At 42.1% G+C, this 72,089-nt stretch overlaps 1 long non-coding RNA gene across 1 annotated transcript; it reads right to left on the reverse strand.

The window, feature by feature from the left end:
* Positions 1–18,911: 18,911 nt before the first annotated feature.
* On the reverse strand, positions 18,912–34,524 carry LOC135232416 (uncharacterized). Its single transcript, XR_010322929.1, has 2 exons — positions 34,341–34,524; positions 18,912–26,290 (listed from the first exon to the last, which is right to left on the reverse strand). It is a non-coding gene; the product is annotated as an uncharacterized LOC135232416 (long non-coding RNA).
* Positions 34,525–72,089: the final 37,565 nt, after the last annotated feature.

Here is a 72,089-nt window from a genome sequence, read left to right on the forward strand (position 1 = left end):
CAGTCTCTATTAAGGCCCAGTAACAAGCCAAAAGCTGTTCGTCAAAGAGAGTATTTATCTGCTAAGGATGACAGAGCTTTCCTCCAAAATCCTGTGATTCACCAACAGGGGCCTGCCAGGGGCGGGCCAAAGACTCCAGACAGCATCTCTATCTGCCACTAACACTTCAAGCACCATTGGATCAGCCAGATCATACGGCTCAAGTGGCAGAGGAACTTACACAGCAGCCTCAACCTGTTGCAGAGCCTTCTCTTGGTCTTGGCCCCCACTCAAAACGAGCAACTTTTCAAGTCACTTGATAAATAAGCCAGAGTAGCATACCCAAATAAGGGATATGTTGCCTTCAAAATCCGAAGAGGCCCACCAGGCATTGAAACTCTCTTTTAGTTGTGGGAGGAGCCAGATGCAATAAATTATCCTTCACTTTAGAAGAAATATCTCAACATGCCCCACACCACAGGATCCCTGGAAATTTCACTGAGGTGGAAGGCACCTGAGTTTTTGCTGGATTAATTTCCCACCCTCTAGCGTGTCAATAAATTTATTTTGCCAATAAATCCAGAGTCATTGATACTTCTTTCTTACCAGGTCCAATCAGCATAATGTCATCAATGTAATAGACCAGTGTGACCTCTTGTGGAAAGGCGATAAAGGCCCCAATGGACTAAATTGTGACATAGGACAAGAGACTTGATATACCTGTGAGGTAGGACAGTGAAAGTGTATTGCTGCCCTTGCCAGCTGAAGGCAAACTGCTTCTGGTGGTTCTTTAAAACGGGTATGGAGAAAAAGGCATTAGCCAGATCAAGAGTTGCACATCAAGTACCAGGAGATGTATTAATTTGTTCAAGCAAGGAAGCTACATCTGGAACAGCAGCTACAATTGGAGTCACCACCTGGTTTTAGATAATTGACCGTCATTCTCCAAGACCCATCTGTTTTTCTGCACAGGCCAAATAGGCAAGCTGAATGAGGCTGTAGTAAGAATCACCACTCCTGCATCCTTGATGGTGGCAGTAATCTCTACATTCTCTCCAGGAATGCAGTATTGCTTCGGGTTTACTAGGGGCAGTTCTAATGGCTTCCACTTGGATTTTCCTACCATATTAGACCTTACTCCACTAGTCAGGAATCCAATATGGGGGTTCTGCCAGTTAGTACATATATTCCAGTTATGCATTCCTGAACTTGGGAAATCACTACAGGATGGGTTCAGGGATCCACTGGACCCACTAAGAGCTGAACCTGAGCTAATACTCCATTAATAACCTGACCACCATATGCCCCAACACTGACTGGTTGGGCACAGTGATGGTTTGGGTCTCCTGAAGTTAGTGTCAGTTCAGAGCCAGTATACAGTAATCCCAAAAAAGTCTAATTATTTCCTTTTCCCTAGTGGTCACTCATAAAAGGCCACAAATCCCTTTGAGGAAGGCTGGGAGAAAGATTAAAAGTATAAGTTCTCGGCAGTTTAGTGGGGTCCATCCTCAAGAGGACCCGGCCTCCCCTTCATTCAAGGGGTTCTGGGTCTCTAAACTCACTCAATATGCAAATTGATTTGAGGGGCCATTGACCATCCATTCTGATGATTCGAGTTAGACTGTCATTCACCTGACCTAGAATTACTCTGCCAGTAAAGACCAAGTAAATATTTAGTAGAGTTCCCATTCCTCTCCTAGAGACACCATGACTAAGTAGCTATAGCCGTAAGTCCATAGTAGACAACTATTCTGATTACTGCTTTGACTCCAATGTCCATTACACTAACCACGCCTACCTTAACTTTGTCGATTGAGTGCCACCACTTGGCCCCTACCACTACAGGATCCGAAAAGCCCCATTGTAGTTAGGTGTCTTAATTCAGTTATGGCAGTTCCCACTTTCAAATCTGACTCACTTAAAACAGCAATCACAGCAGTCCTCAAAGGAACTGGGGCTTCCTTCACAAAGTTGTTCATCACCATTGTGGTAAAAGGTGTATCCTCTGGGAACTCCATGTCTGGACCTATGAGTCTAACCTAATAAATCCACTCTAGAACGCCAATTTCCCTAAGCCTTTGGATTCCTTCTTCTACAGTATACCAAGGCAGGTGTGGCACTTCAACTTGACTTAGTGTGGGCCACCATGTAATCCATTCTTCAGGGAAACCACCAAATAAACTATTAGATCCTTCCCTAACTTTAAAAAAAAAACTAACAAAAGCTTAGTGGGTCCGTATCAATAAACTAAGACTGATCCAACTTAATGTTCCTTGCACGATTATCCCGCACCCTTAATAGCCATTCCCACGTATATTCCCCAGTTTTCTCTTTGTACATACTAGAAAAATCAAGTAGTTCTTTTGGAGTGTAGCATACCTCCTTCTGAGTCATGCTTTGTACTTTACCTTTTGGTGCTCACTGGGACTAAGTCTGATTATAGGTCTAGAAGCAAAAACAAGCAGTGGGGATGTGTTCTGAGAACATTCACCAATGACTTGTAAGGCATCTGCCTCAGGCAATGCCCCAGACAATGACTCAGATACCTCCCATGGAGATGACTCAAAGGCTCTTCAGATACAGCTGGGTTAATCTCATCAGATGGCGAGGAGCTAATGGTTTTACTGGGGAAGATGATCTCTTCAGATGGGAGAGGGATGGTTCTGTGGGCAGGAGTGATTCACCAGGATATAGGGGCTCCCTGTTGCCAGCTTCCTGATTACCTGCCCATATGTCCCCATTCCAAGTTCCAGGATCCCATTTCCTCCCAATCAATGCCCTCACTTTAACTTCAGTCACCACTTGAGGTTGGGAATTCAACTGACCTTGTAATTCAGCCACTTTTACTGTAAGACTCTGAGTTTTGTTTTTTGACAATATCAGCTCTGCTACTACAAGAAATAAGGCTTTGTTTCAAAGCACAAGTAGCAACCTGGAGGTCGTTTTTGTGGTGCTTGAGCTGAGACTCTGAAGCCCTGAGCTCATCTCCTTCTTTCACCACTTTGTCTAGCAGAAGCAGGACCAACCAGTTTCCTTATACTTCTCATTCTGAAAAAATTGTAAAAAGGTATCAAACATGCAATCACCCAGAGTCTCACCTCTCAACAATACCTGATCTATTGGTGGTGACATTCTGCGTATTTTTATTGCCACCTCATGCCATGGATTAGCAGTGCCCTCTTTAGTACTGAAAACAGAGTCATCAACATCTCTAAGACTAACTAGGCTTGAGAACCAATTTAGAGAACTCATCCTTACAATTTTGTTTCTCTAGAACCACTCTCAGTACCAAATGTCCTAGGCTGGGCTCTCGGAAGAAACAAAACCAGTGAAGCAAAACCAGAGAGAATTTATATCAAGGAAATTGCTAACGCGATGTACAGGCTGGAATGTCCCAAGTCCATGGGTCAGGTTGGATGCTTCTCCTCACTCACATAGCTGCAGGGGCTGGTGAACGATGATCGGCAGGTCAGAGAGCCGGCCTCTTGACCACAGGCCGCAGAGGCTGATGAACTCCAAAAGCAGCAGGTAAGACAGCAGGCTGCTCACTAACAGGCTGCAGAGGCTGATGAATCCCAAGATCGGCAGGTAAGCTGCTAGCGCAAATCCCAAGAACTGAAGGTCAGGTGCAGGATGCAGCACAAGCAAAAGCCAGTGTGAGCTTTGCCAGAAAGTCCACATATATTGGATGCAGGCCACACCCCCGAGGGAATTCTCATTCAACCGATTGGCTGCTCACAGCAGATCTCATCATGGAGGTGATTACATTATATCAGATCTCATTATGAAGATGATTACATCATTTCATAGCTACCAAACTACATCACAACTGTCAAACCACTGAGAATCACGATCCACCCAAGCTGACACACAACCTTAACCATCACAACAGTAATAAATTTAACAAAAGAAGTGTGAGATTTGTATGCTGAAAACTACAACATATTGCTTAGATGAATAAAGTCCACATAAGGGGAGAAACCATTCCATATTCATGGTTACAAAGACTCCAAATTGTTACGATGGTAATTTGAAATCCCTATCAAAATCTCAGATTTTTTTTTAGAAATTAACAAGTTGAATGTAAAATGTATATGGAAATGCAGGTAAGCCAGAATAGCAAAAACAATTTTGAAAATGAACAAAGTTGGAGGACTTATACTACTTGATTTCAAAATTTCATGAAGCTACAGTCAGATTAACTGAAGAGAATTAAGAGTTGAAAAATAAAGTACTGAAACAATTTGAGAGCTATAAGCAAAAAGATAAATTTAGGCCTTTACCTCATACCATACACAAAAATTTACATAAAATAGACCATAGACCTAAATGTAAGAGCTAAAACTACGTAACTTCTGGAAGACAACACAGGAGAAAATCTTCATGACCGTGAGTTAGCCAAAGAGCTCTTATATATAACACCAAAGGCATGATCCATTTTAAAAAAATGATAAATTGGATTTGATCAAAATTAATAACTTTTGCCCTTCAAAAACACCATTAGGAAAATTAATAGAAAAGTCACAGACTGGGAAAGATACTTGCAAAGCAGGTATCTGATAAAGGACTTGTATCTAGAATACACAAAGAATATTCACAACTCAGTTAAAAGATAAACAAGCAAATATTGAAATGGGCAAAGATTTGAATAAACATTTCACCAAAGAAGATACAAGAATGGCTAATGAGCCCATACAAAGATTAACATCATTAATCATTATGAAAATGCAAATTAAAACTACAATGGTATCACTACACATCTGACAAAATGGCTATAATCAAGAACAAAGAAAACAACAAGAGTTGGTGAGTATGTAAAGAAACTAGAATCTTTATTTAACCAGTTTGGAAATCTGGCAGCTTCTTAAAAGGTTAAACATAACATACCATATGTCCCAGCAACTTCACTCCTTTGTATTTTCTCTAGAGAAATGAAAACAGATGTTCACAGAAAGACTTGTACACAAGTGTTTAGAACAGCATTTCTTAGATGAGCCAAAAACCAGAAAAAATCCAAATATCCATCAACCAGTGAATGCATAAACAAAGTATGGTATATCCATACAGTGGAATGCTGTTCCACTATAAAAAGGAATAGTACATGAATGAGCCTTTAAAAACAAGCTAAATATTAAGAAGCCATATTCAAAAGACTACATATTATATGATTCTCTTAGGGACTAGGTCACCATTCCTTCAATCAAAGAGGACTATGTATTAACCAGATAACGGTATTTTTCAATAGTTTTCCAAATACTGGAATATTTTTTCCCACTATTCAGGCATCCTCAGCTCCTCCATTCGCCATCCTCTATCCCTCTATATTGGCGTACCCAAGCCATTAAAATAAGGTTACTTAAAAAACCTTATTTACAATCTTGGAAGTTATGAGGCTAATGTATTGGAACTCAAATTGTGTCTCTCTTTTCAGATTTTCTCAAACACCTCCTTTTTCTTTTTGGTCAGTGCCTACCCCCCTGCTGGGTGACTCCTCCACTTTTATACTTGGTTGAAACACCATACTTCAGGGTATGGCATTTAGCTTCCTAAGCAGCTGCCAATGGGACAAATGATGCGACCTGAAATTTAGAGGCGTTTGCTTCCACGAGGAGTGAACCTAGTCCAACTCGAAGCAAGACAGCAAAGGGATCTGGGTATATTTTAAGAAGTAAATGTGTACATGTATTGCATTTATTGAGAGTCCGCCATGTGAAACAAACTCTTACCAAGTACTCTTGATAATATACATTACCTAGGTGTATAAAATAAGACCCTTGTATTCAAGAAACCTACAGTCTAGTAAGTGAGAAACAGATAAGCTGTACAAGTTTGCTTTTTACAATGTTTCTTTATCACTGCAAATCACCAAAGAGGCTCTTGGTATAAATAGCAAGCTCTTTATTAGCCTAACTGTAGAGGTTCAAACTTTGCAACGACTACTCAACAAAAGTTAAATTTTTTTTGGTATGTGTGTTTGTTTCAGAATATCTTGAGCCCTACCAGTTGTCTGCCGGTTTGTCATACTGTGGTGGCTTGCATGTTGATGTGATGCTGGAAGATATGCTGCCAGTATCGCAAAAACCAGCAGGGTCACCCATGGTGAACAGGTTTCAACTGAGATTCCAGACTAAGACAGGCTAAAATGAGAAGAAACAGCTCCAAACATACATTAATAGTTGGAACGTGGAATGTAAAAAGTATGAATCTCAGAAAATTGGAAGTTGACAAAAATTAAATGGAACACTTGAAGATAGCCTAGACATTGGTGAGCTAAAACGGACTGGTGTTGGCCATTTTAAATCAGACAATCGTATGGTCTACTATGCCCAGAATGACAAGTTGAAGAGGAATGTCAGATTCATTGTTAAAAGGAACATTTCAAGATCTATCCTGAAGTACAATGCTGCCAGTGATAGGATAATATCCATATACCTACAAAAAAGACGAGTTAATACAACTATTATTCAAATTTATGCACCAAACACTAATGGTAAAAATGAAGTAATAAGATTTTTACCAACTTCTGCACTCTGAAATTGATCAAACATACAATCAAGATGCATTGATAATTACTGGTGACTGGAACGAGAAAGTTGGAAACGAAACAAAGAAGGATTTGTAGTTGGAAAATATGACCTTGGTGATAGAAAACAATGCCAGAGATTGCATGATACAATTTTGTAAGACCAATGACTTATTCATTGCAAATACCTTTTCAACAACATAAGCAGCAACTATATACATGGACCTCGCCAGATGAAATACACAGGAATCAAATCAACTATATCATGGAAAAAGATGAAGAAGCTCAACATCATTGGTCAGAACAAGGCCAGGGGCCAACTGTGAAACAGACCATCAATTTGCTCATAAGCAAGTTTAAGCTGGAGCTGAAGAAAAATAAAACAAGCCCACAAGAGCAAAAGTATGACCTTGAGCATATCCCACCTGAATTTAGAAACCACCTAAAAGAATAGTTTTGACAGACCGAACGCTAATGACTGAGACCAAATTAGTTGTGGAACGACGTCAAGGATATCATACATGAACAAAGCAAACCAAAAAAAAACCCAACCCATTAGCAACCCTATAGGACAGAGTGGAACTGCCCCATAGGGTTTTCAAGGAGCAGCTGGTGATGAACTGCTGACCTTCTGATTAGCAGCGAAGCTCTTAACCACTCCATCACCAGGGCTCCGAAGAAAGCAAAACGTCATTAAAAAGACAGGAATGAAAGAAAAGACCAAAATGGATGTCAGAAGAGACTCTGAAACTTGCTCTTAAACAGAGAGTAGCTGAAGTGAAAGGACGAAATGGTAACATAAAAGAGCTGAACAGCAGATTTCAAAGGGTGGCTGGTGAAGACAAGTGAAGTATTATAATGAAATGTACCAAGAGCTGGAATTAGAAAACCAAAATGGAAGAACACGCTTGGCATTTCTCAAAATGTAAGAAGTGAAGAAAAAATTCAAGCCTCGAGTTGCAATATTTAAAGGATTCTATGGGCAAAACACTGAACAACACAGGAAGCATTAAAAGAAGATGGAAAGAATACAGAGTCACTGTACCAAAAAGAATTGGTCTACGAGTTCAACCATTCCAGGAGGTAGCATATGATCAAGAACTGATGGTACTGATGGAAGAAGTCGAAACTGCACTGAATACACTGGCAAAAAACAAGACTCCAGGGAGCTGGACAATGAATAAGGAAGAATTGATGCCTCTGAATTATAGTGTTGGCTAAGGATATCGAATATACATACCAGATACTGCCAGAAGAATGAAATATGTCTTGGAAGAAGTACAGCCAGAATACTCCTTTAACCAAGGATGGTGAGGCTTCATCACCTGTACTTTGGACACATGTTATCAGGAGAGACCAGTCCCTGGGGAAGGACATCGTGCTTGGTAAAGTAGAGGGTCAGTGTAAAAAAGGAAGACCCTCAATGAGATGGATTGACACAGTGGTTGCCAAAATGGGCTCACTAAAAAAAAAAGGCTCACACACAGCAATAATTGTGAGGATGGCACAGGATCGGGCAGTGCTTCATTCTGTTGTACATGGGGTCCCTGAGTAGGAACCAACTCAACAGCACCTAACAACAAAACAACAATCTTGAGCCCTCATTTCTGCTAATGTCAGAAACTTAAATCTCATCAATTAAGATAACTATTTTGATTTAAAGCAGTTTTAGGAGAGCAGTGTATCAAACTCAGGGTTCTTCCTTAACTTTTTCCGAGGGTAATCTAAATTTCCAGAGCTTAAATCATCTTAGCATTGAGTACCTGTTAAACACATTGTCCAAGCTCAGTACTTGCTACCCACATATTTAAGATCCAGGTTTCTGAAATCTGGTATTTGGCGTCAGTCTTTCCCAGCTATGTATGTTCAGAGCCCTGCCGTGGCCTCCAGATGTCAGAGACCCACTCTTTATCATCCTTACGCCAGCCAAAAGGCCTCTTCCTCGCTGATGACCTGTCAGCACCTTCATTTTTCCCTCACTTAGGGACTTTCCCTGATATATGTGGGATCCTGTGAGGTTTGTTTTCCTCTGCAAGGTAGGGTATTTATTTTTCTCACCTAACACAAAGTCTGGAGGTCTGCAGGTGCTGTCGCTGATGTCTGAACTGTACATCAGCATCTACTGGCCTAAAACCCAAAAAACTTGCTGTCGATTCTGACTCATAAGTGACCCTGTCTACCCTTAATGGTCACAGATGGCTGCAGAAGTTCTGATCATTACACATGTTCAAGGGTAAGAAGTCGGTGCATCACAAGGCAGAAGTTTCTCCGCCAGAACCTTCCTCTGATCAGACCCACCCACCTCTCCTTACATCTCATTGGTCAGAACTGGTCACATTCCTACCTAGACCAAGAGGTAGGGCACCTTCCCTGAGATCAAGTAACTTAAATGGAGATCAAGAACCTTAAACAGAGTTTCGCTTAGCAGGAGGCAGGCCAGTGTCTGCCACGCCTGCTTTTGCCAAACCACCCCTCAATCCCCTCGCTGCTGTGGGACCATGATTGTACATATAAAACCAAACTAAACCCATTGCCGTCAAGTCGATTCCAACTCATAGCAAATCTACAGGACAAAGCACAACTGCCCCACAGGGTTTCCAAGGAGAACCTGGTGGATTGCAACTGCCAACCTCCGAGCTGGCAGCCGAACGCTTAGCCACTACACCTCCAGGGTTTTGTATGAACATCCTTAAAAGCTTTGTGGTCTCCCCAGGATGTGCCCTGAAAAAGCCACCCCCATTCCCTGCCCCCAAACCATCTAGGTAGTTTCACTGTGCCCACCCAAGAAAACTGCACAGGGTCCTCTTCTTCAGCACTCACCAAAATCTAACTCCAGTCTCATTCCCTACTGTATGCTGGTAAAACTCATTTCTTCTTGGACAGGAAAATTGTCTCTTATTTTACTCTAGTCGGTTGTATATAATGCAACTCATTGTCCATAGTCCTCCAGGTTTAGCTCTTGATATGTTGATGCAAAATTCCAAAAAACCATTTTCTCTCAAGTAGCTGCTTCTGCCATTAATTTTCAAGAGTCAATTTTAGAATTCAGTGACAGTGGACTTCAAAGCCAAGAATTTGTCCCTTAGTCATTCTGAGTTCTTAATGTGTCCTTCCTTCAATGGGGCAATGAGCTAAGCCTCTTAGCCAAGTTCTATTAGTGGAAGAGCCTCAAAGGGACAAAAACCATCATTTCCAGTTCTGTAGCAGGCCCTGTGCCAGTGGTACAGTGGTAATTCATATTTTAGAGTCCAAGTAATGTTAAGACCTCCCTCACCTAACCAACTTTCTCTGCATCTCTGCACAAACTTAGCAGACAGTCCCACGCAGCCCTAACCTGATTGTCTCCAGTCCCCATTAAGAATTTCTCATTAAGCCCCATGGGGAGGGTAAAACAGAGCCTGTCATCTTTTTTGTCAATTTAATCCTAACACCCTCTAAAACAGACATATTTGCCTCTACGATTTCCCTTTCTCCTCTTGTAACGGAACCCTGACTTATGCAGCCTGCTGAGAATACACTTCCCAGCCTCCCTTGCAGCCTAGTCTTGTTTGACAAGACTTAAAGGAATCACTAGGTCCCTGGGTGGCGCAAATCGATTGCACTCAACTAATCTAAAGGTTAGTGATTCGAACGCACCCAGTGGGGCCACGAACTAAAAGGCCTGGTGAGCTGCTTCCTATATAGCCAAGAAAATCCTATGGAGCAGTTCTCTGTAACACGTGTGGTCACCATGAGTTGGAATCAATAGTAACGGGTATGGTTTAGTGATACTTTTGAGAACATTCTTTAAAGGGGCTTTACTGTTGAAATGTGCCTTTCGCCCTTCCCCTTTCTTACCTGTGCCTGGAAAAGCATGTGATGGCCAGTTACGGCAGTTATGACAACAGGTGACCTTGGGAATGGAAACCATGAGCTAAGGATGGCAGAAAAGCTAGAAGTATCAAGGACACTAGTCACGATGTTTCCATATTAGCACTAGGCTACCCCCATATTTCTCTGAAATTTTAATTTTGTCATTGTTTTTCTGCTATTACTAGGACCTCAACTGAACTATTCTACCACCACGCTCTCTTACTTAAGGAAAAACATCCTTTAAATCGAAAGTCAGAATACAACAGATACTTCCTTTAGATGAGCCATTCAACCAACCAAGAAACATTACCGAAGGTGTTGACGTTAATTCCCTAGAACATCCTTCAACTCCCCTCTCTCCCCACCCCCACACCCCAAGAGCGAAGCATCATCTAAAAGGCTAAGTAGGGAACACAAAATGTGGTGGACCCACCTGGAAAATCAGTTCAAGAGAGCAGAAGAAAAATGAGGGCTGGCTGGTATGACTCCATATTTTAATTAGGAAGACAGTTAAGAGATACAAATTACTAACAGTACTTTTATAAACACAAGAACTGAAAATCTGAAATACTGATTTAAAAACCATCCCTAATTCTACAGCTGTAGCCAGTATCACTTCCATTTCTTTGCACTTCATTTAAACCAATGTACATAAAATTGCACTGATTTGCCATTATCAACTGAAATCTTTTATATATTTAAAACTTTTAAAGAACTGCAAAGTGTACAGAGCCTTGGAAGCCGTATCCAACTATCTCAATTTATAGAAGAATTTTAAGCCCCAAGCAGCCACAGAAGCATAACATGCCTAGAACCTACCTCCTCATCTTCCACTGAACATTCTAGGGAGGCAGGGCAGAGAGGCAGGATGAAAAACTTTTACTGGGTTTCTTTTTTATGTTTTCACTCTGGAGCCTTTTAAATATAGTACTGCTCAAGATAGCTTGAAAAAAATTAAAGCTAATGCATATATATTCTAGACTTAGCACCATTACTAGTACAGCTAATGCTTGAACCAGCTGGGGAAGCGAGGCGGGATAATCAGAAAAGCTTTTGCAAGGCAGCGTCTGCTTGAGTAAGTAGCCTAAAACAAGAATTACTCAAGTAGAGAAAGGAAGGTGTTATGAGCAAGTTAACTGTACATACAACACAAAAGTGTTTAGAAGAATGGAAGATTTGGATATGGCTTGAGTTATTAGCTTCATTAATACATAGCAAGTAAGTAATAATGTAATCTGTGAATAAATTAATAATCAGTATATTTCTGATGATGAAAAAAATTACTTTAACAGATCTTAAAACAGGTCTAAATGAAACAAACCTATTTCTACAAGGATGGAGGTGAGGGTTAAGAATGATTTAAAAAGCACAAGTTCTAAAGTATAAAGTAATCTTTTTATTGAAAAGACATACAAGTTTAACAAAATATGGCAACTCTAACTTGACAACCATTTTCATTTTTGTTGACCTTCCATGCCTTGCACACATTAAACAGACTCAATTACACACCATAACGTTGAGCTCAACACAATTATCAATTCCCACATCACGCAATTCACGATTCACTTAAGAAGTGCCCCAAATTTTAAGTTCAGAAGACCCAAAAAAAAAAAAAAAATCCCAAAACTTAGCAAATTAAGTATTTACAAATAAGGTGTAGGAAACTGCAAAATATCTCAAAAGTTTCATTATACATTTTCTTCCAGGTTTAGGGTAGAGGCTACAGAGGGGAAACGACAAGAGGCCTGAGGGAAAAAAATGCTTCTACCTTCCAGTGACCCCAAAGCGAGAAACACAAGCAACCAGGTATATCCTTCAGAAGTCTCAAATTCTCATTAGTTGACTTTTAGCAGCTAATGTTGGCACCATGCTGCCGTTTATAAATCACTAATCCCAACACTGCTTCCTTTGGTATTCCTGCAATGTTTTCACTTACAGAAAAATTTGTTTTAATTTAACCTGCAGTAAGAACTCCGCTTAAACCAAACCAAAGTAGCAAACAGATTACCGCAGAATAATAAGGCCCTAAGAAAGGCAGCAGGTCGTATAGTTACCTCCTTGTGGGCAAAATCCCTGCCCTAAAACTATGCAACCTACTACCTCTTCCTAGGAACCCACTTTGTTTCTTGTTGGTCTTCCATTCGGCAGATGCACTGCAAGTTAACCTGTTACATTAGGCCATATTCTTTGCCATTTTATTTCAAATTCAAACCAATTAGAATTCTTCCACAGATACTTTTATAAAGGTATCATTGGCCACGATGTTGGCAAAAACCACAAACGTTCTAAAACAAACCTCGATCAAGTTACAAAGGAACCAGAAAGTAATTCAATTACATCAAAGAGTGTGAACAAGAAGCCTAATAGCCAGTCCACCACCATTTTATTAGAAACAGATTTTTAAAAACATTTAATACACTATGAAAATTTAAATACTGGATTTCATAACATTTCCAGCTTATCTTGGTAAGTAGGTGACACTATGTATATATATGCTTGCCACTACTCAACTGGAGCAAATTAACTTACTATCCCCTTTAGATACCTGTTTTCTAGTTACAACCAGCCCCCACTGAGCCTCAAAGGCCTTAAGAGTTCTTGGCTCCTAAATTATAGTTAACAAGCAAATTCTGACCTATTTTTTAAATACTTTAAAATAAACTTTTAGAGATGACCAAACTCATTATGGAGGTATTTTAAGAGTGTTTCTTCAATCTTTGATGGTTATGAGGGAGGAGAGGGGTAAGACAACAGGTAAGTGGTAACTTTGGTGAAGGGTAAGACACTACCCAAGTCTGGGGAAGCCAGCACAACTCGTACAAAGCAAGGTTAATGGTCGCTCCATAGACACATCCAAACTCCGTGAGGGACCAAATTGCTGGGCTGAGGGCTGTGGGGACCACGGTCTTGAGGAATGTCTAAGCTCAACTGGCGTAACATAGTTTTACAAAGAAAATGTTCTGCATTCTAGTTTGGTGAGTAGCAGCTGGGTTCTTAAAAGCCTGTGAGGGGCCATCTAACATATTTCACTGATATCACCCCTTCGGGAGCAGGGAAGAATGAAGAAAACTAAAGGTACAAGGGAAAGATTAGTCTAAGGGACTAATGGACCGCAACTGCTACAGCATCCTCCATACTGAGTCCTGTATAGCTAGACGGTGAACAGCTACCACCTACCTCTAACTGTTCTAACAGGAATCACAATAGATGATTTTCTCCAGGACAGAGCTGGAGAAAAATGCAGAACAAAATTCTAACTCACACACACACACACACAGACACAAAAAAAGACCAAACTTAGTGACCTGACAGAGACTGGAGAAACCCCAAGAGTATAGCCCCCAGACACCTCTTTAGCTCAGTAATGAAGTCACTCCTGAGGTCCACCCTTTAGCCAAATATTAGGCAGGCCTATAAAACAAAAGGAGACTAAAAGGGCACAAAAGCCCAGTGGCAAGGACTAGAAGCCAGGACAGGACAGAAAAGCTGGTAATAGGCAACCCAAAGTCAGGAAGGGAGAGTGTTGTCATGTCGTGGGGTTGTTAACTAATGTCATAAAACAGTGTATTAACTGTTTAGCGAGAAGCTAGTTCTGTATATCTTCATCTAAAGTACACTTAAAAAAAAAAAAACTTTCCCCAGAAATGCGATTACATCACCATCCCCAAAGAACAGGTGCTGGCAAATTTAGTTCTGGACCTGTAAATCTGCTACATGGGAAACAGTAAACCTCACAGAGATTGGTGTTTTTCTGGACTGTAAGTTGGGAGAGGTTTCATCCTACAATTTGAATAATAGATCACATTTATACACTTCCACTGTAACATCTGCAGAAAAGTTACATGCTATTTCTCTATTGAAACTTCTAACTTTCTTGCAATTATTGTCAGAAATGAATGATGAACCTGAGATATCATTTTGTACATTGTTTTATTTTTTCCTATGATCTTTGAGAGCTATAAAATGATAACGATATCCAGGCAGAATGTACCTGTGTTAGAAAACCACAGAACTCCATCCCTATACTCACCATACAGTGAGTTCGGCAACTTGTCAATTTAACAAAGCTTAAGTCAAAGACAATTTCTCACTTATTTTCTTTGGCACACAAAAAGGGCAATGAATGTACACATCACCTACTGAACGGACTCAAAATGAAGTAGAAAACAACAGACACATAGCAAGCGAAGAGACTGAATCAGTGATAAAAAGCTTCCCAACAAAAAAAAAGGTCCAGGACCAGGGGGCTTCAATGGGGAATTCTATGGAACATTTAGAGAAAAACTGCCACCGATCCTGTTCAAAGTCTTCCAAAACATAAAGAACGAAGGAATACTCCCTCTTTTTCTATGAAGCCAGCATTACCCTAGTACCAAAAGCTGACAAGACACCACAAGAAAATTAAACACCAATATTCCTTATGAATATAGATGCTAAAATTTTCAACAAAATACTAGCAAACAGAACTCAACAGCATATTAAAAGAATTATATATCATCATCAAGTGGAATCTATTCCAGGAATACAAGGTTAGTTCAACAACAGAAAATCTAATACATCACATTAAAAGAACAAGGGAAAAGAAACACTTGATCATCTACATCGATGAAGAAAAGGCATTCAATAAAACACAGCACCCATTTTTTTTTTTAATTGTGTTTTAGGTTAAAGTTTACAGTTCAAGTTAATTTCTCATGCAAAAATTTATACACATATTGTTATGTGACACTTTCGCAATTCCCACAATGTGACAGCACACTCCCCCTTTCCACCCGGGTTACCCGTGTCCGTCCAACCAGCTCCCGGCCCCTCCTGCCTTTCCATCCTGCCTCCAGACAGGAACTGCCCATTTGGGCTCATGTATCTGCTTGAACAAAGGAGCATACTCCTCCTTTTATTTTATGTTTTACAGTCCAGTCTAATCTTTGAAGAGTGGCTTTAAGAATGGTTTTAGTTCTGGCTTAACAGAGCATCCAGAGGCCAATAGCTTCAGGAGTTCCTCCAATCTAAGTCAGACCAATAAGTCTGGTCTTTTTCCATGAATCTGAGTTCTGCTCCACACTTTTTTTTGTCCCACTCTGTCAGGGACTCTGTTGTGTGCCCTGTCAGGGCAGTCACTGATAGTAGCTGGGCACCATCTAGTTCTTCTGGTCCTCGGCTGATGGAATCTCTGGTTTACACGGCCTTTTGTCTCTTGGGCTAGTATTTTCCTTATGTCTTTGGTATTCTTCATTCTCCTTTGCTCCAAATGGGTTGGGACCAATTGACGCATCTTAGATGGCCACCTGCAAGCTTTTAAGACCCCAAAGACCACTCACCAAGTGGGATGCCGAACATTTTCTTAATAAACTTTGTTATGCCAACTGACCTAGATGTCCCCTGAAACCATGGTCCCCAGGCCCCAGCCCCAGCTATTCTGTCCTTTAAAGTGTTTAGTTGTGTCCAGCACTCATTCTTAATAAAAACCCTTAACAATAAAGGAATAAAGTTAACCCAAAGATGAAACCATTCCCAAAACCCACTCTTCAAACGAAGATTAGACAGGGCTATAAAAAAAAAAACAAAAACACATGAGGAACATGCCTCTTAGTTCAATCAAATATATGAGACCAAATGGGCAGCTCTAAGTCCAAAACCATGATCAGAAGGCACGAAGGGACAGGAACTGGACAAATAGGCACAGGGAACCTGGGGTGGAAAGGGGGAGCATGCTGTCACATTGTGGATATTGCAACCAATGTCACAAAACAGTATGTGTATAAATTTTGGAATGAGGAATTAACTTCAGCTGTAAACTTTCACCTAAGGCACAATTTTAAAAAGATGGGAATAAAAGGAGAATGAGTAAGGACATATTTATAAAAAAACCAACAGCCAACATTATACTCAACAGAGAAAGATTTGAGAACTTTACCCTTGAAAATGGGAATAAGACAAGGATGCCCCCCACTCCTATGCAATATTATACTCAAATTTTTAGCCAGAACAATAAGGCAAGAAAAACAAATAAAAGTTGAAAAGAAAAAGGTAAAACTATCCCTATTCACAGATGACATGATTCTTGTCATGAATTGAATTATGTCCTCCAAAAAAAGTGTGTATCAATCTGGCTGGGCCATGATTCCCAGCACTGTGTGGCTGTCCTCCATTTTGTGATTGTAATCTTATGTTAAAGAGGATTAGGGTGGGACTGTAACACTCTTAGAAAGGTCACATCCCTGATCCAATGTAAAGGGAGTTTCCCTGGGGTGTGGTCTGTACCACCTTTTATCTTACAAGAGATAAAAGCAAAGCAAGCAGAGAGTTGGGGATCTCAAACCACCAAGAAAGCAGTGCTGGGAGCAGAGTGTGTCCTTTGGACCCCATGTTCCTGCGCTGAGATATACTCCCAGACCGAGGGAAGACTGATGACAAGGACCTTCCTTCAGAGCAGACAGAGACAGAAAGCCTTCCCCTGGAGCCAGCACCCTGAATTTGGACTTCTAGCCTACTGGACCGTGAGAGAATAAACTTCTCTTTGTTAAAGCCATCCACTCACTTGTGGTGTTTCTGTTATAGCAGCACTACATAACCAAGACAATCCTATAAGTTGAAAATTCCAAAAAATCTATTGAAAAGCTTCTAGAACTAACAGAGAAATTTAGCAAAGTTGCAGGACACAAGGTCAACCACAAAAATCAGCTGGGTTTCTATGCACCAGCAATGAGAAATCTGAAAAGAAGATTTAAAAAACAACTCCATGTATAATGGCATCTAAGAAAATAAAATATACAGGAATAAATTTGCCCCAGGACGTGAAAGATTTATGCAATGACAATTATAAAATGATGCTATAAGAGACTAATTCCCATTGCAGTTGAGTCGATTTTGACTCACAGCGACTCTATAGGACAGGGCAGAACTGCCCCTTAGGGTTTCCAAAGAGCGGATAGTGGATCTGAAATGTCGGCCTTTTGGTTAGCAGCCAAATGCTTAACCACTGCACCACCAGGGCTCCAAAAGAGTATAAAGACCTAAACAGATGGAGAGACGTTCTATATTCTAAGACTTAATATAGTCAAGATGTTGGTACTACGCAATGAGATTTACAGATACGACACAATCCCAATCAAAATCTCAACAGCATTCTTTACAGAAGTCGAAAAACTAATCCTCCATTTTATATGCAAAGACAAGAGGCCCAAACAGCAAAAGCAATTTTAAAGAACAAAGTAGGAGGCCTCACACTGCCTGACTTCAAACGTATTACAAAGCCACAGTAATGAAAACAGCCTAGTACTGGTTTAATGACAGACACACAGACCAACGGAATAGAATTGAAAATCCAGAAATAAATGCAAACACCTACGGAGCCCTGGTGGCGAAGTAGTTAAGAGCTCGGGTTGCTAACCGAAATATCTGCACTTCAAATTCACCAGCTGCTCCTTGGAAACCCTGTGGGGCAGTCCTACAGGGTCGCTCTGAGTCGGAATTGACTCGACAGTATACGACAACAACATGATCAATTGATACTTGACAAGGGAGCCAAATCCATTCAATGGGGAAGAAACAATTTCTTCAACAAATGGCACTGGCAAAACTGAATTTCCACATGCAGAAAAATGAAGTAAAATCCATATCTCAACACCATACACAAAAACTAATTCAAAATGCATCACAGACCTATATATTAAATCTAAAACCGTAAAGTTCTTGGAAGAAAACACCGGAGCAAAGCTTTAGAACCTAACTTTTTCAATGCTAGATTATATCAAACACAACAACGAATGCATGAACAACTGAAAACAAAACAGGCAACTGGAACTTCATAAAAGTTATATTTATAACTATCAAAAAATCTTAACAGTAACCTACAGACTGGGAAAAAATCTTTGGAAACATTATAAGTGATAAAGGTCTAACACCTGAAATACACAACAACCTTACAGGGTCACTATGAGTCAGAATCAACTCAGCGGCAACGAGTTTGGTTTGGTTATCTACAACTTAACGACAAAAAGACTAATAACCCAATCAAAAACTGGACAAAGAACATAAACTGACACTTCATCAAAGACGATATTCAAAGGGCCAACAGGCATATGAAAAGATGCTCAACATCATTAGACATCAAAGAAATGCAAATCAAGACCACAATGAGATACCGTTTCACTCCCACTACAACAGATGGCCAAGATTTAAAAAAAAAAAAACCCACAGGATATATAGTAAGTGCCAGAGAGGATGTGAGGAACCTAGAGCCCCTTGCTGCTAGTGGAAATACAAAATGGTATTGGAGAAAACAGTCCAGCAGTTCTTCAAGGAACTACTGGTAGAGCTACCACGTGACCCAGCAACTCCACTCCTCCGTATTATATACCCTAAAAATTTAGTAACAGTGGCAAGAACAAATACACACACCTATATTCGACTCGACAGCACTGGGGTTTTGACACTAACCGAAACATCAGCAGTTAGAAACCACCAGCGGCTCTGCGGGAGAAAGATGTGGCAGTCTGCTGCCATAGAAATTTACAGCCCTGGAAACCCTATGGGGTCACTACGAGTCAGAATCGAATCGATGGCACTGTTTATGTTCATTGCAACGCTATTTACAACAGCAAAAAGAAACACTCTAAGTGCCCATCAATGGGTGAATGGAAAAGTAAAACGTGCTACAGACATACAATCGACTACTACTCAGCAATAAAGAAAAATGAGTTCCCAAAACATTTTGGAACATGAATGAACCTGGAGAATATGTTAAATGAAATAAATCAATAAATTAAAAATATGTATGTTCTCATTATGATATGACAAAACAGGTACATAAACAGAAGCTGATGTTCATTAGCGGTTACCAAGGATGAGGTCGTAGAGGGGATTCACCCTCTAGAGACGACTTATTGGAAGCCCTTGACTCTGTAGCTACTCACAGAAACTCTATGTGCACCAGGATGAAACACCGCCTGGTTCTGCACCATCCTCAAAATCACCATGTTTGACCCAATTGTTGCAGCCACTGTCCTCAAATCATCTACTTGACGGTCCTTCTCTTTTTCAATGACCCTCTAACTTCACCAAGCACGATATTCTTCTCCAGGGACTGATCCCTCCTGATGTGTCCAAAATACGTGAGACGAAGTCTCACCATCCTCACTTTCAAGAAGCTTTCTGGCTGTACTTCCTCCAAGATAGATTATTTCACTCTGGCAGTTCATGGTATGCTCATTATTTTTCGCCAACACCATAATTCAAAGGCATTAACAATTCTTCGGTCTTCCTTATTCATTGTCCAGCTTTCACATGTGTATGAGGTGATTAAAAACACCACGAATTGGGTCAAGTGCAGTGACATCTTTGCTTTTTAACACGTGAAAATGGTCTCTTGTAGCAGATTTGCCCAATAATTTGAGTTCCTGACTGCTGCTTCCACAGGCACTGATTGTGAATCCAAGTAAAATGAAATCCTTGACTTCGATTCTTTCTTAATTTATAATGTTGCTTATTGGTCCAGTTGTGAGGATTTTTGCTTTGTGTTGAGGTGTAATCCATACTGACCCCCACATGTCTGTCAGTTTGTCGTACTGTGGGGGCTTGCGTGTTGCTGTGATGCTGGAAGCTATGCCACCGGTATTCAGATACCAGCAGGGTCACCCATGGAGGACAGGTTTCAGCTGAGCTTCCAGACTAAGACAGACTAGGAAGAAGGACCCGGCAGTCTACTTCTGAAAAGCATTACCCAATGAAAACCTTATGAACAGCAGTGGAACACTGTCTGATATAGTGCTGGAAGGTGAGCCCCCCAGGTTGGAAGGCACTCAAAAGATGACTGGGGAAGAGCTGCCTCCGCAAAGTAGGGTCGACCTTAATTACGTGCACGGAGTAAAGCTTTCGGGACCTTCATTTGCTGATGTGGCACGATTCAAAATGAGAAGAAACAGCTGCAAACATCCATTAATAACTGGAACCTGAAATGTACGAAGTATGACTCTAGGAAAACTGGAAATCATCAAAGATGAAATGGAACACATAAATGTCGATATCCTAGGCATTAGTGGGCTAAATGGACTAGTATTGGCCGTTCTGAATCAGACATATAGTCTACTATGCTAGGAATGGCTACTTGAAGAGGAATGGTGTTGCATTCATCATCAAAAAGAACATTTCAAGATCTATCCTGAAGTACAACACTGTCAGTGATAGGATAATATCCATATGCCTACAAAGAAAACCAGTTAATACAACTATTATTCAAATTTACGCACCAACCACTAAGGCCAAAGATGAATAGAACATTTTTATGAGCTGCTGCAGTCTGAAATTGATCGCACATGCAATTAAGGTGCGTTGCTAATTACTGGTGACTGGAATGCAAAAGTTGGAAACGAAGAAGGATCAGTAGTTGGAAAACACGGCCTTGGTGACAGAAACAATGCCAGAGATCGAATGATAGCATTTTTCAAGACCAACAACTTCTTCACTGCAAACACCTCCTTTCACCAACATGAACAGCGACTACACACATGGTCGCTATGAGCTGAAATCGACTTGACTGCAGTGGGTTTGGTTTTTGGGTTTTTATACACATGGACCTCATCAGATTGAACACACAGAAATCAAACTAACTGCATCTGTGGAAGGAGACAATGGAAAAGCTCAATATCATCAGTCAGAACAAGGCCAGCGGCCGACTGTGGAACAGGCCACCAATTGCTCATATGCAAGTTCAAGCTGAAACTGAAGAAAATGAGAGCAAGTCCACAAGAGTCAAAATATAACTTTGAATATATCCCACCTGAATTTAGAGACCATCTGAAGAACGGATTTTGACGCATTGAACACTAGTGACCGAAGACCAAACGAGGTGTGGAATGACATCCAGGACATCATCCACGAAGAAAGCAAGAGGTCACTGAAAAGACAGGAAAGAAAGAAAAGACCAAGATGGATGTCAGAGGAGACTCTGAAACTTGCTCTGGAGCGTCGAGCAGCTAAAGCAAAAGGAAAAATTGATGAAGTAAAAGACCTGAACACAAGATTTCAAAGGGTGGCTCGAGAAGAAAAGGTAAAGTATTATAATGACATGTGCTAAGAGCTGGAGATGGAAAACCAAAAGGGAAGAACATGCTCAGCGTTTCTCAAGTTGAAAGAACTGAAGAAAAAATTCAAGCGTCAAGTTGCAACAGTGAGAGATTCTATGGGGAAAATATTAAACGATGCAGGAAGCATCAAAAGAAGATGGAAGAAACACAGTCATTATAGCAAAAAGAATTAGTCAATGTTCAACCATTTCAAGATGTAGCATATGATCAGGAACCAATGGTACTGAAGGAAGAAGTCCAAGTTGCTCTGAAGGCACTGGCAAAAAACAAGGCTCCTGGAATTGATGGAATATCCATTGAGGTGTTTCAACAAACATATGCAGCGCTGGAGGTGCTCACTCGTCCATGCCAAGATATATGGAAGGCAGCTTGCTGGCCAACTGACTGAAAGAAATCCATATTTATGCCTATTCCCAAGAAAGGTGACCCAATCGAACATGAAAATTTTAGAACAATATCATTAATATCACACGCAAGCAAAATTTTGCTGAAGATCATTCAAAAACGGCTGCAGCAGTATATCAACAGGGAACTGCCAGGAATTCAGGCCAGTTTTAGAAGAGGACATGGAACCAGGGATATCACTGCTGATGTCAGATGGATCCTGGCTGAAAGCAGAGAATTCCAAAAGGATGATTACCTGTGCTTTACTGACTATGCAAAGGCATTCAACTTTGTGGATCATATTATGGATAACATTGTGAAAATTGGGAATTCCAGAACACTTAATTGTGCTCATGAGGAACCTTTACATAGATCAAGAAGCAGTTGTTTAGACAGAATATAAGGGATACGGATTGGTTTAAAGTCAGGAAAGGTGTGCGTCAGGGTTATAGTCTTTCAATACCTATTCAATCTGTATGCTGAGCAAATAATCCGAGAAGCTGGACTATATGAAGAAGAACTGGGCATCAGGATTGGAGGAAGACTCATTAACAACCTGTGTTACGCAGATGACACAACATTGTTTGCTAAAAGTGGAAAGGACTTGAAGCACTTACTGATGAAGATCAAAGACCGCAGCCTTCAGTATGGATTGCACCTCAAAATAAAGGAAACAAAAATCCTCACAACTGGACCAATGAGCAACATTATGATAAACGGAGAAAAGACTGAAGCTGTCAAGGATTTCATTTTACTTGGATCCACAATCAACAGCCATGCAAGCAGCAAGCAGCAGCCAAGAAATCAAAAGACGCGTTGCACACTGGGTAAATCTGCTGCAAAGGACCTGTTTAAAGGGTTGAAGAGCAAAGATGTCAACCTTGAAGACTAAGGTGCGCCTGACCCAAGCCATGGTATTTTCAATTGCATCATATGCATATGAAAGTTGGACAATGAATACAGAAAGACCGAAGAAGTGACACCTTTGAACTGTCGTGCTGGCGAAGAATACTGAATATACCATGGATCGCCAAAAGAATGAACAAATCTGTCTTGGAATAAGTACAACCAGAATGCTCCTTAGAAGCAAGAACGGCAAGACTGTGTCTTACGTACTTTGGATATGTTGTCAGGAGGGATCAGTCCCTGGAGAAGGACATCATGCTTGGCAAAGTTCAGGGTCAGCGGAAAAGAGGAAGGCTCTCAACGAGGTGGACTGACAGTGGCTGCAACAATGAGCTCAAGCATAATGACGATTGTAAGGATGACGCAGGACCAGGCAGTGTTTGGTTCTGTTGTGGATAGGGTTGCTGTGAGTCGGAACCGACTTGACAGCACCTAACAACGACAATCCACAGTGACAGCTGTAGGCTTTAATCTTCATCAGTAACTGTTTCAAATCCTCTTCCCTTTCAGCTAGCAAGCCTGTGTCATCTGCATATCACAGGCTGTTAATGAGTATTCCTCCAATCCTGATGCTGTGTACTTCTTCAAATGTAGTAGACACTTGTTATTTTTGGTGATCAGAAAGGTAAAACTAAAGGAGGGTTAAGTGTCACAGCTTAAGAAGGTAAATGATGTCAGTAAAATGTATACAAGGAAAAGGATCTGTTGGTAATTGCTATGGAATATATAATTTTCAAACAGTAAAATAAGCCAGAAAGTATGCACAGGTATGTATGTACGTATGTAGGCATATATGGGTATAAACTAAACCCACCCACGGCCGTCCAGTTGATTCCCACTCATAGCAACCCCACAGGACAGAGAACTGCCTCATAGGGTTTCCAGAGAGCAGCTGGTGGATTCGCACTGCTGACCTTTTGGTTAGCAGCCAGGCTCTTAACCACTGCACCACCAGGGCCCCATGTTATGTGTATACATATATACATATGGATGTATTTATGTACCTAAGTAACTGTATACACATATATTCACATATATAACAAAGCATCTAGGGGACATGGTTATGGGTATGTCTTGGCCATGACCAAACACCTCACGGGACTGGATTTCTGGGTCTGAAGGACTGGGAAGATGATATCATGGGACAACTTAGTCAGCTGGCATAATATAGTTCATAAAGTTACGCTGTACAGCCTAGTTTGGTGAGTAGTATCTGGGGTTTTAAAAACTTGAGAGCAGCCATCTGAGATAGTACTACTGGCTATACTCATCTGAGAAAAAGAAAAAGAAGGAAATCAAAGACTCAAAGAAGAAACCACCTACAGGACAAATAGTCTAAATGAATCACACATGGTCTCATCTACCCTGAGAATAGAACTAGATGGTGACGGGTACCACTACCTAAATGTTTTGATAAAGGCCACAATTGATGGACCATGACAGAATGGGAGTAAAATGTGGAAATGAACCTCAAATTCCTTAAAAAAAAAAAAAGACTTACTGGACTGGTTGAGACTTAATGACGACTCCCCAAGTCTACCTCCCTCATACACTCTTCAAACCCTGAACTGAAACTAACCCTTAATGTTACCCTGTGGTTAAATAACAGATTGGCTCAAAAATTAATATTACCCATAAATACTGTGCTCCTTTAAAAAAAAAATCACCTATGAAACCAATCAGTCAACAATTACTTTAAAACAAAGATGAGACTGTAAAGGGGCAAAAAAAACTATACTAATGCAAACAGAACAACCAGAATAATGAGAATGTTCATGTATTGTGGAGCATGTAACCAATGTCACTGAAAAATCTGTGTAGAAACTGCTGAATGGGAACCTAAACTACTATGTAAACCTCTACCCAGAACAATAAAATATTATTTTAAAAACGAACGAATGTAAAAGGTTTTCCAATGTTTATATGTCCACTTTATAAGAAAGACCAACTCTCCATGCAGTATGAAATAAAAACCATAAATCTGGCCTAAGATAAATCCCTTAGGTTCGGCCCAGCCAAGGGAGAATTTAATGTTTTCTCTCACGCGAAGTTCCTACTCCCAGGGATACTGAACTCTAGATTATCTCTGAAATTAAGATCCAGGGTAAACGAAAATATTCAGGACCTGTCCCTCATCTTCACACTTAGCTTCTTTTTCCTCTTCTCCCCAAACAAATAGTTTAAACAGCAAGCACTTAACACAGGGAGTTTTACTCCTTGCTTGATTATAAGGCCCAAGGTAGCATATGGTTTGGCCACTAAAAGAAAGCCGAAACACAGGCCTTTATGGATAATAAAACTCAAGCAGCACCTTCCAGCATTATCCTTTCACTTTTTTTTAAGTAACAAACTAAGGGTTCTCCCATCTGACGAATTTAGGTGATTCCCCTTTGTGAAAGAAGGACCACTACAGGTTTAGTGGACAAAGCTGAGGTCTTAGTAACTTACCAAAGAGCAAGGGTAGAACCCAGAACCCAACTCTTCCATTCCAGGTTGGAGAGTGAAACATGTCCAAATCAACACACACCAAATGAAGCAGTGGTCACAGGATTCCACAAGGTCACCCCAAAAACCCAAACTGGGGAATGAATGCCTCATAATCAGCCTGACTCCATTTAGGCTCAGATAATGCCCTTCAGGTTTAGAGTGACCATTACCGTCCATAGTACCTCACCCTGGACATGTGTACCAGAATGTAGGGCACTGAACCTGTTTATGATTCCAAAGAGGCTGGTCCTATTAAGATTTCCTGAAGGGTACTTCCTTATTCCACCCTTTGAGCTATTTTGCTAAATTTCAAATTCTGAAATATACCATACTTGGAAATCAGAAATTCAGGATCATCATGTCTACCGTAGGTATACTATATTTCAAACAGGAAAATTACCAACCAACATACACGTAAACTGTAAATACAAAAGAAGATCTAAATTCTTTTGAGTTTTAATATTATCTGTATAAAAACAAAACAATGCAGCAAGTCTACTCCTCAGGGAAGGCAATAGATTGTATAGTTATCTCCATAACAGGGTAAAATCACTACCCCACAACTATACAATCTACTACCTCACTCTGATAGAGCAATCTTTTCTTCTGGAATGGAGAACAATCTCTTGTGAAAGAAAATTCAACATAAAATTATCAACATCAATCAAAATAAAATATACACTTATTCTGACATGAAGAAATGAGACAAGCAAAAAATTTCCTTACCCCCCCATCCAGTCTACTTGCTAAAGATTTTTGCTTTATCTCTAGAAAAATAAACAACTGACTTGCACACTATAAAGAAATGTTGTACAACAACTATTTAATACAAGTTAATCTTAAATATTGTACAAATCATTATCAACTTTCAATGAGGTAGCCCGGATGCAGACTTTTCTATCACGTTAGGAAAGACAGTAGATTGTATAGTTATCTCCCAGTGGTGGGTGTGACCCTAAAACTATACAACCTACTACCTCATCCCGCAGTGAAGAGAACTTCAAGGATGAATGTTGCAAAGGGACCACCAGCTGAGCAGCACAGGAAGGCTTTCTCCTTGGTAATCCTTGTTTCCCTGTGTGATTAAAGGAAAAAAAGTATCAGGCCACTTTCATTCACTTAATCTCACTCAACATAAAGTTTAACGACAACATTTTTATACAAACCTCCCAAAAAATCAGTACTTTAAATTGTGCGTACATTTTATATGATGTTGCACTGTCTTTTTTCTCTATTTGGTTAATATTATTTTAAATGCTTGGTTATCTGAATCTACAACTAAAAGCATATATTTATACGATTCAGAAATAGCCCACCTACCATAGCAATTACAAATAAAGATTCATGAAATCACTTATTCTTTAGGAAACCAAACATTAAATAAATTCATTACCAAGAAACACAAAAGCTTCTAATGCAAACTAGTAATGTCAGAACCTAAAAATTCTGCACATCATGCAGAATCCACGTTAAATGCACTAATAATGCACAAAGGGATGCGAGCTTTTCATTAACAAGAAATCCGGTTGTTTTTAGTTGCTGTGGAATTCATTCTGACTCATGCACAGAGTAGAACTGCTCTACAGGCGTTTTCAAGGCTGTGACCTTTCAGAAGCTGCCCACCAGGCCTGTCTTCTGAGGCATCTATCTTTGGATGAGTTTGAACCACCAGCCTTTTGGCTAGTAGTGGAGTGCTTAACCCTTTGTGCCAAACAAGAACTGCTATCAAGAAATATAGACAAAGAGAAATAGTATAAACTGAGAAGAACACATACTTTTGTGGTTACGAGGAGCGGGGGGGAGGGAGGGAAGGAGGGAGGGAGAGGGTTTTTTACTGATTAGTTAGTAGATAAGAACTACTTTAGGTGAAGGGAAGGACAACACTCAATACATGGAAGGTCAGCTCAATTGGACTGGACCAATAGCAAAGAAGTTTCCGGGATAAAATGAATGCTTCAAAGGTCAGCGGAGCAAGGGCGGGGGTTTGGGGACCATGGTTTAAGGGGACTTCTAAGTCAATTGGCAAAATAATTCTAGTATGAAAACATTCTGCATCTCACTTTGAAATGTGGCGTCTGGGGTCTTAAATGCTAACAAGCAGCCATCTAAGATGCATCAATTGGTCTCAACCCACCTGGAGCAAAGGAAAATGAAGAACACCAAGGTCACACAACAACTAAGAGCCCAAGAGACAGAAAGGGCCACATGAACCAGAGACTTACATCATCCTGAGACCAGAAGAACTAGTTGGTGCCCGGCCACAACCAATGACTGCCCTCACAGGGAGCACAACAGAGAACCCCTCAGGGAGCAGGAGATCAGTGGGATGCAGACCCCAAATTCTCATAAAAAGACCAGACTTAATGGTCTGACTGAGACTAGAGGAATCCCGGCGGTCATGGTCCCCAAACCTTCTGTTGGCACAGGACAGGAACCATCCCCGAAGACAACTCATCAGACATGAAAGGGACTGGACAGTGGGTAGGAGAGAGATGCTGATGAAGAATGAGCTAATTATATCAGGTGGACACTTGAGACTGTGTTGGCATCTCCTGTCTGGAGTGGGGATGGGAGGATAGAGAGTTGGAAGCTGGCAAAATTGTCACGAAAGGAGAAACTGGAAGGGCTGACTCATTAGGGGGATAGCAAGTGGGAGTACGGAGTAAGATGTATATAAACTTAACCGTGACAGTCTGACTTGATTTGTAAACGTTCACTTGAAGCTCAATAAAAGTTAATAAAAATAAATAAAATTATATAAAAAAAGAAATATAGACAAAGAAAAACTAATCCTTAAAGGAACCTACTCATTTATCCCATGCCAGCAAACACTAAGTGGTCTTATTCACAGAACACCAAACATTACTGGATCTGAGTCAGGGCCAGGATACCTCCTTTAGTTAGAAAGGTACTAATAGGATCTTATTTGGACATATCATCAGGAGGGACCAGTCCCTGGAGAAGAAACATCATGCTTGGTAAAGCAGGTCAGCAAAAAAGAGGACAACCCTCAACGAGATGGACAAAATGGCTGTAACGATGGGCTCAAGCATGACAATGATTGTGAAAATGCGCAAGGCCGCAATGTGGTATCTCGTTCTGCCGGGGTGGTATTTCGTTCTGTTGTGCACGGGGTCACCATGCACTGGAACCGACTCGACAGCATCTAACAACAACAACAACGTGGGGATCAAGGAGATGGACCAAGATATTTAACTTCTTGGTACAATATTCTGAACAAAGCAATACAATCAGTTAAGTTTTATGATTAAAATATTAAAGTCAAATTATCTAAACTGTATTAAACATTAGTTTTAAATTTACCAACTTCATACTGGAGTAAACAGCCTGTACTCGAATAACCTAAGGGTTACTGGTTTGAACCCACCCAGTGGCAGCTCAGAAATAAGACCTGGTGATCTGCTCCCATTAAGATTCTAGCCTAGAAACCCCAATGGAGCAGCTCTACTCTGTAACACGCACAGTCTACATGAATCGAAATCAACTCAACGGCGATGGAACTTTTTGGACTGTTAGGTTACTTATTTTTTATGGTAAACTCTAAATTTAACGTCCAAGAAACTTATGTCGCAGTGACTTAGTAACCAAAATACGTAATCAAAAACTCTGTGACACAAATAAATGGAACACAATTGAGGGAGTCCAGAAATAAACCCATATACCTATCATCAACTGATTTTCAACAATGGTGCCCGGATAACTCAATGGAGAAAGAATAGTTTTTTCAATAAATAGTACTGGGACAACTGGATAGCCACATGACAAGAATGAACGTGAACCCCTATCTCACATTATGTATAAAAATAACCTAGAACAAATAGTCTAATACATATAACGGCAAAAGATTTTAATAATTCTCCAAATATATGGCTCATAAACATATGAAAAGATGCTCAACATCATTCATCATTAGGGAAACGCAAATCAAAAACACAATGGGATATCACTTCACACCCAGTAGAATGGTTATAATAATCAAACAGATAACCAACCAAGTGTTGGCCAAAATGTATAGAAACTGGAATCCTCATCCACTGTTGCTGAGAATCTAAAATGGTGCAGCTGCTTTGGAAAACTGTTTTGCACTTACTCAAAAAGTTAAACAGTAACCATATGACCCAGAAATTCACCTCCAGGTATATACCTCAAGAAATGAAAACAGGTGCTCACATAAAAACTTGTACACTGATGTTCTTACCAGCATACCTCCTAATTGCCAAAAAAGTGAAAACCCAAATAGCCATCGACTGGTGAAGAGGTAAACAAAATATGGTATATCCACACAATGAAATACTATTCAGCCATAAAAAGGAATGAAATACTGATACATGCTGTAATGCTAATGAACCATGAAAACATATTAAGGGAAAGACGGACACAAAAGATCATGTTTTTATTCCATCACATGATATATCCAGAACTAACAATCCACAGAGACAAGAAGTACATTAGTGGTTGTCTAGGGCTGGGGGGCAGGGAATAGAAACGACGGCTAATAGGTACAGTGTTTCTTTTCAGGGTAATGAAAATGTTCTGAAATTGCTGTTCCTGTCAGGAGCCAGCAAGTCAATTCCAACTCATAATGACCGTATGTACAACAGAACAAAACACTACCCAGGCCTGCACCATCTTCAAAATCAGTGCCATGCTTGAGCGCACTGTCGTAGCCCCTGTGTCAATCCATCTCATTGACAGTCTTCCTCTCTTTTGCTGACCCTCTACTTCACCTTCTCTAGGAACTGGTCCCTTCTGACAACGCGTATAAAGTATGTCAGATTAAGTCTCACCATCCTCACTTCTAAGGAGCAATCTGATTGTACTTCTTCCAAGACAGATTTGTTCATTCCTCTAGCAGTCCACAGTATATTCAATATTCTTCACCAACACCATAATTCGAGGGCATCAATTCTTCTTTGGTCTTCTTTATTCACTGTCCACCTTTCGCATGCATATGAGGCAGTTCAAAATACCATGACTTGGGTTGGATGCACCGTAGTCCTCAAAGTGTCATCCTTGCTTTTTAACACTTTAAATAGATCTTTTGCAGCAGATCTGCCCAATACAATATGTTGTTTGATTTCCTGACTGCTGCTTCCATGGTAAGTGGCCAGCACCAAGTATTCCTTTGTAGAATTTCCAATGCAAAGTGCTAATTCTGAGCCAACCTTCCTGCAATGTCAAAGCCATTCTCAGCTACCTCTGAATATCTAATAGTAAATTCTGCTGCAAACCCTATAATGCACACAAATATTAAAGGTAAGGCACAAGGTATTCCAGTTGGGTGATTTGTTCTGCTTAACACTCATTATACATAGCATTTCTCAGTCTTTTAAAACCTTCTGCCTTCCTATTCCCATTGTACTGCTATGTTCCCTAGGGCTAAAAAAAAAAAAATCACTGCACAGTCTCCGCATCCACCAAGCCAAGAAAAGATAAGTTCTAGTTATTTAACCTAGATTCCAGCCAGTTTACTATAATTAACTACATTCTTAGTAGAAAATTCATAGGCTATACAGTACAACGCTAAATTCAGCAAGAAAAGACCGCCTCGTGGCACTAAGCAATCATGTAATTGACCAAATAAAAACTGGGAGGTGAGAGAGCCACAGGTGAACAGAAAAATAGTAAAACTTGAACACTGACTCAAAGCAGAAAAGGATAATAACTAATAAAATGCTCCTGAGTCATCTCCACATTAGTATCTGCCATTTTAAAACGTATCATCTAAATATCCCTAAAGAACCAAAAATAATACTCAACAATGATGTAGTTAAGATATCCACTGCAATGGGGCTCAGAATACTTAAATCTTAGATCTAGAAAATGCCTACAACATCTCCAGATATAATTTCCTCACATTTGAAATGAGGCTGTGGAGAGACAGGGAACATTTCTGACAGATTAATTTGAAACAGTAAATACTCAACTACAGAAACCAAAGTTTTGAAAAGCTGCTAGACAATACCCCAGAACTACAGCATCCATTATGGTATTCATTACATGTCACCAATGAACACCTGAAATGTGAGATGTGCTAAAAGTGTAAAATACACTCTGAATTTCAAAGACTCAGTCCAAATAAAAAAGTAATGGCTCAGTCTATCTAGCAACTTAACGTAGTCCACTCGAAAATGACTGTGCGGTGTTTAGAACTTCACCTAGGCAAAGAACACGCAGTGACCAGGCTTCCTTTACTCCAGTCCTCCGGTGACATGAGGCAATGTGGCTGACAACTCATTACTGGGGATCCGGATTCTCCTATTCTCATGCAGACAGGGAAAAATCACCCACAATTAATATTCTGGGATGGAAAGATCCTTTACTATCCTAGTAAAAGCGTCTCAAACTACTTAAAATATTAAATGATTAACACACACGCTAGTCATTAATGGCAAATTTATTTTCCAAATCCTGAAAATTAAAGTGAGAGAAACACATTCCACCAAATATAAGTAAACAGGGCTGCTTTTAATACTCAGAAGAGCAACACTATAAATGAGGAAAAAACCCTTCATAAGGACTGTTTTTTAAACTTCTTTTACACTGTCCCTCAGAAAAGGTATTTTATGACTATACGGGCTTGAGTTTTTTTGGATACACTCATATAACCAGCTCAAAAGTTTCATGCAGAACACTTTTTCTTTTTTAATTCTGATGCCCACCCCAAAACCACCACGGTTGAGTTGAATTTTGAGTTGACTGCAATTCGTGGCAACCCTATAGGAGAGGGTAGAACTGCCCCTAGGGTTTCCAAAGCTGTGAATCTTTACAACAGCAAGCTGCCACATCTTTCTCCAGTGGACTGGCTGGTGGGTTCGAATCGCCCACTTTTCAGTTAGCAGCTGAGCACTCTAACCACTTCATTACTAGGGCTCCTGATTACCATCCACTGACCCAATAATTAGGACCTGCAGTTCACAACACTGATTTAGAGCTCTTAATATTGAGCGGGGCTGGAAACCCTGTAGTAGTTAAAAGCTACAGCTTGCTAATCAAAAGTTCGGCAGTTCGAATCCACCAGGCGCTCCATGGAAACCCTCATGGGGCAGTTCTACTTTGTCCTACAGGGCAGCTATTAGTCAGAATCAACTCGACAGCACCAGGTTTGCTTTGGTTTTGTTAAATACCGAGCTATTCCCACTATTAGTAAATCTATTAACTATGCAAATAAAAGGTACAGTATCTACGATGCTGTGCCCTAAGCTAAAAAATTAACAGTAACAAATTAAATGTCCTTAAAAAGTAGTATGAAACCTCTTTGAATAATATTGGTTTCTTCACTACATAAAGCTGAACTCAACTGTTTACAAACTTACTCTTCTTATATGCAGGTATTTGTTTCCCTCCATTTTTCAGACTTGGAAGATTTGAGTCTCAAATTCAACAGAGCTTCAAATTAGTGGGGGTGGGGAGATGCACTGCCTGTTTTAATATTTCGGGGAAAAAGAAAGCCTTCTGCCTGTCACTGCAACGTCACATCCCCAATGGGTTAATTTTTTTCTGCTACATCAACTACAACATCTGTACCAAAGTAACCACTTTTTAAAACGCTATTTAGAAACTGAATTTAGATGATGTTAAGTCATTTGTCTACCTCTCTGAAAGTTTTTAAGTTTCAAACTTTTTAGCAACTGGGTAAATCAAAACAGCCTCACAAAACCCACTCAAAAACCCAAGTTGTTACTTTCTTAAACACACCCATACACACATCCCCTGAAGTGAACTGCCATACAGCATAAAAATTTAAATACAAACATTTTATTCGCTAAATTATATACAGTTTGACATTTAATTTCCTTACAATGAATGACTGTCAAGTCAATATAAGATTTATTTCTACAAATGCAGGGGAATGCTAGAAGATATTTTAACTTTAAAAACTGAGTGCCAAAAAACCCCCACAAAAACTCAGAGCCAAGAGAACAGTATTAACAAAGTTTAAAAAAAAAAAAAACTCATCCAGTCTCTTGACTTCAAGAATTTAACACCACTGTCTCTAATATGGTTTTCCTGACTGCCAACCCTCTTCTCCTTAGATTGACAAAAATTCATTAAAAAAAAAAAAAAAGAGCCGAAAAACAAGTAAAATACACAACATTACCTCTAATATGGAAGGGGACCAAGACCTACTGTAAAAAGTTAGAAAGACCGAAAGCTTTGCGGGCCAAGGACATAAAGGTTATCACACTCCTCACACTACAGCACGCCAGAGTCATTAGCTAGCCTTTTGGAAGGAACTCGGAGACTGCAGCCTTGAGTCAAAAGGCTAGGGCAGTTTCCGGTGACACTAAGTAACAATCTACCAGCACCATCCCCCTGGATATGATTTCCTCCTCCTCTCCCGCCACTGCCCTCCCCCTCGCCAAGGACGGCTGCGGCAGCCCTCCAACCGCAGCAGCTGCTCGCATGATGGGAGGATGCACTGAGCCAAGTGGATTAAGGAAAAGGAGCCAGCCCCAGAGCTCTCCCGCCTCCCCGCCTCCCCTCCCCCGCACTTCCTACCTTCCCTCCTTCATCCCAACCCCCAAGGCCAAGGTCTCCCCGGCCCACAAACCTGATAGCGGATACGACGTCATAGAGAAGCTGGCAGCACCCACAGCCAGTCACGCTACGGCGGAAGGAAGCAACTGCCAATGGGCACCGGCTCGGAGGGCGGGACTTCCACTCTCCTCAAGTTTGATTGAAGAAGTGGGGGGAGGGGCGAGGGGGTAAAGAATGTGAAGAATGACCCCCTCCCCCCGCCTTGTCTGTAATGAGTTGGGCGGGAAGTGAAGGGGGTTGGGGACCGGCCCAAATGCGGCCACGCGGCACCCATCCCCCTCCCCATCCCCCGCGCCGCCCTAACGGACTAGGAGCCCGCGATTCCAGCCGCGGCCTCCGCACGCGGTTTGCCCGGCGCAGGACCGGCACACCAGCTCGACCTCTGGGGCGCAACCTAGGCCTGCTGCAGGGAGTGGGGAACCGGGCGGCTCCCAAAGGGGGACATGCCGCAAGCAAGTTCGGACCCGGCCGCAGGTCTCCGCCTTCCCAGCCCGATGCAGGTGATATGAGGGAAAAGAAAATGGCGACCGCCCTCTGCTCGTCTTCCCGCCTCCCATACCCACCTCAGGCTCAGGAAAAGGCCTCCGCCCGCCGTCGCGGCCGGGAGTGGCCTTAGCCCCCGCTTGCGCCCGTAGCTTCCCGCCGGCGCCGCCCGGGAAAGGAGCCGCGGCGAGGACCCGGATGGAGGTGTTGGGCGAGCGCCGCCGCGGCAGCCTAAGGGAAGGCACCGCGGGGAGCAGAGGAGGCCCGGGCGGGGGCGGAGCGCGCGAGGAGCTCGCAGGTCGCGCGCCCGCCCATTGGTGGAGTCGGGCGATTGACACACGTCTCTCCCTTTGGCCTCCGCCGAGCTGGGTTCTCCCAAATCCCACTGGCGGGGAGCAGATGGGCCCGCCCCCTCCAGATCCCGAGCGCTCCTGGTCCCCCGAGTGGAGGCGGGCCACCGGGGAAGAGGCGGGCGTGGAGCCGCCCCCTCTGGGTCCGCTCCCCCTTTCCTATTGGAGGGCGAGGAGAGTGGCGGCGCGGTGGCCGTCCTCCTGGCACTGCCTTCCGCGGCGAGCTGGTCCCGCCGCGCGTGATGGACAGGTTGCCAGTCACTAGGCCGCCGAGAGTGCGGCTCCGGGGAGGAGCCGGGCGAGCGGGGAGCCGGGTTCGCTGCGCCGACCTACTCCAGCTTTCAGGGAGCGTTTTCACTCTGCGCGCCCCACTAGAGGCCCAGCTCCGCCCCACTCAGGAGGCCTGAGCAAGACCAATTCCCTCTAAGCCTCAGCTTGCTCATCCGTAAAATTATCGGTTCCATGATAGATAACCTTATCCCATTAAGTATCTTTTTATTTTTTTTCCAGCCCTCTATCCCATGTTTTGAAGATTTTGTCTACAAATGGCTTTCAAAGCAATCCCTAATTTTCCTATTTTAAAATTAATCTAAAACATAAAATAGCCTTTGTTAGCCTTACAAGTTTTTCGTCCATCCCCATTATGACTTTGTGAACTAAGACTCCAGAAATCACTAGTTAAGGCCTTTGACAGTTCTAAGCCTATGATTGGGAGCCCCAAAACCTGGAGTCTAGCTGTTCGTTTACTAATTCATTGCAACTGTCATTTTAAGAAAAACTTGAGTACTCATCTGTAACAGAACTGTATCTTAAAGAGCATTTTACAGTTTACCCAGTGCATCTGATCTCGGTTATCCTTGAAGCGCTCCTGTTAGTGTAATTAACGCCAACGTAGTTAAGAAGATGGAGTGTTTATTTTGTGGGCTAAAGTGAGCAAGAATCCCTTTATAGAGGAGGGAGAAGGTGAGCTTGGGCCTGAAGGATGGAGGAGATTTAGGAAAGATTCCCAAGGCTGGGAGGAAGATGTGATCAGAAAGGAGACAGCATGCCCACAGAGGAGTTAAGGGAAAGAAATTTGGGGTTAAGCTGTTGTTCACCTCTATCGCAAATACTTAACACAGTAGTAGTGTGGTAGCTTGGAAATGTTTGAAAATGTAATTAAATGAAATCTGACAAAGATGATGTAAGCTGAGGTGGGAAGAAAGTAGTTAACAAGGAGATCAATTAGGGTACTGTTCAGTATCACAGTTTAGAGGTGATACGGGCTTCACCTATATGGTGGAGACTGCTGGGTCACTGTGTTGTAGAATAGATTTTATACCAAGGGGTCCTACAGCACTATGAGCCTTTCTCCTGTTTTATTCACATATTTATCTGAAAGTTCTAGGTACATTTGAAAAAAAAAAAAAACCTATTGCTGGTTCCAACTCATAGTGGCCCCGTAGGACACAGTAGAACTGCCCCATCAGGTTTCCAAGTAATGCCTGGTAGATTTGAACTACTGACCTTTGGTTAGCAGCTGTAGCACTTAACCACTATGCCACCAACGTTTCCAAGTTTGGAAAAGTAGATATGAAATACATTACCCTCCACTTTCTCATCCGTGCTTTGTTTCCTACCCTGGAAGGCCAACAAAATGATCCCAAGTGGGATTCATAAAGGAAAAGATGAATAGATTTGACTGTATAAGTTAAAACTCAAGTTAAAAAAACTAAAGCTAAAACACAAATGACAAATTGGAAAAATAATTTAGCAAAATCTATAAGAAACAAAAGACCAATTAGCTAGCTGTGGTACCAGACTGCTGACTGATTTTTAGGTCTGCCTTTGCCCAGCTATATAACATTGGGCAAATTACTTATCCTTTCTGTACCTCAGGTTCTTCACCTATAAAATAGAGAATATAATAATGCTTATTTTACAGTGTATTGTGAGGATTAAAGGAGTAAACATCTAAAGTGCTAAAACAGTGCCTGGTACATATAAGCATTATGAAAGTGGTAACATATTGTCCTTAATATAAAGTGTTTTTGTGTTTTTTGCAAATCAATAGGAAAAAAGCAAACAGCTGTATTAAAAATATGAACAAAGGATATGAACTGGCAATTCACAAAAGAAGAAATAAAAATGGCCAATATGTGGGAAAAGGTGTTCACCCTCATTAGCAAACAAATATAAATTTTAAGAGCAATAAAATATTTTTCACATTTTAGATTGATCAGTGGCATTGTAGAAGAAACCACTGGTGGCAGGAGTGTACATTGACACAGCTCTCGAGGGGGCAATTTGGAAGTATGAATCAGAATCTTTAAAAAGTTCCTATCTTTTAATCCATCAGTTAGCCACTTCTAGGAATTTATGCCTAGAAAATAACAGGACAAATGGTACATCTGCAGGGCTGTTCATCATCTTGTTTGTAACCAATAACCAATTGTTTACAACCCATAAGTTGCTGTTGAGTCAATTCCCACTCAGGCAACCCCATTTGTTGCAGAGTAGAACAGCTCCATAGGGTTTTCTTGGCTACAGTCTTTACGGAAGCAAATCACCAGGCCTTTCTTCCATGGAGCCACTGGGTGGGTTTGAACCAACAACCTTTAGGTTAGCTGATTGTGAACAACCTGCACCACCAGGGAATCTTCATATTATTCCTTAGGTTCAAGTTCGTCTCCATGGCCTGGCCTCAGCCTTCCTCTCCACTCACCACTCTGCTGTAGTGGCACAGCTTCCTATAGTGGTACAGCCATCACTGTAGCCTCTACCCAGAATGCTGGTCTCCATCTTCCACTGGCTGGTCGTTGTCATTCAGATGGCAACTTAAACCTTGTCTCCCTGACCACCGAGTCTAAGTCCCCACATCACTGTTTCGTCACTCTGTTTTTATAACATTTACAACCTTTTAGCTCTATCTGAACTCATCTTGCTTATTTGATTTTGTTGTTGTTCAGCCCTCAAGAGAGCAAGGATCTTGTCTGGCATTTTCACTGCTGTATCCCAATATCCTAGAACAAAGCCCAGCACACACAGTAGGTGCTCAATAAATGTCTCTTGAAATATGGAATTAAAAGTGAAGAGACTAGATTTGGTGTGACTGAATCATACATGTAAAAAAAAAATACTGAATTGGCAAGTGTTGTGTTATATATATTTTTACAACATTTTTAAAAATGAACAGAGTAGGACAGATAGCAGTGGAGACTGAGCTCAAAGGATATATACAGATGGGGAAGTCATGAGAGAGAGTCCAGGTCATGAGGGCCATGACCCAACAGAAAGTATGAATAAGCAGACAGGGGAAGAAGAACTAGTTGGGATCAGGAAGAGAACGATGCAGCGGTGCTGAATCATGAGAACACCCACAAATTCCTGCAGCTGAGGTTCCTAGAGTAGCCAAGCCCCAAACAACAACCAAAGGGTCCATGAGGGCTTGCCACTTCATGATCTCCATTCCTGTATTTCTGCACCTCTCAAAATAGAACCCTCCCTCCACTTTTCTTAAGCTATGCAAATGAGTCTGTTTTCCTTACAACCAAAACAACCTAAAGAAACATTCTCTGATCTCCACCCTCCCCCAGGTTAGATTCAGTGCCCTTTTGTGCACCTGTCCCATCCCCCCCACACCCCCCCCCCGTACTGCACTCATTACAGTGACTTCCAGACCTCCCTCCCACTCATTGATTACACTCTCCTCCTGCCCTGGCTCTCCCCCAGGAGTCAGCCAGGACTTATCCCAGAGCATGGTAAACTTGTCCATCACAACTAGGACGTATGTGGCACAGCCAGCTGTCTGTGCACTCTGCGATCTTGCCCACTCTGACTACTCCAGGGCTCTAGGAGCTTTCTGCTTTCCTGCATGGCGGGAAAGTGCTACAGCCTGACAAGTTACAACAAAAGGAGGTGTAAGCCACAGCTGTAAGACCCAGACTGAACGAACATCCCCTGGGAGCATCACTGGGTGGAGGACCCAGGAGCGGGTGTTTATTATACCAAGGTTGCAAACCAGTGATGTGGCATAGGGGTCACATCTGGATCACAGAAGTGCTTTGTGAGGCCCGCATGATGTTTTAAATCTATTTTTAATTAGTTGACAGCATTTAAAAGAATCAAGAGATTTAACATAAAAATCTGGATTTCTTGCTTTTCTAAAAGAAAAAAATTGAATCTCTGGCTCCACTCAGCCTACATTCCAACATGACAATATTTTCTTTATGTGCAACGTGGGCTCTGCGGTTTGTCACAGTCCTTGCTAAGCTGGCTTCATTTTTATTACAAGTCTGGCTCCTGTGTTCCTCTTAAGTTTGTGTCTTCTGGCTTAAAAACACAGCCTCTGCTTTAGAGGCTTTGCTCCTGCTCCACTTCAGTCATGAGTTTTGGTCTAGGCTGTTTGTCACAGTACCTTGGCCTCTGTGTACCTTAGCAAGTGACACAGGCTAAGCCAGTCATAGTCCCACATTGGCCACAGTGATTGGTCCTACAAGGGGACTTTACCTAAATCGGGCCAATCAGAGTCCTTTCCTGGAAACTTATTGAACATTAATTAGAGAAGAGAGCCCTATTTCCCCTCAGATTTCAAGCCATAAGGACACTTCCCCATTGAGAAGAGGTGGGTCTGCCACAATGTGGCAAAACAAGAGTTGAGAAACAGAGACAAGAGGAAGAAAGAGAGACTTCTGACAGCAGCCAAGTCCATGGATCCAGTCATCCCTAAGGCCAACTCCAGCCCATCTGTCTTAGTCATCTACTGCTGCTATAACAGAAATACCACAAGTGAATGGCTTTAACAAAGAGAAGTTTATTTTCTCACAGTAGAGTAGGCTAACAGTCCAAATTCAGGGTGTCAGCTCTGAGGGAAGGCTTTCTTTCTCTATCGGCTTCTCATCAATCTTCCCCCAGACTAGGAGCTTCTCTGCACAGGAACTCCGGGTCCAAAAGACAGGCTCTGCTGCCTGCACTGCTTTCTTGGTGGCATGAGGTCCCCAACTCTCTGCTTGCTTCTGTTTCCTTTTATCTCTTGAGAGATAAAAGGTGGTACAGGCCACACCCCAGGGAAACTCCCTTTATATTGGATCAGGGAGGTGACCTGAGTGAAGGTGGTGTTACAATTCCACCCTAATCCTCTCAACATAAAATTACTTTCACAAAATGGAGGACAATCACACAATACTGGGAATCATGGCCTAATCAAGTTGATACACACGTTTTTGGGAAGATATAATTCAATCCATGAGACCACCCTTTCTCATTAGTTTCCAAAGACCATATTTTCCCTCTTTCTCCAACACTAGCTTAATGGAGTTGCTGTCACTTTCAACCAGAGTCCTGACTAATAAGATGGTAAAAAAAAAAAATCATGGGCTTGGGAGTATTATTCAGAACCCAAATTTCAGTCATGCTACTAACTGTGCAATTTTGGCCACATCGCTTACCTCCTTCAATCTTAGCTTCTTTATCTGTACAATGGGAATTCTAGTGCTTACCTCATAAGGTGAAGGTGGTGTTCTCATAATATAATTTATGCAATGCATTAAATACAACGCTTGTGCATAATCCATAAATGTTTATTGAATTTTTTTTTTTTATGGTAGATGATCAATAAAAATTTGTGGACTTGAATTAAGAAGAGTGAGCTCTCTCCTGAAGAATTCTAGTGGTGTTCTTTAAGGAGACAGTTCCAAACCAGTATTGCCTTCAGAGACTCTGGGGTAAACCAGAAGAGGCCCAGGACTTCAGCTAGATGGATTTAGATTTGTGTTATGGTTTATCATTTGAATAACCGTTTCATCTTGGGCTAGATATTTAAATTCTCTGACCTAGTGCCTTCATTATTTAGTGCTGCTATAACAGAAATATCACAAATGGGTGGCTTTAACAAAAAGAAATTTATTTCTTCAGAGTAAAGTAGGCTAAAAGTCCAAATTCAGGGTGTCAGCTCCAGGGGAAGCCTTTCTCTCTCTGTCGGCCTTCTCATCAATCTTCCCCCAGACTAGGAGCTTTACCTCACAGGGACTCAGAGTTGAAAGGATGCACTCTGCTCCCAGCACTGCTTTCTTGTTGGTATAAGGTCCCCCTATCTCTCTGCTCACTTCTTTCTTTTCTATCTTAAGAGATTGGTTCAAGACACAATCCAATCTTGTAGATTGAGTCCTGACTCACTAACACAACTGCTGCCCATCCCCCCTCATTAACGTCATACAACATATAGGAAAATCACACAATACCAGGAATCATGGCCCAGCCAAAGTGATACACACATTTTTGGGGTGACATAATTCAATTCATAGCATTCCACCCTTTGGCCCCGCAAAAATCACATCCTTGCAACAAGCAAAACATATTCACCACATCATATCATAGCCCAAGTCTTAACTCCAAGTCCAAAACCCAAAAATTCCTCTTCATCTTTGAAATCTAGGATACAAGTTATCTGTTTCCAAAGGTACAATGGCAGAACAGGCACAATCTAGACATTTCCATTACAAATGGGAGAAACTGGAGGAAAAGAAGGGATAACAGTCACCAAGCAAGTCAGCAGAACATATTACATTAGCCCTCAAGGCTTGAAAATAGTCCTCTGTTCTCTGAGACAATTTACACAATGGCCCTGCCCTCCAGACTCTAGGTACTGGCCACACTCTCCGGATTCTGAGTGGAGGCCCCTCAGGCCTGGGCTTCAGCTCTGCCTTCCAGGCCCACTGGGACAGCAATTCTGCCCCTTTGGCTTTAGGCACATCATTCTCCTAGGCCATCTGAGTGGCGACTCCACCCTTAGAAACCCCAGGGGCCATGGCTCCACCCTTTGAAACCCCAGAGGTCCTGGCCATACCTGTAGAGACTGAGGCAGCTCGGCTTCCTGTGTTCCTCATCTCTTCAGCTTCTGTTTCCTGTGGCCTCTCAGCCCTCAGGCCTCACTCCCGTATCTGTCCTGCTGGAGCAAGTGTTCCAAAGCTCGGTAGCTCCACTGGTAAGTGCCTGGAGTCACCCCACTCTGCCAGGAAGCCTCCTGTGCGCATGCACTCAGGTCTCTCGCTCTGTGAGTCAGCTCCAGCGCTGCCTAGTGCTGGTTTTCTGGTCTGCTGCTGGTCCTCTGCCACTGCTGCTCCTCTATCCATTCACAGTTTCAAAACCGCTTCCACACTTTAGGTATCTGTTGACAAAGAGAAACTTACTTCCTGAGAGTAAAAAGCCATTGTCATCTAGCTGATTCCAATGATAGCAACCCTATAGGACAGGGTAGAACTGCCCCATAGGATTTCCAAGGAGCGCCTTTTGGATTCGAACTGCCAACTTCTGGTTAACAGCTGTAGCTCTTAACAACTACACTACCAGGGTTTCCCTGCAGAGTGAAGTAGGCTAAAAGCACAAATTCAGGGTGTCAGCTCCAGGAGAAGACTTTCTCTCTCTGTTGGCCTTCTCTTCAATTTTCCCCCAGACTAGGAGCTTCTCTGCAAGGGCACCCTAGGTCCAAAGGACACGCTCTGCTCCTGACACTGCTTTCTTGGTGGTACGAAGTCCCCGCTCTCTGCTTGCTTCCTTTTCCTTTTTATCTCCTGAGAGATAAAAGGTGGTGCAGGCCACACCCTAGGAAAACTCCCTTTATATTGGACCAGGGATGTGACCTGGGTAAGGGTGTTACAATCCCACCCTAATCTTCTTTAACATAAAATTACAATCACAAAATGGAAGACAACCACACAATACTGGGAATCAAGGCCTAACCAAATTGACACGTATTTTGGGGGACACAATTCAATACGTGACACCCTGAGTTTCCTTCTATAAGATGGAGATAATAATACTCAACTCTTTCAGTTATTTTGAGAATTAAATTAAATCATTAGCATAGAGTGCCTAGTAGAATGTAGTAAGCATTCAATACATTGTAGCTATTATTACTGTGACAGAAAAAGAACAAAAGCGGTAGGCAAGAGCTAGCCAAAATTTCATTTCTGTGTAACTATTGCTATTGTAATGTCTAGTATCTGAGGGCTCAGCTGAGCTAAAATTGCATAGTAAGTAATCAGAGTACAATGCTATTCTGTTCACTTGCTCCAAGAATTCCCCTCCTGTACCACCCCCAGCCCTGCCTAGCCCAGGCTTTCCCACTATTCAAAGGCTTCCTATGTTAGCTTCAAGCATAATTATTTTGGAAGCAAGGCAGATTTCCATTAAAAAAAAAAAAAAAAAAAGCCTCGTATGATCAATTAGAAGCATAATGCCCCAAATCAATACAGAAGTCACAATATGGAAAGAATTTTTTTTTTTTTCTTTTTCAGAAGTGAAGTCCAGCAACTTTCCAATTGCAGCCAAATGATCTTATTTCTACTTGGAGAGCAAGGTATTACTTTATACTCTTGACACCTTAACCCCAACCTCACTTCCTTGTGTGGAGGACTTGCTGGTAGAAGACACACAGGACAGATCAGGTGGACCCCCAGGAAGCTTTGCTTCTTCATTTGGTTTCAGAAATGAGCCCAATACTGAGCTGCATAGAATATCCTGAAGAGTTGAAGATGGACTGCCCTCAGCCAGGTCACTGGCCTTCCAGGCATCACAACCAGAGCTCAGCTGTGTGGGCCAGAACTTGGTCTGTCTTGGGGAGAAGGAAGTTAGCAATGTCTATTCCTTTAATGAGTTCGTTGAAATTGTGCCTGATGGAAATATTGTCCTTGGTGGGGACCTGGGGTTGCGCAGTGCCCTCCATGAGTCTCTCCATCTAGGCCTTGAGCTCTTCATCCTCTTGGAGAAACTATACTGTGTTCACGTGTTGCTCAAGGAGTGTCTTCATCTGTTGGTAGAGCTTCTGGGGGGCTTCAAGTTCCCTGGCCACCAGCTGCGGTTTCTCCAACTTGGAGGAGTGCTCACTCTCTAGCTGCTTTTTCAAGATGGCTATCCGGCATTTGATGCCGTTGAGCAGGCTGTTTCCAATGGTGTTGATCATGGTCCGCGTGTCGGTGGTGCTTGCACAGAGCTCACCAATGAGCCGCTCCATTTCTTGTGAAGACAGCACGAACACTTGCTTAGGAAAGGTCTCCAGAGGCTGGCCTGGCTCTCAGGTCTGCAGGCAGCATCACTCTGAGGAAGCCTTGTCTTCCACGTGGAGACTGGTCCCCCTTCAGGATGGCAGAGGCTGCTGGTTGCCTGCCCGGTGCCTATTTTTCACCTATTTCCTGCCCAAAGAAGCAATGCGGGCAGCTAAAAATACTATATTAATTTCCTGCTTCCCTTGTAGTTTGGATTGATCAGGCGTGAAATATAAGCAGAAGTAGAGGCTGTTGGGTGGGGCTTCTGGAGAAGCTGCTAACAAGTGGGGCTGCCACACCTGGGACAGGTCTTTTACTCTTTGCCCTTCCCCTTCCTCTTGCCAGGGCAATGGGCATGAGGCTAGAGGTGGGCAGCCATCTTATGACCACCTGAGGATAGGAGCACACTCAGGGAGGCTGAGAGAAAAGGGAGAAGACCACTGTGGCCCCAAGCTAGACAGCCCTTGACTTCCTACTTCTAGGGATGTCAATGAGTCAAAACAAAATGAAACAAAAAAAAAAACCTAATTTTTTAAAGCTACTGTTTGTGGATTTCTGTTACAGTCAAATTCAGAATAGCCAACTAGAAGAAATTACCTGCATAATTTTGAGGGGAATGAAATCTCAGACCCACTTTTTGCAATATTTCTAGAAAAGTCAAGATTTGCCACTCTGGATTGTTCACCGCCTAGAACACCCGTCCCTGTCTTGACTGCCTGTTGGTCTCTCGCTGATCCTGTAAGGCCCCACCACTTCAGCATCTCCTCTGCCATTAAGGTGACCCTAGGGGGCACATGGAAAAGCAAGTGCCTGGGCAGTGAAGCCTTGCAGATGGAGGAAGAGGGGGAGGGGAGAGTCTTAGCTCTAATCAACTGTATAGTCTTGTACTTTGGTTTCTGGCCTAGTGAAAGGGATTGTGTCTTATTAAGAGAGCTAAATGAGATCAAGAATACACAGTACGGGGCCTCCGACCAGGCACTCAGTAGGCACTTAACAAATTTATCTCTTTGACCTTCCTTAACACCTCCTCCTCCACAGGCTAAGATAGGTTCTTTCAGTCTGTATGCTTCTGCAGGTCCTGTATAGGTCGGCATACTATCTTGCAAGCATAGTGTGATTTCCTTTGATGAGGATTTTGATTATAACAGCTAAAAATAGTACAATATAAAAATATACTAATGCTATGTACAAACTCTGAAACAATGTGAGTCTCTACCAACTGAAAATTCATTGAAAATCACAATCTCCAAAATCATGTTTTTACAATTTCCAGTTTAGCTGGTAAACAGCTGTGCCTGCTATTTTTTCAATCAGAATCCATTATGAGTTGACCGCCCAAGATGTGTTTATCTGTCTTGTTTGACCCATTAGACTAATCTGTCTGATGAATATTCTTGAGGAAACAATAAAAGACAAACAGAATAAATATAAAACATGACATCTGTTGAATAGGAAAATTAATAACAGATATTTTTTCTTTGATTTTAAGGTTTTTCTTATCCATGAAACCAAATATTAGCCATAAAAAGCCTAACGGAATTGCAAAAGCCTGCCAGAAGCTCCTCTATGAAAAAAATAGCAATGTAAATTTATTTTATCCTGCTAGAATAGTTATCAAACCATTGCCTCCTAACTGAAATCTCAAAAAGCCCCCTGGCTGCAGATAGGTGGTTGTTGGTTGTTAGGTGCCATGGAGTTCATTCCTATTTAAAGCGAGCCTATGTACAATGACGCCCTGGTGGCATGATGGTTAAGAGCTCATCTGTTAACCAAAAGTTTGGCAGTTCAAATCCACCACCTGCTCCTTGGAAACCCTAGGGGATGGTTCTACCCTGTCCTGTAGGGTTGCCATAAATTGACTTGATGGCAACAGGTTTTTTTGTTTGTTTTGTTTTGTTTTGTTTTGTTCGGTCTATGTACAACAAAATAGAAACCCTGGTGGTGTAGTGGTTAAGTGCTACAGCTGCTAACCCAAGTATCGGCAGTTCAAATCCACCAGGCGCTCCTTGGAAACTCTACGGGGCAGTTCTACTCCGTCCTATAGGGTCGCTATGAGTCGGAATCGACTTGACGGCACTGGGTTTTGGGGTTTTTTTTTTGGTACAACAGAACTAAACACTGCCTGGTCGTGCACCATCCTCACAATCGTTGCCATAGCAGGTGGGTGGAGGGCCGAATTATTAGCAGCCAGGCTAGAAGTAAACTGATCATCAGTTGATCTCAGTAAAGGGGGAAGGTAGGGTTCGATCAATCGTGTTAAGATTAACCAATGGTTGATCTTCTATATTTCTCTCTCCTCTTCTGTTTGTAAGCCCTATTGTACCTAGCTTCTTTGAGCCATTTGCTTTTTCTGGAATCAAAATGGCCTCCCTATATGTATATAGAATAACTGCTCACATTCCAGGGAGTTTTTATTATTTTTTTAACACATCACAATACTGATCATTGCTCTAAAGAAAGATAAAGCAGGGAAAGGGGATAGAGCAGAGGGCTGAGGGGAGAAGGGCCCTGGGAAGGCATTTCAGAGACAGTGACCTCTGAGAATAGGTCTGAACAAATGATCACACAAAGGTATTATCTGAGTGAAAATTTTCTCAGGCAGAAGGGACATGAGGATAAAGGCCCTGAAAGAGAAACAAGCTTGGCAAGTCTGAAGGGCAGTGAGGAGGCCAGTGAGGCTGAACAACTGAGCAAACACAGATGGGAGACAGCATGACCTGAGAGACAGGCAGTCCAGATAGTGGAAGGCCTGGGGCCATGGCCAGAAGCTAGCTCAGCTGCATTTTATTCAAAATATAATGGAACCCCCACCTTGTGGGTCTGAACAAGGGAATGACATAATCTGAAAGTTTAAGGCTCACTCTGTCTACTAAGTGCAGAAGAGTGGGTCCAGGGAGAGCAGTCAGGAGCAACCTCACACTCCAGCCCCCAGTGGTCTGTGACCAGGGTGAGGGCAGGAGGGCTGGAGAGAAGTGGGAGGATTTGGGTTGGAATTGAGAAGATGTGTCTGGAGTGGATGCAGCTGTAAGAGAAAGGGAGCCTGCGATGGCCTGAGCATCTGGGGGAACAATGGTGCCTTTTGCTGAGATTAGAAGGAACAGTTTTGGGAGAGAAAATCAAGAGTTCTGTTCTGTACATGTTCTACCTGAGAGGAAGCAGTTGTATGTATGGGACTGGAACTCAAGGCAGAGGTCTGAGTTGGAGCTATAAATTTGGGAGTCGCCAGCTGCCTTGGTTATCTAGTGCTGCTGTAACAGAAATACATGAGTGGATGGCCTTATCAAACAGAATTTTATTCTCTCTCACTCTAGCAGGCTAGAAGTCAGAATTCAGGGCACCAGCCAGCTTTTTTCTTTGTCAGCTCTGTAGAAAAGTCCTTGTCATCAATCTTCCCCTGGCCTAGGAACTTCTCTATGCAGGAATCCTGGGTCCAAAGGACACACTCTTCTCCTAGCACTGCTTTCTTGCTGGTTTGAGGTCCCCAACTTTCTGCTCACTTCCCTTTCCTTCTATCTCTTGTAAGATAAAAAGTGATGCAGGCCACACCCCAGAGAAACTCCCTTTACATTGGATCAGGGATGTGACCTGAGTAAGGATGTTGCATCCTACCCTAATCCTCTTTAACAAAATCTAATCTTGCCTCATTAACCACAGGCAGAGATTAGGATTTATAACACATAGGAAAATTGCATCAATCACAAAATGGAGGACAACCACACAATACTGGGAATCATGGCCTAATCAAGTTGACACATATTTCTGGGGGACACAATTCAATCCATGACACCAGCATAGGGATTTTTTGAAGCTAAAGGGACTGGGTGAGATTAATTATGGGGACAGTGTCATAGAAGGCTAGGTGCTGGGCTAGGGGGCGTTCAAGATTTACAGATCCCACAGAGGAGGAGAAGCATTGCAAAGAGCTGGCCAGGTTAGTTGTAGAAGGTGGGAAAGCCAGAAAAGGATGGGCTCTTGGAGGCCAGTGACCATTTTAATTCACTCTAATCTAAAATGTAGTTAATGGATACCTCCTGGGGCCCTAGTGGCACAGTGGTTAAGTGCTATGGTGCTAACCAAAAGATCTGCCAGCAGTTCCTTGAGAACCCTATGCCTTACAGAGTTGGTATGAGTTGGAATCGACTCAGTGGCAACGAGTTTGGTTTTTTGGTTTGGACATGTCCTACGACATGCCGGCCATTACATAGAGTGCCAGAAATAGGTGTTTTCTGGTGTTGGCAAATTTAGAGAAGGAAGAAGTTAATAAAGAACGGGTTAGTGATTTTATTTATATCCTTCACCCACCTGCATCTTTTAAAACTTTAAATATTTCTTTTGAGTTTTTAAAAATTAGTTTGGTTGTTATTTAGCTTCCAAGAAACTTTACAGTTCTGCACTATATAGGAAATATTAAAATGATACAAATGATTATTTTGCACTTGTAAAATTACCTACTTTCTGATAAATATTTTAGGTATTTATTACACCTCAACATAAAGAAAACAAAAATCCTCAAAACCAGACCAGCAAGCAACATCATGATAACTGGAGAAAAGACTGAAGTTGTCAAGGGTTTCATTTTACTTGGATCCACAATCAATGCCCATGGAAGCAGCATTCGAGAAATCAAATGATGTGCTGCACTGGGCAAATCTGCTGCAAAAGACCTCTTCGAAGTGTTAGAAAGCAAAGATGTTGACAACCTTGAAGACTAAGATGTGCCTGACTCAAGCCATGGTGTTTTCAGTAGCCTCGTCTGCACTTGAAAGCTGAACAGTGAATAGGGAAGGCCTAAGAAGAATTGATGCCTTTGAATTATGGTGCTGATGAAGAATATTGAATATACCATGGACTGCCAGAAGAACAAAAAAGTCTGCTTTGGAAGAAGTAAAACCAGAATGCTCCTTAGAAGCAAGCGTGGCAAGACTTGTCTCATGTACTTTGGACACAGTGTCAGGAGGGGCCAGTCCCTGGACAAGGACAGCATGCTTGGTAAAGTCTAGATGGTCAGTGAAAAAGAGGAAGACCCTCAACGAAATGGATTGACACAGTTGCTGCAACAATGGGCTCAAACATAGCAACAACTGTGGGGATGACTCAGGACCAGGCAGTGTTTCTTTCTGTTGTACATGGGGTTGCTATGAGTTGCAACCAACTCTACAGCACCTAACAACAACAACATATAGAGAACAGAGCTAAAAACATAAAAAAGCAAAACCCTGCAGATTTACGATACCATATGCATTAGTGTAAATGAGTCATTTGACTTTTTGTTTTTATGATAATAGGTGGCATAGTAAAAAAAATTTTTTCAATAGGACAACTCCTGTGGAGAATCCAGAAAAGAAAAACTTGCTTATTTTCCCCAACCCTGAATCATACTTGGATTCTCTAATCCATCCAGTGATGGTTTCCTTAAGTACTCCCTCAGTGAATATCAGCATGAGATCATTAGGGTGTCCTAGAGCAGAGCCCTCAATTTCAGAATATGCCATTGGGCATTTCTCAAAACTGTTAGTTTTTGCCATTCACTACCTTTGAACTTCTGCTCAAAATGCTCATATCCCTTCAATAGAACCAGTATACCAATGATCAGCAAAAACCTACTGGACAACCAAAGCATTTTTAAGCAACAGAGAGGATGAAGTTCATTGAGCAGAGACTTTGCCTTGTTTACTAGCTTGTGCTCAGTCATCATCACAGTGTCTAGCACGTGATAAGCCAAAAATCAAACCCATTGCCATTGTCTCGATTCCAACTCATAGCAACCCTATAGAACTGCCCCACAGGGTTTCCAAGGAGCAGTTGGTGAATTCGAACTACTGACCTTTTGGTTAGCAGCTGAACTCTTAACTACTGTGACACCAGGGCTGCAGTGATGGACACCCAATAAATACAAATGAAAGAAGGAATCAAAGAGGAAAGTATATACGCTGTTTACTGAGAATGCCATAATGCCAATAAATCCAATTTTTCCATATCCTGTAACTTTTTACGAACAGCTTTCTTGAGTATAATCGACATACAGTAAAGTGTACAGTTTAATGTTTTAAAACATGTTTGATAAGTTTTGAAACTATCATCGCAATCAAGAGAATAAATAAATTTATCACCCCCAAAAGTTTCCTCATCCCCTTTGTAATCCATACCTCCCTCCTTCTTCAACCCTCCCTCCCCATGCAACCAATGATCCTTCTGTAATTGTATATTAGTTTGCATTTTTACAGAATTTTACATAAATGGAAGCATTTTTTTTTGTCCTGACTTCTTTCATTCAGCATAATTATTTTCAGATTCATTCATGCAAGAGTTGTGTCTATCAATTTGTTTCTCTATTCACCTGGACATTTGGGTTGTTTCCAGTTTTTACCTATTATAAATAAAGCTACTATGAACGTTTGTGTACAATTCTTTGTATATATATATCTATATATAAATATAGATATATACTTCCTCTTTTTGTGGGTTTTAAAACCTAGGGATAAAATGGCTGGATCATACGCTTAGCATTTTAAGAAACTGCTAATCTGTTTTCCAAAGTAATTGTACCATTTTACATTCCCAACAGCATTGTGTAAGTGTTCCAGTTCCTCCACGTCCTCACCAACACTTGGATGGTCTAGCCTTTCTGATAGGTGTGTAGTGGTATCTCGTTGTGGTTTTCATTTGTACTTTTCTAATGACATTGAGCATCTTTTCTTGTGCTTATTTGCCATTTGTATAGCTTCTTTTGTGAAGAGCCTGTTCAAATACTTTGTTCATTTTTATTGGGTTTTTTCTTATTGTTGAGTTTTGAGAATTCTTTATATTTGCTTTGTCCTTTATGAGATACATGCTTTGCAAAGATTTTCTCCTGTGTTTTCTTCTGGGAATTTTTTGTAATTTTAAGTATTCTATTTAGGTCTATGAAACAGAGTTAATTTTTATACATAGTATGAGAGATAGATCCAGATTTATTTCTTTTGCCTATGGATATCCAACTGTCCCAAAGCCATTTGTTGAAAAGGTTGTCTTTTGCACCTCTGTCAAAAATCAGGTGTCCATACATGTGTGGGTTTATTTCTGGACTCTTTATTCTGTACCATTGATCTGTCTATCTTTATACCAATACTATATCATTCTGATTACCGTGGCTTTAAAATAATTCTTGAACTCAGGTAGTGTTAACCCTTCAAATTTGTTGTTCTTTTCCAAAATTGTTTTAGCTATTCTAGAATGCTTGCCTTTCCAATATGCTTTAGAATCCTCTTGTCAATTTCTACCAAAAAAAAAAAAAAAATGTGCCAGGATTTTAATTGGGATTGCATTGAATCTATGGAACAATTTGGGAAAAGTTGAAATAGCAACTATATTGCATCTTCTATGGATAGACAATGTATAACCCTCTACTTATTTTAAAAAAATTATTTATTTTATTTTTAGGCCCTCTTTAATTTCTCTAGAGGAGAGCTAGAGACACAGTGGTTAAAACAATTGACCGTTAACCAAAAGGTCAGTGGTTTGAAACCACCAGTGGCTCCAGGGGAGAAAGGTGTGGCAGTCTGTTTCCTTAGAGATTTACAGCCTTGGAAACCCCATGGGGTCACTATGAGTTGGAATTGACTTGATGGCAGTGAGGTTGATTTCTCTCAGCAATATTTAATATTTTTAAGGGTACAGATCTTGCACATCTTTTGTAAGATTTATTCATTTAATGCTTCATATTTTTTATATTGTAAATGACAATTAAAATTTTTTATTTTCAATTGTTTGCTGCTAGTATTTAGAAATTCCATTGATTTTTGTATATTGATCTCATATCCTTCAATATTGCTAAACTTACTTATTCTAGTGGCTTTTTTAAATAGATTCCATCAGATTTTTTACATAGATGATGATGTCATTTATGCGTAAGGACAGATTTACTTCTTCCTTTCTAATCTGGATGCTTTTATCTTTTTTTCTTGCCTAATTTCACCAGCTAGAAACTCCAGTACAATGTTGAATAGAAGTAATAAGAATGGACATTTCTGTCTTGGTCCTAATCTTAGAGGGAAGACATTCAGTCTTTCAAAATTAAACATGATGCTTGCAGTAGGTTTTTTGTAGATGATTTTTATCAAGTTGAATAAGTTCCCTTCTATTCCTAGACTGCTGAGTTTTTATCCAGAAATACTTTGGATTTTGTCCTTTTTTTTTTCTGTGCCTATCCAGATGATCATGTAATTTTTTTTCTTTTTTATAATGGTGAATTACATTGATTTTTTGTGTGTGCACGTAAAAAAAAAAAAAAAATGAATCCATTGCTGTCAGGTCAATTCTGACTTATAACGACCCTCTAGGACAGGGTATAACCGCCCCATAAGGTTTCCAAGGAGCAGCTGGTGGATTCAAACTGCTGACCTTTTAGTTAGCAGCAGAGCTTTTACCCACTGCACCACCAGGACTGCAATTGTGCATTAAATAAAAATTTACAGAGCAAATTCGTTTCCTATTCGATAGTTTGTATATAAAATGTTTCCAGACATTGGTTGCATTCCTCACAATGTGTCAGTGCTCTTCCGTTCCTGCCCTTGGCTCCCTGTTGCCTTTCCTCCTAATTATCTCCCCCTTCCTGCCTTCTCATCTTTGTTTTTGGGCAGGTATTGCCCTTTTGATCTGATATAATTGATTGTTCTATCTTGGGTGTTACTGTTTATCGTAAGTGCTTATCTATTGTTTGGCTGTGAGTTGGTCTCCAGGAACAGCTTCAGTTCTAGGTCAGAAGGGTGTCTTAGGGCTATAGTCTCAGGGGTTCATCCAGTACGTTGATTATTTTTTGAATATTAAACCAACTCTGTTTCTGGGCTAAACCCTTTTTGTCATGATGTATTAGTGTATAATATAGTTTGGTTCTTTCTCTGTGCAGCTGTCTCCTCTCTGGTACTCTGCCTTATGCATTCTAACTGTCTTGGCCTCCCCAGACTCTCAGCTCTACCTCTTGAGCTCAGAGAATCTGCCAGGCTCTGCTTGGGCTCCCTCTCTCTATACCAGGGCCTGGAAGCCTTCAAGGTGGTAAGCTGGGGCAACTGTATGGCTCATCTTTTTGTTTCCATTCGCTCTGAGATTATTGTCTTTTATTGCCTGAGGTCCAATGTCTTGAAAACCATTGTCTCATGTGTTTTTCCATTTATTTTGTTACTGATGTTTAAGACAGAAGGGTAAATTGGTCCCTGTTACTCCACCTTGGCTAGAAGAGGAAATAATAAACCCAATTTTAACTAACAGTATTTGGTATTGAAGAGGAGACCTATACATGTCCATGATGGCAGACACAGAGGTATTCTACCCAGTTCTCCCTTCAAGAAAGAACTTGCTTCCCTGCTGTGGTAAATATGGTCAGCTTCCAGCTGTCAGCTCCCTCGGAGTTGCTCTCAACTGTGCCCTTGTGCCCTTCCCAGAGCAGCCCATAGCCAGCGACTGAACAATGCTGGCTCCAGAGTCCCCAGCAAAATTGGCAACTGCTTTGTCAGGCCTGCATTTCAGTTCAGCTTCCCTTCTTCTTCATCCTGTTTCTTCCCTCTTTCTTTTATAGGTGTTGATCTCTAATATCTTGTAGCCTCAACTGTATCACAGCTTCTGTTTCCAGTGAACCCAACCTGCAGTACCCACTCTTAGGTGGATAGTGTGGCCCAGATAATAGAGCTACACCCTAGATATCCATCCTCAGTAGGCCTTCTGCCCTGGTCACTCTATTGATGTCACTTTTCTGCAAGAACTGAATTTATTTCTAAATGACCATCTAGTTTTCTCTATCTCACTCTGTGACTGAAAAAATTTGGTACTATTGACAAAACATATTCAGAGATTTATTCTTAAAATCTATATGCAAGGAAAAAAAAAGCTATGGAATGAGGGAAGTAGGCTCTTTTAAGATGAGCAAGTAAGTTAGGACACACCTTACTTGTTCATCTTATAAGAGGGTAGATGATGTGGCCATTAACTTACAATTTTTGGAAGCAACTCACCCATTTCTCAAGGTGAGGTCAAAGCTTGCCATGCTTCAGGACAAACTTAGGGAGAGTCAGTTTCCAGAGAATGCAGTATGTAATTTCTTCCTTTGGTTTAAGTACCGCCTTCATCAGCCCAGTGCCCTGAAGAGAAAACTGTTGGAACCTGAACCACACTTTGCACTATTGTTTGTGTGGGGATAGGACATGACTCATACGAATCATACCTTCACTGCCTGGGCTGTGCTCTCAGATTTATGCAATACCAGTTGAATGTTCTCAGCAAAGCTCACTTTCCTCTCTGTGTAGGCATCAGAAATTCTGTACCCCTGGTGAGACTTGTGATCACCAAAGAGCTTGCACATTCCACATATCGGTTCTTCATCACTTAGGCACATCCGATTGAGAAAGGACAAGTCAATGAAACTTCTTATCTTCTTCTCTGTTCCAGCCCTACATCCTCAGGACCTCCCATGCCCCAGGCTGATGACAATCTGAATGTATCATTAAGCAATAATCAAAAGTTAGTTGCACAGGACACATTGGCACATGAAGGAGTACTGTGACGATGGTAGTACGATGATGCTCTCAAAATAACTTATCACATGCAGATCGCACTTGTTATTCCATGTAATCCTCAAAACAATTATTTGATTACATATTATTACGACCATTTTACAGACAAGGAAGACTCGAAAGCTCCAAGACGTCAAGTGACTTGTCTAAAGACACACTGCTAGGAAGAAACAGCACTGGAGTTAAAGACAATGTCATTCTGACTCCAAGGTCAAAGTTTCGTTCACGTTATCAAGCCACTGCCTCATAGGGTTGTGGGGATTAAATAATGTATATAAAATGCCTGCTGTAGTGCTTGATAATTGGAAGACATTAAAGAAATGGTAGCTATTGATTATATTATAAGGACCTCAATAAATGAGATTTAGCCCCACTATTTTTTTTTTTTTTTTTACAAGGCTGAAAGATAAGCTCTATTAGTCACCTTTTTCAGATGAAATGGATCAAGAAGGAGCCATCCACCTATGGCCCTTCCTGCCCTCTCCCCACTCAGGTGATGAGGAACTTCGGAATGAACATTCACCTTTTGGGATAGAAGGTAACTACCAAGGATGAGACAGAACCACTGAGAATTTGTGACAAACTAAACCTATTTTTAAAGACAGAGTCTGAACAGGAATACCTAATTGCCTCCTATTTTCTTATGCTTCTTGGTGGCGTGACATAGTCTGCCCCAAGCAATGCCATTTATTTCTTCTGTAGGGGGTGGGGGCACTGGGAGGACAGGGGTGGGGTGAGGTGAGCTAGAAGCAGCAGAGCAGAGGCTTATGGGGCTTGGAGTGGACCCGGAGATTGGCTTAGGTGAAGAATCACAGAGAAACCCTGCCCTGAAAATACAGACCTCTGATAATCTGCACTGGTGAGTCTCTGGAACTATCAGACCCTCTTTCTGAGCCACATCTGTGGTTCAGGGGTTGGCTTTAGTCAGGGCTTCAGTCTATTATGCTGACTCATGACCCCTTCCAAAAAATCACCAACTTGGTTTATTAGCTGGTAGTGAACAAAGCGATCTATCTAATGGCCTTAACCCTGGTTGTTGGTGCTGCACAGCCTGTAACACGTAACGTCTGCCTTGTCCTGCCCCCTCCAGCGTTGTCGGGGGATCAAATGAACTAAAGGGTGTGAATACACTTTGTGAACAGTAACCGACTGAAGTTTCAGTGCCATTACCACTCACACAGTGATGGGTCCCAAAGTCGGTGTCAAAGGTGAAAATGACACGTGGTCAAAATTACCTTTGAAAATACCTTAACTAGGGAATATGGATTATATAGCAGAATTACGTGGCTTTGTATAAATCACGCTGTCGATTCGTGTGTATAAGTGTATAATGTATACAGCATTGTACAGAATACAATACACAGTTCATAGGATACCTCGTATAAAAAATGCATGCTGCGTATTAAAACACCAGATTCGTACTCTGCTCTCCAAACTATTGGCTCCCAATAGGCTTGCAGGAACCAGCAGAAGGAATGGCAGATTTGTCAGTCCCATTATACTCCAATTCTGTGACAGGCTTATTGAGCAAAATGGAGAGGGCCAATTGTTTTGTTGCCAACCCCATACCCCGTGTTCAACCGTAATTAAACTAGTGTAAATTTGAAAATGTTGCCATTTCACTGTAACTGTTTGAACCCCTTCTATCTGTGGTCCTCAAATCCTGCTGTGAACTTCATGGCTGAGTATTTTATACACACTATCCCATGGCAAGCCCTGGTGGTGTAGTGGTTAAGCGCTATGGCTGCTAACCAAAAGGTTGGCAGTTTGAATCTACCAGGTGCTTCTTGAAAACTCTATGGGGCAGTTCTACTCTGTCCTATAGGGTCAGTATGAGTTGGAATCGACTCAATGGCAATGGGTTTGGTTTTCTTCTTTCTTTCTTTCTTTCTTTTTTAAATCCCTGGCCTGCATCATTAAGAATGAAGAATAAAGTCAATATTGGTGTGTGAATTTATTTGGGAAGTTATCTTCTACTATACTCTTGAGTAGATGTCTGCTTTCAAGTATGGAGGACTCCTGATTAATTTAACAGACTAGGCAATAAGGGAAAAAAAAAAATGTATAATTTAATACCAGATATTTGAGAGAGCTGGTTTTGCTCCTTGGTGTGAAGTGTCTCAAGATCTTCCCTGAACTTTTCCAGTATGTTTTCAGCCAGGATGTTCCTCTGCAATCCATTGATAGCCCTTCCCCTCAAATATATGACCTAAAACACAGTCACGACATGAGTCTGTAGCAAAATCTCATTGCCAACTGTTACATCATCTTGGTGCAATGATGAGGCGCTATCCTTCCCCTTAATGTAAGCACCATCCAGGAGAAGGAAAGAACACATGTCCCACCCTAGGGAATGCTGACAAGACTTTTAAAAGGAAATGACTGTGAGCATCCCACCTTCTACAAAATAACACAACCTAGCCTTGAAGCCAGCCCTCTAGTCTGGTGCTAGATTAATTTTATCAAAGTCTGTAAACTGAAACAAGAACTTATGTTCTTTTACTTGATGACCATTTGTTGGCACCTACTCTGCCCCCGAGGATGTCCAAGGGAGCACAAAAGATGGGAGAATGAACTCTCCGGGGGCTTATGCAACAGGCAGATGACGAATGTGCAGGCAGATGAGCTAGGCATTGAAGACTGAGTAAAAAGACAAGAATATCACCCTGAGTCAGCCCCACTGTCCATTCATCTGATGATAACTTTAGAATTCCTCTGTTCAGCAACATTTATTAAGCATCTATTATGCTGGGTGTTGTGGACTGAATTGCGTCCCCCCCAAAAGATGTGTTGTAAATCCTAACGCTATACCTTATAGTCTCATCTGGGGATAGGTTTTTCTTTGATATGCTAATGAGGAAGTATTAGTGTAGAATGTCTCTTAAAGCAATCTCTTTTGAGATATAAAAGAGCAGATTAAGCAAGCAAGCACAAATGTAGGGGAAGACACAGGCCACATGATCGCCAAGGCACCTAGAAATAGAAGCTGAAAAGAGACAAGGTTCTTCCCCTAGAGCAAACACAGAGGGAAACTTCCCCTAGAGCCGGTGGCCCAAATTTGGACTTCTAACCTCCTCAACTGTGTGAAAATAAATGTTTGTTAAAGCCACCCACTTGGTGTTGTTTTTGTTACAGCAGCACAAGATAACTAAGGCAACAGGGGATAGACTAGTGAACGAGACAGACTCACCTGTCCTTTGCCCTCATGGAGTTCACACTCTAGAAAAGGAAATGGACACAAAACAACTAATGTGCCAGTTTCATCCATGGATCTCCAGTTAGGCAACTGATCTAAACCTGTCTTGAACCCCATTTTCTTTTCAGTCTGTGCCACTGTGGGATTACGGTGGGTAATTAACTGTACGTTTGTTACCTACCATGTGGAGAAAACATATGGTAATCGAGCCTAGAAATCAGAATGAAAAGATGCAAAGTCAAGTTCATGGCAAATTTCCACTGTATTTGTGTGTGTGTGTGTATACATACACACGTACATACAGTGGAATACCACACAGAAATTAAAAAAAAAAAAAAGAACTATGAGCTACTGGTAGATACAACAACCTGAATGAATCTCACAGAAGTTAGGTGGAGTCACAAAAGAATTTATACTGGATGATTCCAGCTACACAATTAAGCCAAAATTAATCCATTGTGAAAGAAGTCAGAATGGGTACGTCTGTGGGGGGCGTTATTTACTGGGAAGGACACGGGGTAAAAGAAATGCTCCATGTCTTGATTTGCGTGGGGATTACATAAAATATATGTACACCTCATATTTGTGTACTTTATGCAACTTACTGTAGGTGTTTTATATCTTAAGAAAGAAGAAAGTCACTATGGAAATTTAAAGTTTAAGCCTTGGTTTCCCTATCTGTAAATGGGGCTACGAGCCCCTTGTCTCCGTAACTCTTTTGACTACTGTTTGGGAATGTTTGCAAACAATAAAATGCTTTACAAATTTAAAGGGATTACTATCCTTGTTGTTCTTAAAATGAATTTTCTGTTACTTCTTTATAAATGTGACTATTTTAAGCTTCAAGGGAGGTCCCATAATGCCAGAATGTTTGCATTCAGAGATTATCTTCCCCAGAATCCTGATTTAATACATTTGGCCTATCCTTTTCACCACCACCACCCACCCTCCCCCCCATAAGTAACTGTTCCTCCCAAAACCTGCTCATTCATGGGCCCAGTGCTCTGTTTGTTAGCACACCATTTCCATTGGGTTTGGTTCAGGAAGCAGAAGAAGATGGAATTTTGTTTCTACACATTCAGTCAGAATCTCACTGGTCCCTCTGGGATGTGAAAAGAACTTGGCCCGAGAGGAGGCCACCTGGGTTTGAGTCCCAGCCCTACCACTGGCTACACAATGCTGCTCTTGTGGGAAGTTTCCACAGAACTCAGTGGAATAAATACTCCACGGGAAATGAACTGGCCAGGTCAACAATGTCAGCACCTGGAATATGCTCCCTTTTTTTTCTTTTCTAACAAAATCAAATAGCATTGAAAAACATCCAGACATCCTACCCTTCAGATCTGAAGCTGTAAATCCTCTTCAGCCGCTCTCTCTCAACTCCCTGCCTCCATTCAATCACTCTGAAGCTATTTGTCACCTCCCTCAGCCAGCCAAATGCTTTGCATTTGGGTTTTTTTTCCCTAAGCCAGCAGGATAGAGAGAGCAACTCCTGTGGCTGTTTTCCTCCTTTCTCAGATGTGGGGCTGGTGGAAAAGTTTGGCCACTCCCTCTGTGACTCAGCCTGCGCTGTCCCTTCTGCCCCCGCTGTGCTCTGAGAAGGCTAGACAGCTAGCTCAGCTCAGCTCACTGAACAGGCAGCGTTGCTCACAGCTCTTCTTTCTCCGGGAACCACACCTGCATTATACCCTCATCCCCCTGCCCCATGCAAGTTCAACAGATTTATTTCTTAGCAACTGATGCAAAGACCTCTAGCAAACGTCCTCTGCTCTTTGCATTTTTCTCTGAAGGGCTTTCATGTCTGTCGTCTAGGAGGAGGGAAGCCAGAAAGAAGGGAAGGGGACAGGAGAATCTTCGTTTCACAAAGTGGGTACTCAGAAAGTTCTGTTGTCTCTAGTTCCTGGAGCAAGGAACAGTGGGCTAAGTATATCATTTAAAATCACAACAGAGAAACTGACGTTAGTGATGAAACTACTGGGTTGGGGGGGGGAATCCAGGAGATGGGGAAGAACCAAAAAGCCAGCTCGACTACCAGAAAGAAGTGAGTATGAGTAATACCTAAAGCCAATGGATAAAGAAATAGCAGAATGAGCATATTATTTAAAACTACAAGAAGATTTATCTAGAAAAAATTAAAAGAGGTTGACTCTGGGGAGTGGAACTAGCAGTAGGAAGAGATGGAGCAGAGATCATTGCTTTTCACGAGCTCTTTTCTGAGTTTGACCCTTTTAACCTCGATATGATTTTAAAATAAATACACAAATGCAAGAAAATTCCAGGTTGAAAAATAAAATCATCTATTCAAGCATCTGGTGCTTTTGAACTGCCGTCCTAGTCCCTGTCCCATCCTGGCAACCTCCTCGTTAGCATCCACTCACCCCAATAGCCAGCTAATTACTAAATTTGGAGGGCCCACTGCCTGTCTCCTAGCCAGCCTGCCCCTCCATTCCTACTGATATTTCCTAAGCCCAGCCCCAGCAGGGTCCCTGACGTAGCTTCTCTCTTCCTGCAATCCATCCATTCTGTATCTACTTCCTCCTTCCCTTTCTTCCTTTCACAAATATCCAAAAGGCCTGGAGAAACAGTCCTCATGGTCCCTATGTTCCATTTGGGAAGAGAGATATCATACAAGTAATGGCACAAAAATTTCTATGAGAGTATATAATGTATACAATGGTGGGGTTTCAAACGCCAACATTATTATGACCCTTTCTTGGATAAAAGGTTTTATTGGTTCCCATTGCTTACACGATAAAATGTAAAGCTCTTTGTATACCACATAACCAAAATCGAAGCCATTGCCATCAAGTCGATAGTGACCCAATATGACAGAGTAGAGCTGCCTATGGGCTTTACACGGAGTGGTTGGTGGATTCAAACTGCCAACTTTTTGATTAGCAACCTCATCTTTAACAGCTGTGCCACCAGGGCTCCTTTATAACATAAAAACCAAACCAAATCCATTGCTGTTGAGTCAATTCTGACTCATAGTGACATACAGGACAGAGTAGAACTGTCCCATAGAGTTCCCAAGGAGCACCTGGTGGATTTGAACTGCTGGCCTTTTGGTTAGCAGCCATAGATAGCTCTTAACCATGATGCCACCAGGGTTTCCTTAAAATGTAAAGGACGTCCTTAATATGTCCTTAACCTACCCTTCCTGACATTTCCCACAATTCCCTACGGTGAAGCCTTCCTTATCTACTGACCATCCATTAAGCTTCTCCTTCCCCATTCTTGGGCCTTGGTATCCGTTAGTCTTTCTTCCTGGATGCCCTTTGCATCCATGCCTGCCTAGTTTTGTAGATTCTATCCAGAAGTCACTCCTTCTAAAACCTTCTCTGTCTCCTACAGCATGTTGCACAGATCTCTACTAAGTGATGTCTCACTTGTACGCCGTGTTTATCTCTTTTTTGAGGAGAAAGTTTTATCTTAATTCATCTTGGTATCTCTAGTTTCCTAGTCCAGTGACAAGACACCTGGCAGGTGTAAACAAATATTAATTTCAACAAGTCTTTGCACCCCTACCCTAGCACATGTTGAGTTAGTGAATGTCAGTATATTTTATCTTTTGACAGTTCTGTTAGGACATTCTCTCAAACACTAAGCCTCAGCGCACATTCTCCTGTAGCTCCTGCCCATGGGTCCCACTGTGTTTCCTAAACCTAATTGAGAAGTCTGCTCCCCATCTGCTCCCACAACCCTTCATTGATTTGGTTCTGGCCCACCAGTCTTCATCTTGGCAGGCCATGCCTCCCCAGTTCTTTCATAGGACAGGTTCTGAGGAATGCTGACTGGAAAGAAGGCACTCATCTAGCAGAAGGATGCAGGCTAAAGTCTCCTCTTACTTTCCTACACACCAGGCAGCAGAACCAAGATCAGCTCTAGTCATTGTCTGCAGAAGTTGTGAGAGCAGGGAAGAAGCAGCACCGGGGGAGTGAACAGCTCCGTGCACACCAGGCAGGACAGCACCTTGCTCAGTGACTCCAGGGCTCTGCCGCCAGCCAACTTTGCCAGTCTGTGCTCCGCTCCCAGCCAGGTTTCTAGAAAAGGTGTGGAATACAACACTATCGAGACAGGTCACGATAGGGCCACGCTAGGCTTGGCTTTCTTCTGGGGATGAAGGAGGCAAAGGAGGCTTCTCAAATGCCCCAGGAAGCACCAGAACATGTTGGAAGTACAGAGGAGGAGGCAAATCATGACTAGCCAACCAAATCCAGCCTGCAGCTTTTTTTTTGGTATGGCTTAGGAGCTGAGAATGATTTTTACATTTTTAAAGCCTGTAAAAAACAAAAACAAATACCATGAATATGCAACAGAGACCATATGTGGGCCACAAAATCCAAACTATTTACTCTTTGGCTCTTTACTGAAAAAGCTTGAGATCCTTTCCAATTTAGAAGTCCATCCTATCTTATCTGTGTAGTCAACTCATTTCAGTTTTAGGGGGCAGTAGGGGTTTTTTTTAGGGAGGAAAGCAAGGAGCATTGAGTGGCATGAGAAGGCCTGGGCTCAAGCCTCAACCTCAAAATTTACTAGCTGGGTGATCTTAGGCAAGTGACCCACGGCTTCTTCCATCCAGTTTCTTCATCTACAATATGTTGAACTAGGTGATCTCTAATCTGCATAATTCTGAAAATCTATAGCAGATTTCTATGCATCTGACATGTTGCTTAACATTTCCTAAACTTCATTCCCCCTTATGTAAAGGCAAAACCATTGTATACATCTTACCTAACCTGGAGGTTCTTAGGAAGGTCAGCTAGTCTTGATAAGGAACTTTGAGCACTTACCTTGGGTCAGGCACTGTATGAAGCAGTTGTCATGTATCATCTCTCATTTAATCTCCACAACCCGAAAAGGTTCAAGTAATTAACTAACTTTCATTTAAGTCAAGGAAATGGAGTTACAGAGAGGAAGAATAACTTGTCAATGGCTGTGCTGCATGAAAGTCACAGAGCTGACTCTGTGTCAAGCTCTATTTGACTCTCAAATCTTCCCTTCCAACAGTCCAGTTGCCTTGCAAATGAGGTCCTCCTGTAGATGTGAATGTTCTTAGTTAAATATATGTCATGTTACACTATTAGATATGCTGTGAGATCATGGATAGCAGGAGAAAGAAGTAAAACCCCACACCTATGCTCTCGGCCTCCATCCAACAAGCATGGAGGGACAGAGGCTGTTGCAGCTGCTGATTCGTGACAGTGGCCCTGTGAAGGTGTTACTGCGTATGGTTGCTCAGCACACATCATCTCATTTACTCAGCACAACACTCCTGCATAATAGGTTTCATTTCCTGAATAAGGAATAAGACGTCATCCCTGCTCTTGGGAGCTCTTGTCTCCTGGGAAGACAGGTACAGAGAGAAATGTGAATGTCCAGGCTGGCTCAGCCATCATCACTTCCCTTGCCAGCTTCCATTACAGAGGCCAGAATGGCTGACTACTCCCCTCATCACACTCTGTAACATCTGGGGTGATGTCTTAGTTATGTAGTGCTGCTAACAGAAATACCACAAGTGAATTGCTTGAACAAACAGAAATTTATCCTCTCACAGCTTAGGAGGCTACAAGTCCGAATTCAGGGCACCAGCTCCTGAGAAAGGCTTTTTTTCTCTGTCCTTGTCATTAATCTTCCTCTGGGTCTAGGAGTTTCTCAGTCCAGGGACCCCGGGTCCAAAGGATGCACTCTGCTCCTGGCTCTTCTTTTTTGGTGGTAATGAGGTTCCCATCTCCGCCTGCTTGTCTCTCCTTTTACCTCTTGTAAGACAAAAGGTGATGCAGGTCACACCCCAGGAAAACTTCCCTTACATTGGATAAGGGCTGTGACCTGAGAAAGGGTGTTGCATCCCATCCTGACCCTCATTAACATGACCTAATCCTGCCTCTTTAACGTAACAGACAGCTCACTCCCAAATGGGACCTTAACCAGTGAAACAGAGGATTTACAACACATCACAAAATGGAGGATAAGCAGATCACAAAATGGAGGACAACCACACAATACTGGGAATCATGCCCTAGAAAAGTTGACACATATTTTGTGGGGACACGATGCGATCCATGACAGGTGGTCATATAATAGGTTTTTGGCCATTTAGGCATATATTGAAGTCTGCTGAGAAATTTTGGAAATTTTTGCTTTCTGATAAAAAAGACAGATGGAGACTTCACCCCCCCGTTTCCCTCATCTTTCTGCCTTGAATGAAGATGGAAAACTTGGGGTTGAAACAGCCATTTTGCAACCATGAGGGAAAATACCAAGAGAATCACAGACACTGACCCTGATATCAGTGAGGACCAATGCCAGTAATCACCTCCCTCCAAATTACTGCTATGTGAGAAAAACAAAGTCACCATAAATTGAGTTTGTAATACTAACTGATAAAACAAGAAAATATTAAGACCATTACTCAGCCATGAAGAGAAATGAACTCCTGATACATGCTAAAACACGGATAAACATTGAAAACATTATGCTCAGTGAAATAAGCCAGTCACAAAAGGACAAATATTCTATGATACTATTATATGAAATAGGCAAATGTATAGAGACCAAAGCTTATTAGTGGTTGCCGACAGCAGGAGAGAGGAGGAAAGGAAGAGTCATTGCTTAGGGGTCACTGAGTTTCTGTTAGTGCTGGTAAAATAGTTTGAAAAATGATAGGGGAGATGGTTGCACAATATAATGAAAGTAATCAATGTTGTTGAGTTATACATGTAAAAATTGCTGAATTGGCAAATGTTTTGTTATATATATTTTTACCACAATTTAAAAAATATCTTTAAAAAACAAGTAAATGTCAAAAGAATCGACTAACAAAAAAGAAAGTAAGTATTAAGAGCTGTGAGAGGTAAGAAACCATAAGCATTTTAAAAATACAGGATTATTTCCAACTGGGAGCCCTCTACTGGAGCCATTGCCTGTCTTGCTGCTAGAACCCCAGCTGTGTTCAGGACTCCAAGGAGCCCAGCCCTGAGCGGAATACTGATGTACAAAACTATCCTCTCTTGCCAGGTACTTTCCCAGTCTCTGCACATTCAGCGCTGGCTTGGCTATGTGGCCCAGTTCTTGCCAATGAAATCTCCAGGGAATTTTACTGGAGGGTTATTGAGAAACTTTTCCCTCCTTAATAAAAAAAAATTTTCCACCCCTTTTTTTTTCCTGCTGTCTCTCTTTCTTCCTGCTATGAATGCAGTGTGTGTAGACGTAAATTTGGAACAACAGCAGCTGTTTTATGATCATGACATAAAGACCCAAAGATCAGCACAAACGTCAACTCAGATCCTTGCCATTGACATCAGTGAGCTGTTGAAAGAACCCTGGAACCATCTAGCTCCAGGCTTCTATAAGTAAAGCATAAACTTCTTCATTATATAAGCCACTGGTGGCTTAGTGGGTAAGAGCTATGGCTGCTAACCAAAAGGGCAGCTGTTCGAATCCACCAGGTGCTCTTTGGAAACTCTATGGGGAAGTTCTACTCTGTCCTTTAGGGCTGCTATGAGTCGTAATTGGCTAGCGGTAATGGGTTTGGTTTTTGGTTTAGTAGTTGGGGTTTCTGTTACCGGCTTAACTTGTACACAAGGCTTTCTGGAGGACTGGGAATCGAGCTGAGGCTTGAAAGATGGGTTATTAAGTGGACACGTACATAGAAATGAGAGGAGTATTTCAGAAAAGGATCAGCTGGGAGCCAAGGCATGGAGCTGGAAAACATGAAATATACTATGGAAACAGTGAATAGCTCAGTTTAACAGTAGTATGAGTGCTTCAACTAGGGTTCTTTCTATTATAAACGTCAGAAATTTCTAACTCAAACTTCCTGGTAAAGAAGAAATGAACTTATTGGACTGAAATGAAAACACCTACAGTGTAAGTGGCTGCAGGCATTGCTGAACTCAAGGCTCAAATGTCGCCGTCAGGGCCTGGTTTTCTCTAGGTCTTCACTTCACAGCCCTCTCTTGTACTAGTCTCTTTATCAGAGGCCACATAATGGCCTATAATGTATTGAATTGTGTCCTCCAAAAAGATATGTTCAAGTCCTAACTTGTGTACTGTGAATATAATCTTGTTTGGAAATAGGGTCTTTCTTTGAATATGTTTGTGAGTTAGGTTTACATGAGGTCATACTGGAATAGGGTGGGTCCTAATCCAGTCTGACTGGTGTCTTGTAAAAGCAGAGAACAGACACAGAGACATGCACAGGAGAAAGATGATTGTGTGAAGATGCACCCATAAGTCAAGGACACCAAGGAGCCCCAGAAGCCACCAGAAACTGGGAGAAAGGCACCGACCAGCTCCTCTCTCAGAGGCTTCGGAAGGAATTGACATGGCTGGTACCTTGATCTTGGACTTCTAGCCTCCAGAATTGTAAGACAATAAATTTCTGTTTCTTAAAACCACGTACTTTGTGGTATTTTTTCTTTTTTGAATTTTGCCTTAGATGAAAGTTTACAGAGCAAATTAGTTTCTCATTAAACAATTAATAGACATATTTGTTTTGTGACATTGGCTGCCAACCCCATGACACATCAGCACTCTCCCCTTGTTGACCTTGGGTTACCCACTACTAGCTTTCCTGCCCCCTCCTGCCTTCTCATTCCCGGACTGGTAGCCCAATTAGTCTTTATTTATTTATTTTTTTTACGGGCCTGTCTAATCTTTGGCTGAAGGGTGAACCTCAGGAGTGACTTCAGTACTGAGTTAAAAGGGTGTTCGGGGGAACATTGCTTTGTGATATTTTGTTATGGCAGCCCCAGGAGGCTGAGACACAGCCCTAGGTAGCTTAAAGCTTGAATGCTGACATCAGGACTCAGGCTCCCTTCACTCTGGGATTCCACAAGCTGCTGCAACCTCTCATCCTTACAGGTTCAAATCCAGCAGTGAAAGGCCAAGGAACTTTTCCAAATCATTCTGAGATTTGCTCTGCTTAGAGCTGCTGAGGTCACATGCCCATGCCCGACCCTTCCCACATGGATGGGGAAGTGGGGCTTGGATTGGCCTGCCCTGGTCATCCCTGGAGCCAGGCATGATGTTCCTGACAGCCCCCAGTGGTGAGAGTGGAGGGCTGCGGCTGGGAGGGAAGTGGCACTGGGGGCTACGTGCCAGGATTTCACCACCTACTGTGACTTCATGGCAAGGTGGGGGCAGGAGGGCAAGCTTTGGAGGGCCTGTCAGCCATGCTCGGATTCCACAAGTGGTTTCTTAAGTGTGGGGAGCTGCTGAAGCTTTGCATGTTAGGGGAAGAGGCTACCATTTCTGTGCCCTTTGGGAAGTGCAGCGTGTGTTTGATGGTTTGAAAGGAAAAGACACCCAAGGCAGTAGGGGCTGGGCAGGGGTGCTGGCAGCAGCTCTGGAGGTGAGATCTGCAAGGTGAGGGGCAGGCAGGAGTCAAAGATGGCTCTTTGCCTCTAAGACATAGGCACCTCATGACAGGAAGACACAGTCCCATGATGGAAATACAGACGTCAGCAGCTGGGGCTGATGGGGAGATTCTGAAGAGGGGGAGCCAATAACCACCCAGGTGGTCAGTCTGGTCCCAGGACTCAGGAAGCTGGCTGAGACGGTTCAGAGCTAGAGCCTCCACTGTCCACTCGCCCACTGCACAGCAACCTGGGAGCCTCACAGGACTTTAAGCAAGAAACAGACTTTTGTTCTGTAAGCCACTGAGAATTTGGAATTCATCTGTTATTGCCAGATAGCCTAGCTCAGTGCTTCTCAAACTATCTGTGATGAAGGACCAGTTTTTTTTTTTTAATTTCCAAAATACCACAGACCAATACTTTTATAAAATACAATAAAAATAAATTACGTTAAAAATAGAAAAAAAAAAAAAAAGACACGGAACACAGTCCAATTTTTAAATTATTCTACTCAATAGGCATTGCCCTAAGACTTTCAAGGTTCTCTCACTGTCTGTGCTTACCTCTGGTGCATGTGGGGTGCCTTCTCCTTTGCGCGAAGGTTGGTATGTCTGCTATGTTTTAAGTGGGATTATCCGACTGGTCCCAGAGGAATTGGGACCGAAGAGCTCATGATTTTTTGAGGGATCATATTTTGAATTATTCTTGTGGTCCGGGCATAGCATTAAGCATTTAATCAGTAAGACATTCATGGGAAGCCGACACGGCTTGTCGCTGCCTTTCACAGATGAAGAAACTGATGTTGAGGGTGAATGAACGCCCCCAGGTGGCCAGGTCTGTGCAGGTGCCCTGTTGGCTCTGGGGACTCAAATATCAATCAGAAGATGCCCCTGCCTTCAAGGAGCCTGCAATCAGGCAGCGGGGCAAAATGCGTCACCCACAAACTCATGTTACCCACATACTTGACCACAGGACATTGAACGGAATAAGCCAGACACAAAAGGACACATATTACATGACCCTACTTTCTGAAATACTAGAATAGGCAAAGGCACACAGTAGATTAGTGGTTACCAGGAGCTGGGGGGAGAGGAGTGTGGGGAGCAACTAACTATTTGGTGGGTACAGAATTTCTGTTTGGGGTAATCAAAAAGTTTGAAAATAGATAGTGGTGGAGGTTGCACAATATTGCAATATGATTAATATCACTGAATTGTAAATTTAAAAATAGTTAAAATGGCAAATTTTATGTTATATATATTTTACCACAATAAAAAGATAGATAAAAAAAAAAGCAGCCACTGCTTTTTTAAATAAAGTTGGAGATACAATTACCACGTTGTTGTTGTTGTGTAACATTGAGTCGATTCTGACTCATAGTGACCCCACGTGACAGAGTAGAACTGCCACATACGGTTTTCTTGGCTGTGATCTTTATGAAGCAGATTTCAGGTCTTTCTCCCATGGGGCTGGTAACGCCGCCAGGGGGGTCCTTACAGCCCACCAGTTCCGATCCTTGGTTTATAATCAAGAGAAATCAAACCGTATGTTCACAGAAAAAGCTGCATATGACTGTTTACGGAGTCTTTATTCATAGTCACCAAAAGCTAGATACAACCCAAATGTCCTTGGGTTGAATGGAAAAACAGACTGTGCCCCATCCGTACAATGGGAATTTGCTCAGCAATAAAAAAGAACAAACTAATGACATTCGTAACAGCGTGGACGAATCTCAAATGCATGGTGCTAAGTGAGAGACGGCAGACCCCAAAGGCTATATATTGTATAATTCCGTATGTATGACATTTCAGAAAAGGCAAAACCATAGGGACAAAAGCAGATCAGTGTCTGAGGCGCTGGAGGTGGGAGAAGAGTCAACTGCAAAGGAGCATGAGGGCACTGACAGAACTGTTCTGTGTCTTGATTGTGGTGGTGGTTACATAACTGTATGTGTATCTAAACTCAGAACGCTAAGAGGGAAGGTTCTTGCTATACATAAACTAATACCTCCATATACGGGGCTTTAAAGAAAAGCAGCCCCTGGGGCTGACAACCTTCTTGAGAGGCCTCTTAGAAGCAGTGGTTGATGCTGACTCGAAGGCTAAGGAAGGGCCGGAGGTGAGGCTAGGTGTTGGAGGGGAGAGAAAGTGGCAGGAATGGTAGGGCTGCCTGGGCTGAGGCCCTCGGGACAAGACTGGTCACGACAGTCATTGCAGAGGGATAGGTGCTGGTGGTACCCCGCTCCCCCTGGGCATTCAGCTATGTACCGTGCCCAAGACCACGTCAGCAAAAGTGACCCCTCTGTCAGACAGCTGCCCAAGCCGACGACACATCTAAGCAGATCGAGTTTCCTCCATCAGCCCCTTCCCAAGTGTTACCAGAACTCCTTGAACAGTCTACTTTACAAAGGGGAAAGATAAGAGTGATTTTCTCAGGGTCAAGAGAGGACCCCAGACTAGAGGTCAGGTCTCTGAACTGCTGGGACCCAGTTCAGCAGGATGTCCGTGGTTGCAAACACACAGTCATCCACCCATTTACTATGGATGGAGACTAGTTTGGTGTCCTCGTTTTCACCCTCGGGCCTGGCTGGAGAGCATCCTTCTGCGTGGGGTATCCCAGGAAACAATCCTATACTTTAAAGAGAACACACACAAGTGTTCTAACCTTGCTGAAGGTCCCAGCCCCAAGCCCAGTGTGGCAGCAGGGGCGGCACCATATGTCAATGGCCCTAGGACTTGGGTAAGGGGAACAGAGGACTCAGGCCTAAAAGGGCCTGTCCAGCATCTCAGGACCACACACAATCCCTGAAACATGGCACCTTTTAGGGGAACAGAATGACTGAGATCAGACATTTCACCAGGCAGGAGGAAAATGAGGTCTCAGAGTCAACACTGAGTTGATTTACAGAAAGTAAAAAAATTCGATATTTTTCACCCACTTGTGGATTTAAAAAAAAGGGAAGGGGAGGGGTTTTAGGAATTTGGCACCTGAACAACCCTTTCAGCTTTCCCAGCACAAAAGGCCAGAAGCACTTACATATATTTCTTTTGTCTAGGCTTTTTTTCCTTCTGTTTTTTGTCCATGAGTCCACAAGTGTCACTCCTCTGTGCAGCCTTCCCCATCCTCCCAGACGACTTTTGGCTGTGATGGTACATTCTGCGCTCTGCATGGTGTGTTCCTGGAGACGAACCCAGCCTGCTAGTGCTTCAGGCTGTTCCTGTGTGCACTAACTACACTACCAAGGGGCACAGTGGGCAAATCCCACCTGTATTGCTAACTGCATGGTAAGGACCAGCACGAGTCTAATTCCCACCTGGAAGGGGGTCCAGTCTCCCCTTCCCACATCTCTGTCCTCATCACCAGCCCCGCAGGCAGCACTCTCTCTCCACCCCCAGCCACCCCAGGACAAGGGGTACCAGCCACAAGCTCAGGGGTCCCCAGCCCCTTTGCTCCTGACTTGTCAGTCCCTTCTCTCCAGACCGGCTGCCTGTGCAGCCCTTCTCAGATCCCAGACACCCAGAGCTGGGCCAGAGTTCACAAGTTAGAAGGACTGAGTTCTTCAGCTGCCTGATAGGCAGACACCAGGCCCTGCTGGTTCTCGCTGCCCTCTGTGGGTTCAGTAATTCGTTAGAACAACTCACAGAACTCATGGAAAGGGCCACCTTTCAGCAAAGACAAAGGCCAAATTGAGCTCTTTGTATCAGGTCAGAGTTTACCTCCTCTGCTAGCTAGGATAGAAGTCAATCCATGTGCATCGCTGAGTCCCTAAGTTCAGGGGGGAACTTAGATGATCATAAATGAAGGACTGAATGAATGATGTCATTGCTAGACAATTTAGATCGTCCTGCACTTAATTCAGGTTTTATGACCTATTGCTCTAATATAGTACTTTCTGAAGTGCCGTTTCTTGTTTCCTTGAAGGTTTATTTTACACGAGGGGTTTCTTCATGAATCACAATTTCCGGGCAGTGGTCTGCAGGCTGGATGTGCCGGAATTCCCGTGGAAGATGACTTGGGAGCGTGTGGGATAGCGCCAAGGCGACTTCCTCCCTGCCCTGTGGAGTACAGGCAGGCTGAAACGTCCTAAGTGCTTCAATGGAAATGAGATTTTTTGCCTCTAAATTAGTAAGTGAATGCCAGTTGCCATAATCTTAAACTGCTGACAAAAAAAAAAAAAAAAAATTATGTGGCTATAGCAGCTAAATGCCGATCCCTTCTTTGTAACCTGTAAATATAGAATGCAGGAAGACAAACATCTGGCAATAGAGACTGTATTCTGAATGGGTGGTGGCCAAAAAAAAAAAATTCATTGAGTCTAGGAAATTTTTTTTTTTTACTTTTACCAATGTTAAAAAACCTACAATGCACAGGGAAACACCGGAAATTACTGTAACAGAATATATTTATTGGGAGTAGATACGACTCGAATCTGGCAGCATCAAACTTAAAGTATCAGGAAGGCGCTCTGAAGAGGGAGCAGTGAAAGCAGGTTATATATTCCGGGTCTGGGCAGGGTAGTCTCCTGAGGGCCATTGTAATCCCTTCCATGTTGGTTTCTCAGAGCATGTGCTTCAGGGTCAGTCAGTTGTAGAAACAACGTCATTGAGGACAAGCTGTATATACTAAAACACAGCTTCCAGACAGAACTGCTGCTTCTCAAAACTGACAGCACGTAAATAATTCTCCAAAAGAGCCCAATGCCTAAGGCAAAACAGTCTCCACTAAGCTGCTTTTACTAGGCTATTGTTTGACCTGAGGTTGACTCCTAGAAAACCAGTTCCTTAAAGGGCAAAAGGCCTGGGTGGGTCACCCCAACTCCATAGACCCAGAAATCTGGATTCCAGAAATCTGGATTCCAGGAGAATTAAAATGTTCCTCACCAAGAAATATTTAGAGACAGAGCTGAGGCAGGAATGCAGGACATCTGTAGAAAAGCAGATTTTTTTCAAAAGTCAATTTTTTCAGGTTTTTTTCTTAGGAAAAAAAATTAAAATAAGAAATAAATTTCGATTCTTTTAAAGATATTTCAGATTACAAAAACAAAGCTTCTGCTGTAAAAAAAAAATCACAACTCATAGAGGTTCTCTGAAGATTCAGGGCCAGCAAACTTTAGAGCACAGTTGTGAACTTGACATTTTACCTTAAAAAAAAAAAACACAGCTAATATGTGGGCACATTTGTGTTATAAAAAATCCAAATAACAGAGTTAAAACTTAAATTCCTCTTGAACATGATGGCCCTTCACAATCCCCTCCCCAGAAAAAACCACCGTAACCAATTTAATGTTCTTTCTTCCAGAACCTTTTTCCTCATTTACAAATATGGAGTTTATTTTATTTACATTAATAGCTTTGTTGTTGTAG

Source organism: Loxodonta africana, chromosome 9, assembly GCF_030014295.1.
Source record: "Loxodonta africana isolate mLoxAfr1 chromosome 9, mLoxAfr1.hap2, whole genome shotgun sequence".
Taxonomy (NCBI): Eukaryota; Metazoa; Chordata; class Mammalia; order Proboscidea; family Elephantidae; genus Loxodonta; species Loxodonta africana.